The 70,548-nt window shown below is 31.8% G+C and overlaps 9 protein-coding genes across 13 annotated transcripts; 7 read left to right on the forward strand and 2 right to left on the reverse strand.

Annotated features, from left to right (window-relative positions):
• Positions 1-3,585: 3,585 nt before the first annotated feature.
• Positions 3,586-10,830, forward strand: LOC130815735 (uncharacterized). Its single transcript, XM_057682217.1, has 6 exons — positions 3,586-3,664; positions 3,994-4,038; positions 4,159-4,247; positions 10,055-10,189; positions 10,295-10,427; positions 10,484-10,830. Exons 1-6 carry the CDS (start codon positions 3,586-3,588, stop codon positions 10,828-10,830), a joined length of 828 nt encoding a protein of 275 aa, XP_057538200.1.
• A 1,264-nt stretch (positions 10,831-12,094) lies between these two features.
• Positions 12,095-20,845, forward strand: LOC130814431 (calcium permeable stress-gated cation channel 1). 3 transcript variants are annotated; one of them, XM_057680482.1, is made up of 13 exons: positions 12,095-12,354; positions 13,206-13,305; positions 13,594-13,984; positions 14,609-14,755; positions 15,293-15,428; positions 15,674-15,775; positions 16,647-16,766; positions 16,915-16,995; positions 17,904-18,244; positions 18,370-18,615; positions 18,735-19,059; positions 19,392-19,625; positions 20,327-20,845. In XM_057680482.1, the coding sequence occupies exons 3-13, from the start codon at positions 13,671-13,673 to the stop codon at positions 20,576-20,578; spliced, it is 2,298 nt and encodes a 765-aa protein (XP_057536465.1). In that variant the 5' UTR covers positions 12,095-12,354; positions 13,206-13,305; positions 13,594-13,670; the 3' UTR covers positions 20,579-20,845. The 3 variants fall into 3 exon arrangements, with proteins under 3 accessions (XP_057536465.1, XP_057536466.1, XP_057536464.1); XM_057680483.1 differs by lacking the exon at positions 13,206-13,305 and having other exon boundaries at positions 12,095-12,465; XM_057680481.1 differs by lacking the exon at positions 13,206-13,305.
• Positions 20,846-21,736: 891 nt separating this feature from the next.
• Positions 21,737-23,988, forward strand: LOC130814432 (60S ribosomal protein L15-2-like). Its single transcript, XM_057680484.1, has 4 exons — positions 21,737-21,891; positions 22,034-22,200; positions 22,834-23,031; positions 23,486-23,988. Exons 1-4 carry the CDS (start codon positions 21,888-21,890, stop codon positions 23,729-23,731), a joined length of 615 nt encoding a protein of 204 aa, XP_057536467.1. The 5' UTR covers positions 21,737-21,887; the 3' UTR covers positions 23,732-23,988.
• Positions 23,989-28,842: 4,854 nt separating this feature from the next.
• Positions 28,843-37,269, forward strand: LOC130814895 (leucine--tRNA ligase, chloroplastic/mitochondrial). Of its 3 annotated transcripts, XM_057681153.1 has the most exons (20): positions 28,843-29,476; positions 30,505-30,649; positions 30,748-30,804; positions 31,037-31,156; positions 31,241-31,345; positions 31,474-31,697; positions 31,784-31,850; positions 31,931-32,085; positions 32,215-32,479; positions 32,597-32,791; positions 33,189-33,268; positions 33,934-33,996; positions 34,111-34,192; positions 34,336-34,413; positions 34,639-34,740; positions 34,876-35,048; positions 35,446-35,623; positions 35,925-36,002; positions 36,175-36,306; positions 36,764-37,269. In XM_057681153.1, the coding sequence occupies exons 1-20, from the start codon at positions 29,061-29,063 to the stop codon at positions 37,004-37,006; spliced, it is 2,958 nt and encodes a 985-aa protein (XP_057537136.1). In that variant the 5' UTR covers positions 28,843-29,060; the 3' UTR covers positions 37,007-37,269. The 3 variants fall into 3 exon arrangements, with proteins under 3 accessions (XP_057537136.1, XP_057537139.1, XP_057537138.1); XM_057681156.1 differs by lacking the exon at positions 28,843-29,476 and having other exon boundaries at positions 30,510-30,649; positions 30,732-30,804; XM_057681155.1 differs by lacking the exon at positions 28,843-29,476 and having other exon boundaries at positions 30,512-30,649; positions 30,752-30,804.
• On the reverse strand, positions 37,251-39,920 carry LOC130814896 (peroxidase 29). Its single transcript, XM_057681157.1, has 3 exons — positions 39,586-39,920; positions 38,243-38,591; positions 37,251-37,651 (listed from the first exon to the last, which is right to left on the reverse strand). Exons 1-3 carry the CDS (start codon positions 39,829-39,831, stop codon positions 37,251-37,253), a joined length of 996 nt encoding a protein of 331 aa, XP_057537140.1. The 5' UTR covers positions 39,832-39,920.
• Positions 39,921-42,442: 2,522 nt separating this feature from the next.
• Positions 42,443-44,927, reverse strand: LOC130815175 (uncharacterized). The gene is made up of 3 exons (XM_057681556.1): positions 44,673-44,927; positions 43,494-43,514; positions 42,443-42,896 (listed from the first exon to the last, which is right to left on the reverse strand). Exons 1-3 carry the CDS (start codon positions 44,878-44,880, stop codon positions 42,580-42,582), a joined length of 546 nt encoding a protein of 181 aa, XP_057537539.1. The 5' UTR covers positions 44,881-44,927; the 3' UTR covers positions 42,443-42,579.
• Positions 44,928-51,242: 6,315 nt separating this feature from the next.
• Positions 51,243-52,093, forward strand: LOC130815248 (stigma-specific STIG1-like protein 1). Its single transcript, XM_057681647.1, has one exon. It carries the CDS (start codon positions 51,322-51,324, stop codon positions 51,802-51,804), a length of 483 nt encoding a protein of 160 aa, XP_057537630.1. The 5' UTR covers positions 51,243-51,321; the 3' UTR covers positions 51,805-52,093.
• A 4,438-nt stretch (positions 52,094-56,531) lies between these two features.
• On the forward strand, positions 56,532-57,510 carry LOC130815239 (uncharacterized). Its single transcript, XM_057681635.1, has one exon. It carries the CDS (start codon positions 56,692-56,694, stop codon positions 57,280-57,282), a length of 591 nt encoding a protein of 196 aa, XP_057537618.1. The 5' UTR covers positions 56,532-56,691; the 3' UTR covers positions 57,283-57,510.
• A 5,173-nt stretch (positions 57,511-62,683) lies between these two features.
• Positions 62,684-66,768, forward strand: LOC130815736 (WRKY transcription factor 6-like). Its single transcript, XM_057682218.1, has 9 exons — positions 62,684-62,746; positions 63,686-63,775; positions 64,143-64,283; positions 64,907-64,980; positions 65,550-65,604; positions 65,677-65,763; positions 65,898-66,161; positions 66,248-66,361; positions 66,742-66,768. Exons 1-9 carry the CDS (start codon positions 62,684-62,686, stop codon positions 66,766-66,768), a joined length of 915 nt encoding a protein of 304 aa, XP_057538201.1.
• Positions 66,769-70,548: the final 3,780 nt, after the last annotated feature.

Raw genomic sequence — 70,548 nt, forward strand, 5'->3', positions numbered from 1 at the left:
TATTTGATGTAGTCTTATCTAATTTACAAGAACCTAAAATAACAAATGATGCAAACGTAATATATATATATATATATATATATATATATATATATATATATATATATAATCTGTTGTGTGCTGATAGTGACATTTTTTCACGTGTCACAATTAATTGCACGTATTTTAAATTAATGTAATGTAAGAGTGAATGAACTTAATTGAACTATATATTGTTTAAAAAATAAATAAATTATTTCACAATAATGTTTATTTTATCACACTTCGTAGTTGAATCATGTGGTTTGGGCTTGCATATGTATTTGGGCCAAAATAGGAGAGGACGATGGATATTTGAAAACATTAAGATAAAAAAATCAAAAAAATGAACGAAATAATACAACTTTCAAACTTGTTCCAAAAGTAAGCGTGAAAATCTCAAACTTGATGTTTGGAGCTGTTCGCAGTTACTAATTGCAAATAGATCAAAAAAGACAAAATAGTTGTTCGCAATTACTAATTGCGAACAGCCTTTTGACTTCATTTGACCTGTTCGCAGTTACTAATTGCGAACAGCTATGTTACATAATTTTTTTTCCTAATTTTTGAGTTGTTAATTGTTGTATTTGCATTAGAGACATTAGAATAAGTAATTACAAGTCAATGTATGTTTCAGGCGGGATGATTCATCGCCAAAACTCCGAACATTCATAAGTCAAAGCTTGGAGGCTATGATAAAGTAAATAAACATACATATACAACTAAATATATACAAATGTTTGAAATATACAACTAAATAAACATATATATATATATATATATGTATATACATAGTCGATCTAAATGCACAAAAGCGAAATGCTTAACGCTTACGGCTCTCATCTACCTTATCCAACTGAGTTGGTCTTTACGCCTCCTACGATAGTAAGAGGCGTTCGGGTGTCGCTCTGGCAGTGGAGGGGACTGGTGCTCTGATGGTTGTGATGGCCCAGCCTGCGAGGTCCCCGCAACGTCAACGGGGTATGAAAGGTCCATCTCCTCCAAATGATAGTCATAAGCAGGAGATGAGACGTGCGTATGGGTGGTAGCCAGTGAGGACTCTGCAGCGACTTCTGGTATGAAGTGCTGGAACTGCGTGCTGATGAGCATGCCTTGCGCAATCTCCCTCACCGGCTTCTCGTGGCTGTACCGCATCACTGTTGCCGCACCTTGTGTCTGCAATTAATATTTAGTTAATTTAATATTATATTATGTATACTTAATCATTTAAATGCAAATGAAGACTTACAAATTGGGTCATCGTAGGCGCAGCAGGTGCGTAATGTGCTGCTGCGATGATGCCACGTGGTGCCATCCATCGGCGAGTGATGGAGAGGAACCACGGCATGTAGTCCGATGTAGTAGGTGCACCATGAACATCGATCGGCGCACCTTGGGCCAACAGCTCAAGTCTACGATCCCAACAAGTGACGTGGCGCCAGTTGATCTCCATCCAGTTCGCCGTACCCTGATTCTTGCGCGAAATCAGGTGCAGCTCGGGTTCAGTGTCGCAAGGCAGTGGAATGCCTTGTACCAACCCATATTGGCACAGTACGCGTTCAGGTAGATGTACTTCGATAATGTCGAAGCATATGAGTGGCACAAAAGCCCTCCACGCACCTGATTGAATCCCCGAGTGCTCGGGAATAGTTGCGTACGCTTCCGCAGGGTACGGGTCCCAAAAAACTAAAATACATGTTATGAAAATATAAGTGATGTGTTAATTAAATTGCTGTAATGTTAATGAGTAATGAAATATTTACCTGGTTGGGGCGTAGCAGGTCTAACTGATCTCGGTAGAATCCGAGACCGGTCCCAGTGTGCTTGCGTGTCCGGTGTGTAAAAGTCCACCTTGAACCATACGCATCATCTGGGGGGGTTGTTGTTGTGGAAGAGCGACATCACCACCACCAACAATTCTGTAAGGTTCGCCGATAAGAATATGCCCCCATGCCCACAGCTGAACATTCCAAATGTAATTAGTATGTAATTCAACAAATGCGGAATAGAATTAATCAAAGCCCGTGTATTGCGGCCATGACCTCTTATCGATCGTTGGCATAAAGTAATGTTCGTATGTACTTGCATAACTTTAAGATGTATATCACGGATCCACAAACCTCTCATATGAAAGGTGTCGTTTGATGCAAACAACAAGTACATGTGAACAAGGTAGGTGGTATATCTCAAGTTTGTTACATTGCACTTCATTTGATTCAAGTCCACACGTTGAATCTTACCCCCCTTGGACGATCCCCTATTTCCCTTCCCAGTCTTAATTTCGAGTACACCTCTTCCATAATCAAAGGCGATTATGTAATGGTAATTTGCCTTCTCGATGTTTCTATTGATAATCCTGGTGGCATGCGCTGTGTACATGCGTTCTCCAAGTAACCATGCACTAGCACGTTCACATCTTTGAACAAAATAATCGTTAACCCGATAGAAAGTGAATTCAACAAGTGTTGTCAAAGATAAGAAACGTACACCCTTCATCACATAGTTGAAAACTTCAGCTAAGTTCGTGTTAGTAACGTCATACCTATGACCTCCATCATAATACAATGACCACTTAGACATATCACCCAAGTCATCAATTTGATTATAATCTTTTTTGGTCTACAAATTAATAAAGTCCATAATGTAACTAAGTTCATACATATATAATGCACATAAAATCCAAATAATAAATCCATTAATAAGTTCATAAATGAAATTCCTAATACAAACATCAACATTCCTAATAATACATAATGTACATTAAATTTAACTAATTCAATATGCTCATCAACAACAATACTTCAAAAAACAACATAAAGCTATGAAAACAATTACACATTACCTTGAATATTTATGGATGATTAAGAAGAGTGTGATTTAAAGAACTAGTAACCTACATTTGCCAAAACAACCAAACTTCATCAAAAACCTATATATATATATATATATATATATATATATATATATATATATATATATATATATATATATATATATATATATATATATATATATATATATATATATATATATATATATATATATATATACACACACACACACACTAAAAAAAACCCTTAAAAATTTACCTTTGTTCGATCTAGAGTATCTCAAACTAATTTTGAAGTGCCAATTGAAAGAGGAACGCAACAATTGATGGATTCAAGCTAGTGTAATTGTGGAGAGTGTCGAGTAGTATTATGCTAGGGTTTTGAGAAATAGGAAAATAAGAAGGAAAGGAAGCTACTGCATATTTGTGCAGCTATCTGTTCGTAGTTAGTAACTGCGAACAGATCAAACAAAGTCAAAGGGTTGTTCGCAGTTAGTAACTGCGAACAGCTATTTTGTCTTTTTTGATCTGTTCGCGGTTACTAACTGCGAACAGCTCCATAACTCATGTTTGGGATTTTCACGCTTACTTTTGGAATAAGTTTGAAAGTTGTATTATTTCGTTCATTTTTTTGATTTTTTATCTTAATGTTTTGAAATTTTCGTTATTAGGCGGGCTGTAATTACTTTATAGACTTCGGCCTAGCTCCTTTTTCTTCAAATACCTGGACAGGAGACATGGCCCAGATGAAACATCACTCAAACCTGGGCCAGGAAGAGAAGACATGGACTATGGAGCACGGGCTCAAGAGACTCTGTTGACTTCATGATTCAACAATCGATGAAAATTTGAAATGTATAAGACAATTTATGAAAAAAATTAACAAAATAGTATAAGTTTCAACTTTATTCCAAAAGTATGCGTAAATTCCCAAATCTGAGGTTTGGGGCTGTTTAGTAACTGCGAACAGGTCAAAAAAGACAAAATAGCTGTTCGCAATTACTAACTGCGAACAGTTATTTGACCTGTTTTGACCTGTTCGCAGTTAGTAACTGCGAACAGCATGCTCCACAAAAACAGGTCAAATAGTTGTTTGTAGTTAGTAACTGCGAACAACTATTTTGTCTTTTTTGACCTGTTTGCAGTTAGTAATTGCGAACAGGCCCTAACATCAGCTTTGGGAATTTCACGTTTACTTTTGGAATAAAGTTGAAACATATACTATTTTGTTCATTTTTTTGATAAATTGTCTTATACATTTCAAATTTTCATGGATTTGTCTAAAGAGATATTGGACAATTTGTGAAAAGGATGGACTTTATATGGATGGAGTTCAGAATCTAGGAAATTATACAGGGTGAGGCATTGTTGTCAAAATCGTGATGTGGATCGTAAAATCGTATAATTTTACAACTCAGATTGGACCCAACAATTTCATGAAATTGGACCCAACAATTTCATGAAATTGGACCCAACAATTTCATGAAATTGGAATGAAGTGAGATCGTTAGAATTAGTTAGGATCAGGTAGAATTTTTGGTGAGATAGTTAGAATCGGTTAGGATTGTTTGTGAGATTACTAGCTAGGACCAAAGTAGTAATTATACTAGTATTTGTACCCTCACTGTTCACTACCCTCTATAATTCATTTACGTTGAATATTTCAGATTCATCATCATCATCCTACCAGTGTATTCCGCTCACAGAAAAACTATGGACAGGACCTGGGAAGAGAAAGGCGGCGACAACTCATACCCATAAAGGAGAGCGCAACTAAAGGAGTCCCCCAACTCAAAAAAGATAATGAATATTCCAGATTGTATCTAGAAATACTATAGTACATGAGTCCCCTACTCCCCTACAAAAGAGTGGCATATCTTCTGTTCTGTTCACAAAACTTGTCATATATATTTTGTTTTAATATTTTCACTAAATTTAGCTCAATTTTATTTTTCAACATGATTTATGTTTTTTTTATTATTATTATCCAATTAAACTTACTTTTTCATCTCATCTAAATATTTTTCTCATTTATCATAAAATATATTCTGTTTGTATTTTTAAATTTGCTAATAAAAGACTAAAAGTGACATGCTGTGAAGAGATAAACTTAAAAAATAGAAGAGTATCGTTATTAATTTTTTTTCAATACTAACTGCCTTGATTTACTTAGTAAATGCAGTTATGTTCCTCAGACATGTCCTCCTCAATTCCTTGTACATTCCATTTAAGAATAAGGGTCGATGACATTTAAAGAAATAATCATTACGTCACGATAACTTCTGATAAATCATGTCAAGGACTCAATCAATTAAAAGGTTAAATTTAAACTAGTTGAAGTCTGAACATAAGTAATATGTTATATACTATAGTTGATTATTTAAGTGAGGTAACCGTCTTATCTATGCATCGATTCTACAACGAGCGCTGTTGAGTGTTGACAACCCCGTGTTGAAACGACAACAGTAAGACAATACAAAATGGAAGAATATTGTGAACAATGAGTCCCAACTGATGAATAAATTATAAGAATTGCTTGTGTGTTTGGTGACCAAGAATGGAGTTGTTACTTACTACTTATAGTGTTGGTAACGTCAAACACAGCCTGCTTTTTTAGCAATTTGCATTAATTGACTATTATTGTATGCATTATCACATATTTAGATTTCACCTTTTAATGGGCAGCCACACATTCCATGGATTGCGATATGTTGTGCATTTATAATTGCACGATCCAACAACCTTCCAAATCGTTTACTATTTGACTTTTCTTTTAACAAATAATAATACTCCCACTCCCTTTTTTAGTTGTTACCTATATCTTAAATAATGTTTTTTATCGCTACATATATTACTTAAATGTTTTTATTTAATCAGTAAGGTGTTGTTTAATTCAATTTAAATCCATACTCTTTAAGTAATTGTAAAAATTACTTTTCATTAGTTATTAGTTATAATTATTAAAAATTATTTTCAGTTATTCTCTTCAGATACTGTCTCTTATAGAGACGGCTCTCCAGGCCCAACCTACTAACAATTTGCATTTTTTTTTTAAGAAAAGAAAAACAACCCTATTCAAGTTGGTATTTTAACCTATTAAAGTTGGTGTTTTAACATGTTAAGGTGTTGTTTTAACATGTTAAATTGTTAACTTATTGAAATCGGTATTTTAATCTATTCGAGTTGGTATTTTAACCTATTAAAGTTCGTATTTGGAGTGTGTTTTAACATTTTAAGTTGTTAACCTATTAAAGTTGGTATTTTAACATATTAAAGTTGGTATTTTAACTTGTTGCAGTTGTTTAAAACACTAACTTTAAAATATCAACTTCAACAGGTTAACATACCAACTTCAACAGGTTAAAACACCAAATTTAATAAGTTAAAACAACAACTCAAATAAGTCAAAATACCAACTTAAATAAGTTAAATACCAACTTTAATAAGTTAAAATCAATTTTAATATGTTAAAATAATACTTAAAATATGTTAAAATATCAACTTACGCAACATAAAACACTAACTTAAACATGTTAAAACACCAACTTCAACAAGTTAAAATACCAACTTTAATAGAATAATAGCTTAATATGATAAAACACCAACTCCAAATAAATTAAAATACCAACTTTAATAATAAGTTAAAGTACCAACTCGATTAGGTTAAAATATTAACTTCAATATATTAAAACAACTACTTTAAATATACGTTACAACAGATTAAAAATTGTGCATTTATTTTCAAATTTAAATTTTTTCTAAAAAAAATATTGAATCGGTCCAAGTAAACATATCTAAAAAATCTAGTGTTTTTCTTTACACATTGGGATAAGAAATTCATATTAGGAGACAAGAAGCGGATACTACAAGTAGAGTAGGATCGACTCCCTGGCCCAATGATGGTGTGGGCCAGCGTCGTTTGGGGGAACAGAAGCTTTAGAAGCCTAGAACGCAGTAGTAACTGCTAAAAGAGGGGATGACCCACCATAATGTGATCTGTCCAAAAGAAGCCAATGCGATGGGCCCCACCATTAAAAAAATCAAGCACGTAGTTAACGCGAACCGCACGCGCCACCTTTGTTCTCTTTCTCTTTAAATTTTGACTAGCCGTTGCTTGCCGACATTTAACTTTTTATTATACTTCATTTTCTTACTTAATTAATTAATAAGGGTTATTCCGTATTTCTAATATTATAATGCCGTAATTTTAGATCTAACAACATGATAGTCATGACTCCAATCCAATTCATCTATCAACATGATAGCCATGACTCCTATGGAATTCACCGACTCATTTCAATTAAATTATCTTTACTCGAGGTTAATGACACGTACTTATAATTTTATTTTAGTATTATTAATATGAAATTTAGGCCTAAACGTATATAAATGAAAACCATAAACTTAACCTCTCTAAAACATCTTGCTTGTTTATATTTATTCGTTTTATCTTATATTCGACTCTATATCATTCATTTCATACTCGTAATATTTTAGTAGTTTAATATGTTAATAAGTTAAAAAAAAAACTATAACAATATCAACAATGTATAGTTGATAATAGTACTCGTGTGTTAATATTTTTTATATATGACTAATTTAGTAACATTTTATAATTAGATCAAATCTTGCAAATTTACAATGTTTATTTAAATGATACTTTCATTATTTTTTATTCAATATTTATTTATAATTAGTCTACCAATATCAAAAACCTTCTTATTCACCAAAGAATATTCATTAAAGTTAGGAAGGGATAAAAGCATTTAATTTTAATGTTTTGCTATACATTTCTTTTAGAAGTTTATATAAGTATAATAGTTGCTCTCAAATTTTTATTTTATATATTAACGATTGAAATTTTATAGTAAAGATAAGTGTTATTTTTTTACATTATGAGAAATTTTGTATTTATGGCTTTTAATACAATACTTAAATTTTGTTTATACTAGTAAATTTAACCTTAATATTTTCTCGATGTTTTTGATTTTTTATAATAAGATAGAAAGCAGACAAAATAAATATAGAAATGGAGAAGGAAAAATACGAAACGAGTCATTCATTTTAATTTATCTATCACACTTTGGCAAAATTTTAATCAAATTGTGATTAACAAAATAAATGGAGGGACTAATAAAATTAAAATTAACTTAATGAAGGGAGTAATAAAATTAAATCAACGACCCAAGTTAAAAGAATCAAAAATAAATAAAATGAATTGGAATTAAAGGCAATTTTTTTAGAGCTATTGAATTAGCTAGTGAAAAGGCATGATTTGACTAGCAGAAATCTAGTTTCTATTTCAAAATTTCCATGTATTTAGTGTAAAAACAAAAACTCAATCCTTAAAGTTCGCCACCCCCTTTTCATTTTTTCGCCACCCCCCCTCCCCCTAAAATTACATATTTGCCCCTGTAGTTTAAAAAATTACAAAAATGCAACTCCTTACAAATTTCTTATTTATAATAATAATAATAATAATAACAACAATAATAAAATTAAATAATAATAATAAATAAAATTAATAATAATGATAACAGTAATAATAATAATAATAATAATAATAATAATAATAATAATAATAATAATAATAATAACAATAATAAAATTAAATAATAATAATTATTATTCAAAAAAAAAAAAAAAAAAGTTGAGTCGCCCAATTTTGGGCGACTCAATTTTTTTTTTTTTTTGGAAAATAATAATAATAATAATATTAATACTAATAATAATAATTTATAGATTAATGTGGTCTATTAGCTCAGTTGGTTAGAGCGTTGTACTAATAACGTGAAGGTAACAGGTTTGAGACCTGAACAAGCCATTATTTAATAATTATTAATTTTTTATTATAAATATGATAAAAAATTAATAATTATTAAATAATAGCTTGTGTAGGTCTCGAACCTGTGACCTTCACGTTAATAGTACAACGCTCTAACCAACTGAGCTAATAGACCACATTAATCTATAAATTATTATTATTAGTATTAATATTATTATTATTATTATTATTATTATTATTATTTTCCAAAAAAAAAAAAAAAAAAAAAAAATTGAGTCGCCCAAAATTGGGCGACTGAACCATGGTCGAGTCGCCCAGATCTGGGCGACTCGACCATGGTTCAGTCGCCCAATTTTGGGCGACTCAAATTTTTTTTTTTTTTGAATAATAATTATTATTATTTAATTTTATTATTGTTGTTATTATTATTATTATAAATAAAAAATTTGAAATGAGTGACAAAATTGTAATTTTTAAAAAATCAGGGGCAAATTCGTAATTTCACTTGGAGGGGGGTGGCGAAAAAATGAAAAGGGTGGCGAAGTTTAGCAACACCCAACAAAAAAATGATTTAAATAAATACGGTAGGGTAGTAAAAATATATGTACATATTAGAAAAAATTTGAATCATAATTAGAATAAAAATTGAGTAATTGACTAAATCTAATCTAATAAGATGAATAAAATGGAAAGTGGGACAAATTTGGTGGAGTGACGAAATAGAAAGAGGAGTATTAAAATTTGATACGTTATTAAAAATTGAGTTTTGTCTCAATTAGAATAAATTAGGGTGAAAACCTGTGCAATGTATGATTTTTTTTATCATCGACGTATATAATACTCTCTTCAATTTAGTAGTAATGTCTCATTTGCTTTTTGGACACTATTTATCAATTACTCTTAGTTTGTATTTTATTATTAATTTATAAGTTAAAACATAGTCAAGTTGGATTTTGTTTGATTCGTCTCAATGCAAGGATTATTCATATCAACTTTCCACAATTTTTAATTATGCACAATTGGAAATATTAAGAATTAAATAAGTGCATCGGATAGAGTGCATAAAGCAAATGGGACATTACTAGTGAATTGGAGGGAGTATAAATATATAATATTAAAAAGTAAAGCCAAAGATATTATACAGTAGAAATACTCAATTTTAATAGTTATATATATAAATTATCTTTGTAATTTTGGAAAATATCAAGAATATATTATGCAATATATTATATTACCTAATTTACCCAATTTAACTGTTAATAAATATTAGTTAATAATACTTTAATGGTAAAGTTATTGGTCAAAATCAAATGCCATGTCATCTTTTCTTTAGCCAGTAAATGAGTTCCATTTAGCAAACTCTCTTTAATTATGACACATGAAAATTTCCAAACTTTTTAGTGTAATATATGATATGAAAGGGGCAAGAGACTAGGTGGAAGGGGCAAAAAGCAAAGGCTATAAAGGGATATAAGCTGTGGTATGCAGGACTGGACGACAGACATAACGGGGTTGGCATCCTAATATCTAACGATATTCTAAAGCAATTGGTTGAAGTAAGGAGGTGTAATGATAGGATAATGCTAGTTAGGATAATAGTGGGGGAAGAGATCATATCCATTGTTAGTGTGTAAGGGCCCTAAGTTGGGCTCGATGAGCAGGTAAAGTGCGAGTTCTGGAATAACTTAGGAGAGCTCATGAGAACTATTTCGGAAGTTGAGAAAGTTTTCTTCGAAGGGGACTTTAATGGACAAATAGACAGAGATGCAGGCAACTACAACTCGGTAAATGAAGGTTTGGTTTGGGGGCTAGGAATGAGAGTGGGGAGAATTTGTTGGAGTTTGCGCTAGCAAAAGAATTGGTTATAGCAAACTCCATATTTAGGAAGAAAGAGGAGCATTTGATCACATATAAGAGCGGCACGCAAGCAACCCAAGTTGATTATTTCTTAGTGCGTAAGGGAAATCGACCCTCACGCTTGGATTGTAAGGTGGTGTTGGCTACAGAGATGTCCACCCAACACAGGCTTTTAGTACTGGTATTCAGGATGAGGAAGAAAATCATAGAGAAGAAGGTCGAGTCCGGGGGAAAGATCATGCAGGGGAGACTCAAAGGAGATATGGTCACAGCCCTGTCAAGCAAGATAAGTTTATTTGGGAGACGATACTGTAGTGCATGCTATTCGCTGATGACATAATGCTGGTAGCAGAAACTAAAGAGAAGGTTAGTAACAAATTGGATGCGTGGAGGAAAGCTTTAGAAGGTAAAGGATTGCACATTAGTCGTACGAAGACCGAGTATTTGCGCTGTGACTTTAGTGGGACAGCATCGGTAGGTGAACCAGAGGTGTCTATTGATGAAGTAGTTGTTAAAAGTACGACCAAGTACAAGTATTTGGGATCGATCATTCAAAGGGATAGGGAGATTGATGGAGATGTAAACCATCGTATACAAGCGGGTTGGCTCAAGTGGCGAGCAGCCACCATGGTGCTATGTAATAGGAAATTCCCAAACAAGTTAAAAGGAAAAATCTACCGGGCGGTAATTAGACCTGCTCTGCTATATGGGACCGAATGCTGGCTTTTAAAGAAGATTTTTGAACATAAGATGGAAGTTACAGAAATGTGTATGCTGAGGTAGATGTGTGAGCACACATTGATGAATCGAATTAGGAACCAAGAGTTTAGGAAAAAACTAGGAGTGACCCCTATTTCTAGAAAAATACGCGAAAATAGATTGAGGTGGTTTGGACATGTGCGAAAAAAGACTTTCGCCGCCCCGGTGAGGAGGGTAGAAAGAATTATAGTAGAGGGTAAGAAGAGTCGCGGAAGACCCAGGAGAACTTGGGATGAACAAATAAGAGTTGGCTTATATGAGTTAAACCTCTTTGAAGGTCTGACTAGAGATAAGAGTAGTTGGAGGCGCCATATACATGTTTTAGACTATTGATGTCCCCTAGGTTACATTTGGGTGTTCTTGCCATCTTGCTTCTCTCGTTTCTTTTATTATTAGTTTTGTATTTTTTTTGTTTTCTTCTGTAGTTGTGTCTACTTATTTATTTTATTTATATGCACTTCATTTATCTTTTTTCGTGTAACTACGTCTTATTATCTTTCTCGAGCCGGGGGACTTCTTTGGTCGCGCACTCCTTTATGGGTATGAGTTGCCGCCGTCCTTCCCTCCTCAGACCCTGTCCATAGTTTTTCTATGAGCGGAATACACTGGGTAAAATGATGATGATAATATGATATAAAATAATTTCTGGACAAGGCTATGTAATCGAATCTCGGTTAATCTTTTCCCTTGGTCACCTTATAATCCAAAAATTGATGGGTTGTTTTTTTATATAAAAAAATATCTCATCTGTAATTATGTGAGCAGTAATGTACTAATGTTACTAATTATGACATTTTACACCATAATTTTCGTTAATAAAAGCAATAAATAAAATCCATTTATATTTCTTTCTGGTTCAATTTTCCGTTTGATCTCCCACAATCAATTTTCTCTCTCCTCTCTCAAAATCACCCACACTGTTCTTCCCTGTTTGTGAGAGAGAAAGGGGAGTTGTTTTTCTCCCCTTTCATCTTGAATTTAATACTAAGATTTAACTCTCCAAATAATGTTTTAATATAAGTGGGTTTTTTTGCTTGCTTTTACATGAGGGAGAATATTGCTTTTTTCATTCATTGATCATTTAAGGCAATCCAAACATATCCTTGTGAGTAAAACTTCTATCTTTGTCTTCCTTATTGTCTTTTCTTTAGTTCTTCCTTTTTTTCTTCAATTATAAGGTTTTATTGAGGAATATTAAGGGGAAATTCTAACATAAGTAAGTTTCTTTACCCTTTTTTTTATATAAAAAAATTGTATTTTTTCATGGGGAATCTTTCACCAATATATATAATGTAAGTATAAAGTTTCAGTTTTGTTTATACTGTTGAAATTTGGAATTATTGTATGAAATGATGAACAATTTGTGAACATTTCTGTTGTAGTATTTTTCGGGATTTTACTTGATTTTACAAAAAATGTGAATTATGTTTTCTGATCAGATTTTAGCTTGAATCATGCTTTAGTGAAGTGGCTGTTTTATAAATTAAAAATTTTTGTTGTTTACATGAGTATTTAGTTTTCTTTTGTTATATTTTTATGTTATTTTTACTGCAACAACAGAAATGATTTTGTTCTTATTAAAAATTAAATTAATATTAGGTTAGGAGAATCAGTTCTGAATTGTATAAAATTTTTTCTGACTTGATTGATAATATGGTGAATTTGGTGCAAAAATTTGGTGTTTTCATGGAGGTCAACATCACCTCTATATTTTTAATACGTTCAGTTTTGTCCTATTTTCTCATAATTTATTTCAGTGTTTTCTTGAGCTTACTGTTAGTTTATTGATTGATATGTAATTTAAATTGTTATATGTCATAGGATTATGAATCTCCTGCAATTTGTAAATGGCTTACCCATTTCCTTAAAATCTCTAGATTTTTGCTGTATATGCCCTTGTTAATACTCTGACTAGGGTTTTGGGGTTTATACTAAATTCTAGCCAAAAAATTGTAGATTTTCTGCAAATTACATACTTATGGCACTTGAACAAGTATTTGTGGCTGATCTTACTCAATGTTCGAGTGACTTTGCTTCAGAATTCTAATCTTGAAGAGTGAGTTGTTATGAAGTGCATATTTTTGCTCAAGTAGTTATGAAATTCATATATTTGTGGTTTCGTAATATAAGTTGTCATCATTCTTTTTGCTTCAATGACAATGATTTTTTGATTTTACCCATCTATAGTCGAACTTTACGGTAATTCAATTTGATGCTACTATTAAGTGATACATTTGTGCTAACTTTTTGTCACACTTCTTAGTGTTTTTGTTGATATACCGAGTGCTTTGGATGTTCACTCATAGTTCACGTTTTGACATTCTTTGTACTTTTGTGTATGTAGATCCACCTATTGGACGTGACGTTTCTTGTTCACGCGAAGGAAGTTTGTAGGAGTTGGAAGACTTTTGAGGGAAAAGAATGGCTTCCGTAAATGATATATTGGTTTCTGCTGGTTTCAATCTTTTGAGTGCGTTTATCTTCTTAATAGCATTTGCTCTTCTGAGGATTCAGCCTTTCAATGATAGAGTTTACTTTCCAAAATGGTACCTCAAGGGCTTAAGAAGCAGCCCGCTCAACACAGGAGCTCTCGTGAGCAAATTTGTCAATTTGGACTTCAAGTCATATTTGAGATTCTTAAATTGGATGCCTGATGCTTTAAAAATGCCTGAATCGGAGCTCATTGAGCATGCTGGGTTGGATTCAGCAGTTTACTTGCGGATTTATTTGATAGGGTACGTTGCAATTTGAGATTTGTGTCATCTTTTGTTGCACTTCTCTGTATTCTGTTATTTGATGTAGCAATAGAGTTGAGCTGCCGGTTGTTTAAGAGAGAGCTTGTAGAGTTATGATGAGTTTGGATAGGAATGGTCGAGGAAAAAGATTGATAGAGAAGGGAAGGGAAGGAAGGTAGAAGTGTTCTTCTGTTTTCCGTTTAACTCTTTCATATTTTGGAAGGGCTTGGTTTGATAAAAAGAACTAGTAGTTATTTATCGTTCTCCCTCCTTTTCCTTTCTTTTTGACTCCTTTTTTCCAAAACATAATACTCAGTTTTATAAAGTTTCTTGGTTTTTTTGTAATAAATTATTTTTGATTTGGGGTAGGCTAGAGAATCCATGCAGCGGAAAGAGACTTAAACCTTCATGTAGTGAGAATCAAACCCATGTCACAAAGCTCTCAACCAATAGGCTAACCCAAGATTCTCATAAAGTTACTAAGGTTTCATTGATAGTTTGCAACAAATTTGTGAAAGGGGGCTCGAGCTCATGCTGCGTGTGTTTCAGTCATCCCATTCTAGTGTTATGCTAATCTTTATGTATGTTGCTGGCTATAAGTGATCAACTTTTTTCATTTTGCAGGCTAAAGATTTTTGTGCCTGTGACAGTGCTTTCTCTAGTGGTTCTGGTTCCAGTTAACTACACAAATGATGCGTTAAATTTGTCGAAAGCTACCTTCACCAACATTGATAAGCTATCGATTTCAAATATACCACTTGAATCACAAAGGTTTGGCCCTCACTTACAATGTTAGATCTTTTATTTATTGAGATTAATATATATGTTACATCGGGATATGCTACCTATTTAGGCTTTTGTTAAGTTCCCTTGTCGTCTTTGTGGTCTCCTTGATCAAATCTAACCATTATTTTCTCTAACTATGTAAACGAAATAATTTTTTTTAGAAAATATGCTTGTGACAATAATTTTGAATCATCATAATTTGCTGTAAGTTGGTAAATGTTTAGCAACAAAAGCAAAATTGCGAAGCACCGACAATAATTAGTTAAGCAGTGTTTTGTTATGTAGACCATGCACTGTTTTCACATGATTTTTTGTTGATATCTAATTTCAAATTTGTGCTGTTATACCTGTTTCACACAAGATGTTTGTTGATGTCTAAAATTAACTTTGTTATGTAAACTGCAATTATTTTTACTGGTTTTGCATTAGATTTTTGCCTGTTTAGTCTTCCTGTTATGAGCTGTTTGCCTGTTTCAACAGACGTCTTTGTTCACTGTTCTATTGATTGTTTTAATATTGTAGGTTTTGGGCTCATTTAGTAATGGAATATGCATTCACTTTTTGGGTATGCTATATTCTTTATAAAGAGTACGCGAAGGTTGCAGCAATGCGGTTGCAATTTATGGCAGCAGAAAAACGTCGCCCTGATCAATTTTCTGTAAGCTTATTAGTTGTCTAGATATAATTTCCATCTGCAATTTATTTTATGTTGGGGAAACATAGAGCGGATGAAGTAAAATTAAAACTGAAACAAATGATTCTACAATTATTGTTGAGATGAGTTGTGAATACTTGTTTCAGCATATCCATACACATTATTCTTAACATGAACTCACCCATGCTCATTTAAATTCTGTTTACCTTCCCTTTTTGCTCCTAAAATCTTAAATTTTTGTATACCAGGTTCTGGTACGAAATGTTCCCCCAGATGCAGATGAATCCATTAGTGAGCTTGTGGAGCACTTTTTCTTGGTCAATCATCCCGATCATTATCTCACTCATCAGGTCTGTAATCCATTGTATCATGATTCGTTATAGTTTTTGTCATTCGAATGCAGATGCCTATATATTCACACTAAAGTCCAGCTTTTATAATTATGTGTTAAGTTGATTTAGCATAGCAAAGCTGGGGTTTAATCTTGTAGATACCAGGGAGTAACCTAGATTACGTGACAACTGACCAGCTTATCAGCGTAGTATTATTTACTGAAAAAAAGGGGAATGGAATGACCAGCTTATCAGCGTAGTATTATTTACTGAAAAAAAGGGGAACGGAATTTGGAATCGAAATTTTAGTTTATGAAGTCATGAGTTTAGAGGAATTTGGGATCGGAATTTTATCTCTCGGTAAGAAGTTGTAGGTGTCAGCCGTTCTTTGCATGCATATTCCCTAGTATGTGTCATTATATACTAATTTAGCCTCAAAAGGTTGTGTTTATTGGTTGTGTGGTGTATGGTTCTCAATTTAATAATCTTAATTTGAGAATAATATGCATAATCTGGTCTTGGGTGTTAATATTTTTGTGGAATCTGGTCCAACGGACATTCCAAAGTTTTTTGTTTCTGCTTGTCTTTGGATCCAGCTTAATTGAATAATGTAAACATTTCATGTTTTGGATCTATGTTTGAAACCTTTTTAGGAATGAGGCGTGGACGCTTGGTAATTTATATATGCACCAACATGGTGTGTTGAGTTGATGTTTTGAACGAGCAAGAGTGTTTGAACATTTTGGCAGCACAGCTCGTAACTCATAATTCTTGATTAGGGCAGCTTTCGTTTATTCTTTTTGTCCTACTTTGCAATGGGATTATGCTGTTTTATCAATCTCGCGTCCAATGGCTGAATGCTCATGACAAGATATTTGTGTGACTTTAGGTGGTTTACAATGCAAATAAGCTAGCAGATCTCGTTGAAGAAAAGAAAAAAAAGCAAAATTGGCTTGATTACTATGAACTAAAATTTTCTAGACAACCAGATCAAAGGCCCACGACAAAGGTAATTTTCTTACAAGGTGAATCATACAAATGTTCAATCCAAGAACTAGATATATATCACACAACAATTTTTTTGAATTATTTTTGGGTGGGGGGACTGTAGGTTTGTACAACACTCATCTTGTCTTTACTTTTTCTTGAAATTGCAGACTGGATTTCTTGGCTTACGTGGGCAGAAAGTTGATGCCATCGATTATTACGCTGCTGAAATTGAGAGGCTAACAAAAGAAGTGGGTACCACATCCTAGCCTTTTTGTCTTTTTGTTTGTATAATATGTATATGATTTATTAAAACAATAGAAGAGATTGAAAGATTGAAATTATAGAGGAACTTATGATACTGTAGCAATTAGAAATGTTGAAACTATAGAAGAGAATAGGTCTTGATTCGATTTATCGGGTCGATTTTGGGTAAGGAGTTTCGGTTTGGTTCAAAATCAGGCATTGTGCCCACACTGGCTTTTACATAATTGTAAATCCATTTTGAAGTTAGGTCAAAGTCGGGTTCGGTTAAAAGGTTGGGTAAATGTCAAATCATCGAGTCTGTTTTGAACACCTTTAGAAGAGATTATAATTATAATATGGTTGTAGCAAGAGAAAATGTTGCGGCTTTGCATTCTCCTTTTCCTACAAAAATAAGTAATATTATCTTAGGGATAGTAATATAGGAGTTGTTGTCACGTTACTTAGATGAGTATTTAGTGAGATAACGGGAAATAGGTTTTAAGATATTGTTTGTAACAATTACTTTAGTTGGACTATTATATATAGTTGAATTTTCTTTCCATGCGTCATTTGATAAGAGAATACTGTCTATGAAAGAAGTTTGAAAACAAAACAAGGGAATTTTTGCTGGAATATTCTATAGATTCCCGCAGATTTCCGAGTGGAAATTGGCTATTAGTAGGCCAACACCGTGTTTCTTTTACATGGTTACATTGTAATCAATGCCAAATTATGTTGAAGGCTGAAGATTTGAGGTCCAACAAGTTTATATCTGGAAGCTCTAACATAGTTGTCAGTAGTGCTGGTTTAAGTCGGTTTCAAATAATATGTTTTCAGCCTACTTTTTTTCTCCGTATTATTTGAGATAGCAACTGATGGAACCTAGTGATTTTGTTTGAATCTCTTCCTGCAGATAGCTGAGGAGAGGGAGAGGGTTGAACAAGATCCAAAGTCTATCATGCCTGCTTCTTTTGTCTCCTTTAAGACCCGTTGGGGTGCTGCTGTTTGTGCACAGACTCAGCAAACCAGAAATCCAACTATTTGGTTGACTGAATGGGCTCCGGAGCCACGTGATATATATTGGCCAAACTTGGCCATTCCTTATGTTCATCTCAGCATCCGGAGGTTGATAATGTCTGTTGCATTCTTCTTCCTTACCTTTTTCTTCATTATCCCAATTGCCTTTGTACAATCACTGGCAAGCATTGAGGGTATTCAGAGATATGCTCCATTTTTAAGACCTCTTGTGGACATGTAAGTCGATTTGTCGCCAAATAAATTACCTGTGTAAAATCTGTAAGCTTTGATATAATGTTCATTTATGAACATTGAAGTTCGCATGTTTACATATTATGATTAGGTAAGTATTCATTATGCAGGCGTTTTATCAAACCATTCCTCCAAGGTTTCCTACCCGGACTTGCTTTGAAGCTTTTCCTGATTTTCCTGCCTGCAATATTGATGATGATGTCCAAATTCGAAGGTTTTGAATCATTATCATCTTTAGAAAGGCGATCAGCTTCAAGATATTACATGTTCAATTTTGTCAATGTTTTCTTGGGAAGTGTCATAACTGGAACTGCAATTGAACAACTCAAAACATTTATCAATCAGCCACCGTCAAAGTATGTCACTTGTATATTCAGTACTTTTACCTTTTTGTAAATGCACGAGATACTAGGGTATAAATATCTATTATTGGTGGTGTTTTTCTCTCGTCTTATGTGATATTAATTTTTGGTAGGATCTTTGAGATCATTGGAATTTCGATTCCATTAAAAGCAACTTTCTTTATAACTTACATTATGGTTGATGGATGGGCCGGTGTTGCTGGTGAGATCCTGAGAGTGAAACCTCTGATTATATACCATTTGAAGAATTGGTTCTTGGTTAAGACCGAGAAGGATAGGGAGGCAGCAATGGACGCTGGAAGCATTGGTTTCAACACCGGGGAGCCTCAGATACAATTGTATATATTGCTAGGCCTTGTTTATGCTGTGGTGACTCCGATTTTATTGCCGTTCATTTTGGTCTTCTTCGGCTTCTCTTATCTTGTGTATCGACATCAGGTAAAAAATTGTAAAATGAAAATTAGTTTTGAAGCACAAATTAATTAATAATTACATTGCTCGTCTTACTCTTATGAATCGTCTATCTATGCAATTCCTAGTGAAGAGCTTGATGTGGCCAACTATTAATCTTCTATGTTTCTATTGTTGTGAAGTATTTATTGGTTACAAAGGGGTCATTCACTGTTCGGGTTGAATCACGTTTGCGAATAGTGAAAAAATGCGGTGACGTTCACAATAGCCGTAACGTTTAATATTGGCTGAAAGTATGAGATATTTCTTGAAAGGGTTCAGAATTTATCCATCTCTAATTGCTTGTTTGTGTAATGCAGATCATAAATGTTTACAATCAGGAGTATGAAAGTGCTGCAGCTTTCTGGCCTGCTGTCCATGGGCGAATTGTTGCTGCAATGGTATTTTCACAGTTGCTTCTGATGGGATTGTTGAGCACAAAAAAGGCTGCTTCATCTACACCATTTCTCATAGCCCTTCCAATTCTTACCATATGGTTCCATAGATTCTGCAAGGGTCGATTTGAGCCAGCATTCAAGACCTATCCTCTACAGGTCAGTCAGAAAATAATAGATGCTAGATTTAATCAGCGTTTATTTCGCATAAATGTAAATGAAGAGGGTATTTGGGAAACAGCTAGCTGGTAGCTGGTAGCGGGTAGCTGATCACAGTGGCTGATTTGACCAGTTGATTTTATTAACTAGTTTGACTAGCTGATTTTGAACCTGCTGCTATGAGTAGCTTGTTCAAAAAAAGCTTATTCATATCAATAAGCTATTTCAACCTGCTAGTTTACCAAACATTAACATTGGCCGGTTTGTCCACTCGACCCTCTATTTTTATCAAAATAAGCTAAATTGCTCAATAAGCCATTTTGCCAAACACCCCCGAAATTTTCTATAACCAAACTTGTATTGAAAATAGAAAAATGTCTTCTAGTCGAGTGCTTGCCTAGGCCATGTCTCGGGTCATTAATTAGTATTGAATTATATAACCCATATAGTAGAAAAATGGCAGCTGAGTTGGTTCTGTACACACGAAGAGATAGTGTTTTACCCATTTTATACTAGTGTTTTGGATTCACCCATATGTTCCGATCTTTTCTCATGATCTTTACTCTTTATGATAATGATGACAATTATTTTCTGCAAGTATTGTCTACTAAAATCGATGGAAAGTACGACCGGAAATGGCCCATTTATGATATGGATGACAATTTTTCTCTAATGATCTTTACTCTTCATGGGATTTTCAGGAGGCAATGATGAAAGATACACTTGAACGTGCAAGAGATCCAAACTTCAATCTGAAAGGATACCTACAAAATGCCTATATTCATCCCGTGTTTAAAGATGAAGATGAAGATGATGATGTATTCCTGAATAAGTTGGAGATGGAAACCGAGCTTGTTCCTACTAGACGCCAGTCAAGAAGAAACACTCCCGTTCCAAGCAAAATGAGCAACGCGTCATCTTCACCTTCTCCAACTAAACATTTCAACCTATGAAAACGTGTACATTCAAGATGTCGTGCAGGGGTAATGAGTTCAACCCAAAAGTAGCAGTATTATAGGGAAATGAATGTGTTCTATGGAGTGAAGTAGCAGGTTATTGCTGTACTTTGTAGGAAGAACTTTTGGTATGGTATAGATCTTATAGTTCTCTATTACTGTTTATCCTTCTCTGGTTTCTTCTGTAAAGCATCAACTTTGCATGTAAATTATTTCGGATCTTCTGATCTATAAATGTCCTTCGAGCTGGAAATTTTCTGCTGATGTCTTTGGATTCTTTTGTCGGGTAATATTTGCGAGGTTGAGTTAACTCATTACTTAGCAGCTCTGCTTCGAATTGTGCACTTTTGGGACTCGATTTACTTTCTAACAACACAATACTACTCGTAATCCTACAAGGTCATGTATGAGCATCCTATCAGAGTTGCAATCCCGTCTTTGACTTGGTCGAGTTCGTTGGGTTCACTTACGAGAGTGCTAAAGTCAACGTCGATGCATGGGTGAAAAACAGCGGTTTTGGTCTTTTAAGTTGTGCACCTGTGATTCGCAATAGCTTATGCCAAATCCAATTGCTAGCCATAAAGTTAAAGATGATGCTCAATGGGATTAAAGTTAGCCGATGCAAAATTTTTGCTCTATTTTATTCGAGTCTTTTTCCATCAGGATTTTGAATAGTATAATAATTAGTATTTATATGTAATTTCAAGGCGACATGTATAAATGATATTTGAAAAATAATTCTTATTTAACTTTTTAGTTGACTTGTGACTTTAGGCTTTGTGATTGGTCAAACAACTAAAAAAAATGTGTTGATAAATAACTTGTTAAAATGATAATTGTTAAGTCAAACCATGCTAACAACTTTTAAATTCATTATTCTCTAATAAAAGACTAATTTTACAAAAAAAATGGTCATAATAACTAGCCTAAACAATCACGTCAACCAAACCAAGCATTGGTCAACATCCAATGGCAAGGACGTGTATTATATAATAAATAAAAAATTTTTAAAATTTATTGGAAAGCATGATGATTTTTAAGAGTAACTATTAACAAGTGAAAACTATTTTTTTGTGATTTCATAATTTTGGATTTTTTTTTAGAAACAGAAAAACTAGTAGAAAAAAAATATAATAACAATTAACAAACAGGGCCTTACTCCTCTATTTTCCTGTTGATTAGACGAGTCCGGCCCATATTGACATACAAGTATCCTTAACCCGAATGATAAATAAGAAACCCTAATCCCTCATTTCCAGTCTCCTTCTCCTCCAAAGAAACCCTACTCTAGTTCCTCTTCGAAGCAATGGGTAAACTCTCCTCCCTATCTACATTTTCTGTTAATCTAATCTATCTATCTAATGGTCTCCTTTAATCATCAATGATTTGAAAATGGTTTATTTAATTTATATTGTGAAATTGTGTGATTTGATTTTGTGCAATGGAAATTAGGGGCCTACGCTTATATGCAAGAGTTATGGAGGAGGAAACAATCGGATGTGCTGAGATTCACTCAAAGAGTTAGGTGCTGGGAGTATCGTCAACTTCCTTCCATTGTTCGGGTCACTCATCCTACCCGACCGGACAAAGCTCGTCGTCTTGGTTACAAGGCCAAGCAGGTTTTTTTCTTTCTTTTGTTTTTGTAAAATCGTGTTGTTGCTTTTTAATTGATTATAATGATATGGTTTTGTTCTAGTTTCTCATTTGTTTGATCCACTGTTTTCTTATAAGTGTTACTCCCCTTAAGATTTTGCTAAGTCTACTATTTAATAATTTATCCAATGTATTTATCCAATCATAAATATCATGCATAATAAAAATTTAAAAAGTGTTATTCCCCCTAAGATTTTGCTACATTTGTCTAAGCTAGTTTGTTTATTTTGAGCAATTACTTTGATCATTAATCCTAGTTGTTGAAATGGGATTTTCTATGTCAAATCTGGGTTTAAAGTACTTTTTTTACGTAGGTTTCCCCTTTTAATCGAAATTGATTGAAGGGGTTTTTTATTATTATGTCCTCAATTCTTCATGTTTCATTTTTTATTAAATTAAAATGTAAAACTTGTAAATTAGTTTTGGAAGTTAAAACGATAGTACATTTTTTGTGGACTGTGATGATAATGGCTACATTGGATATTACTTGAGAGCTTTAACCTGTTCATTTTATGTCATTGATGAATTGAGTGTCTTGAATTCATTTGTACCAATTTGTGTGTTTTTACTTTGTCATAACAGTGTTTTTCATATTGTAGGGCTTTGTCATTTACCGTGTTCGTGTTAGGAGAGGTGGTCGCAAGAGGCCTGTTCCAAAGGGTATTGTCTATGGTAAGCCCACAAACCAGGGTGTTACTCAGTTGAAGTTTCAGCGTAGCAAGAGGTCTGTTGCAGAAGAGCGTGCTGGTCGCAAGTTGGGTGGTCTCAGGGTTCTCAATTCATACTGGATCAATGAGGTTTGTTTAAAACCTTAACGCCTTGGGGCTTTTGGATTATGGTTCACTTTCTTTCTATCGTAATGTACTGCAAAATTCTCCAGTTATCTTATGAGATTTCAATGATGCTTAATACTAATCTTCATGTACATCGAAGAATTACCTTTGCCATGAAAATTAATTCGGGTCTAATGGACATGATGTGACAGATGGTTCTGTTTGTTCAGGTTGGTCTATTTAATTGATTATCGTGAGATATTTTGAGGCTGCAAAGCATCTGAATTCAGCTCTTAGATTGGTGGGGTTATTAGTTTAGGTGCATGTTAATGCAATATTTAGCTGATGGATTCAGGCTTGGGTTCTCCATGTCGACTTTTGTTTTTTAGTTGAGGGTGTGTTTTTTAAGTTCCAATTATACACGAGCTTTTGAGTTCTCTGAACTGAAAAAATGCACTTGATATCTTCTCTGTTGTAGGATTCCACATACAAGTACTTTGAGGTTATCCTTGTTGATGCAGCACACAACGCCATCAGGAACGACCCCAGGGTCAACTGGATCTGCAATCCAGTGCACAAGCACAGAGAACTTCGTGGCCTTACCTCTGCTGGAAAGAAATTCAGAGGTCTTCGCGGAAAGGGTCACCGCAATCACAAAGCTAGGCCTTCTCGTCGTGCAACCTGGAAGAGGAACCAGACAGTCTCTTTGCGCCGTTACCGATGATTTTAATCATCTTCATAAGCCATTTCTTACCGGATGGATTTTATTCAAATTATTACTGCCTAATTATGTTGAAATGACCATTACTGTTGAGGTTGAGGTTGAGGCTTTGGATCAATTTTGGAATTTTTTAGGGAATTGCACTTGATATTTAATATTCTCTGCGAATTTTGGTTTTGAGTAAAATTCTGAATGTAGTTCCATGTGATATTATTTCTTGTTGCCGAGGCAAACTACTGCTTAGTTCTTACTTGATTGAATAGATGTCTCTGGGATGATTGCATCTAATTTAAAAAGATTTTTATGATTAATATAATATATTGAAGGGAAAATATTCAAGCCTTGTTTGTTGCTAGGGGTTGGGATCCAGAGTTCTACTTGTGAAATTATCCCGTTCGAAAATAGGATTTTGCCCATAATAAAACTAGATAAAAAATCAATGCCTAATATAGAGATAAAGGAAAGAGAGATGGTGGTTGAGGTAGTTTTTATTTTATCTGAAGTTTTATTATTGGCCATTGTTTAAATTAAAAGAATGACTTTGATTTTAGTAACTCTATACAAGTAGTGTAGAGTTACTTGGGAACTCTTAGAGGATGCCCACACCCACAATACTAAATTATTTTTTTCCCTAAATTATTTTTTTAAAGCCAAGTTGAGTAGGTAAATTTTAATTAAGAAAATTTATAAATTGTCAAATATTTTTAACACTTGATAATAACTAATGCAAAATAATACTTTATGAATAATTGTTTTGATAATTACTTTGATATGTTGTGTTACAATCAAGGATCGGGATTCTACCTAAGATTGTTGAGGGGTAGAATCGAAATCGGTAGAATCAAATCGTAAGATCATGTGATCCTATAAATATGCATAATTATGCATTAATGTGCTTTGCATTACTAATTATCAATTATATTTGTTTTATTTTTAAGTTTTAAGGTGTAACTAAAACCATATTTGACTTTATCTATTAAGTTTTGAAGAAAAAAAATACTTTTAATAATAATTTTAAACTACAAATCAAGAAAATTTTGAATTTTACAAAGGTATCAAACTTAGTTTTCTTGGAATCCTTTCTCATAGCAACAGAATGATCAAGTTTTGGTTGATGAACAGCAAAAGCACTAACATCATTGGAATGATTTGAATAAAAGTTATTCTGATGTTGTCTCTCAACAGATTGTAAAATGTGATACACCTTATTGATGTTAGGTAAAGGATCAGTACTAAGAATGTTTGTCTTAACTTGATCATAAACAGGATTTATACCAGAAAGAAATTGAATTAGCTTCATTCTATTGTCAGCATCTAAGAGTTTTTTAATAATTCCACAAGAACAATTAGCAAGAATACCACAAGAACAATCAGGAAATCCTTCTAGGTCTTGAATTTCATCCCATATTCTCTTTTTTTTAGCATAATATTCAGAAATAGAAGAATCTTTTTGTTCAATAAGGAAAAGAGACCTATGTAGATCAAACAATTGAGGCACATTACTTTGACCATATTTATCTTTAATTTCTCTCCACAATTGATAAGCTGAATCAACAAACATGAAGGTTTCTGCAATACCTCTCTCCATGGAATTGATTATCCAAGATCTTACAATGTAATCATTCCGGATCCATTTCTTGAAATCAGAAGAAGAATCAGATGGTTTGAGAAGAGTTCCATCAATAAAACTCACTTTATTTCGTGCATGTAAAGCCATCTTCACAGATCTACTCCAATTAACATAGTTAGAACCCGAAAAAAGAAGAGCAACAATAGAATGTTGTGAAAGATCAGAAGAAGAAAGAAAATAGGGATCGTCAAAATTGAAATTCATATTGCTTTGAACTGTAATTTCATCATTGATAGTCAAAGGTGTTTCTGAATCTGCCATTTAAGCAAGAAAAGGAAACAAAAAAAGAGAAAGAAAGTAAGAAACGGAAGCAGTAGGAGCGAAATTTCGCTCTGATACCATGAGAAACTGTAAATCTACAGTTAGAATTAAGGTAATCCTTGATTGTAGATGAACAACCGAGAGGAAGAAGAAGAAAGGAAGCGTTCTCTGTTATTCAAATTGAAAACCCTTGTTTTACAGAAAACCGAAAAACCAAATATATCAACCAACTGCAAAACTAAAACAAAATGAATACATAAATACTTGGTGAGCTGGCAATCACCCTAATAGTATTGATATAATTATTTTTATATATTTATATGTAAGTTAAATCTGTATTATATAAAATATTTTACGATTGAAATTACCCATGTAGGATCAGATCGTAGGATCGTAGAATGGTATCATAATCCTACCACCTAAATTCTTGAGCTAAGTAGGTGGTAGGATCGCAGATTCTACCATATTTAGATCTTACTTACGATTCGGATCAGTCGCCTGTTTTTGGATCGTAAAATCGTAGAACCGTAAATTAGAATCGGAATTCTGAAAACTATGATTACAATGATGTTAATCATGCATACTATCAATTATGTATGAGTCAACATTAAAGTGACCAAAGTTATAAGCGTTAATCTTATTTGGTGATTTCTTTATAAGAAGCAATTATAATTTTGTAGGATTTTGTTAGTTTTTTCAAGTAATATTTCTAATTTTTACATTTTGTAATCTAACTACTAAATAGCTAAGTACTCTATTAATGGGCAAATATGGGCATTGGAAAGCTCAAAAACTTTTTACACCACCTCCTGTTTTTCCTTTTTTAAAGTACAATTTTTTGAATTATATTTTAATAAAATTCCATGCACATTTGTTATGATTCTAGATTTCCTTTGTGGGCATTTCAATTAGTTCTGACTTATGTTTCTTATCATTTGAAGACGTTTTTAAGAAAATATGAACCCATTTGTTAGTGTTTTTAATGGTTATAGACAAATACTGAAAACTTTAAACTATCATCAGTGTAAGAAAAGAGATAGATATGTAGTCGTACTTTGTTCTAAGTGTGAATTGTTATTCGCTATAAGAAAAAACTTTCCTTATAGAATCTCTTATAGGCAAGGAAGAGGAAAACTAATCCTTCCTTTACGAGTGAGAATCAAATCTTGTTGTGGATTAATTTGCTAAGTAAGTTAAGAAGACTTTCATTCAAAAAAGTATGGGATTCTTCTCATAGTTGTGGACTAAACACGAGGATGGGGTCTCTTGTAAAAAATTAGTACTAAAATGCAAGGAGTTGGAGGTTTGATGAAGAATGTAATGGGTTAAAAGATGCACAAAAATAGAGCACAATAAAAAAGAACAAATACATAGATTATAAGGTATCTTAGATACCTCTTCCTCAACAATGATTTACGTTTATTAATACATCAAACATATATATCAATGATAAACCTCACACAAGCCTTAAGAACAATCTCTCAAGGTAAAAGACCTCACTTTTAATGGTGGTCTCCCACAAATACACTAATACAAGAAGAAGGAACTCTATTAGTTTGAACCCTAGTTTTCTCTAGTGTATTAGCCTCTAAACTGATTTCCTAAGCCTATTTGAACCTTTATATAGCCACAATATGCTAGGTAAACCCTAGGACAAATAGCCTTGATGCCCAAGTGCACTTTTGAGCCTGTTGCCAAACTTGCTCGAACGAGCATGAAGGGTGCTTGAACGAGCAGCCACTTCAAAGGCTTTCTGCCCGCTACTGTCTTCACGCCTTTTTCGAGCACCTCTTCCCTTGTGCCTTGCCTCGTTCAAGGTGCAGGCCAAACTCCATATTGTGCTCTCCCTTGCCTTGTTCAACCTCGAATCATCTCCAATGATCACTTTATCAAGTGATCCAAACGTTATTCTTCCATACCCTATTGCACATACATCATCATTCTCAAATGTACAAGACATGGAGTATGCAACTAGGTGATCAAAGTTACCTCTAAAGTCATGAGAGTTGGCACTTGCTTCAACAAGTATATTTATTGGTAGGTTGAGGGAGGGTGGAAATATGAAAATGAGATTGTTGAGCCATTTTTGCTTATTTCTGCCTTTTTAAATTTGTGCACCTTTGCAGGAGGCTATAAATTATCTCATCTTAGACAACTGTTTTTGTCCAATCCTCGAACGAGACACTATATTTATCAGAAACTGTCAAATAAATCTTCTATCATTTACCCAAAACCGCTTAAATAGTTGAATCCTTTGTAGCATGTTGGCTCAACTCGCCTATACATATATAATATTATCATTCGAAAATATAAAAAAAAACATAAATATATTGGCACTAGGCTGAGAATTGGAATTGATAAAGATCAATTTGTTCTTTGCTGATAAGACGATTGACATAGATTTCTTCCATGAACCAAAATTCGAACCATTAAATGATTTGGAGACCAACAGTAAACCAGGATGGTCAGCAGGATGGAGAAATAGAGGATCGGAATGGTCAAGAAAACTCAAACTAGGATCTTGATTTGTCATTGCAAACGAACAATTGAATCAATTATGGCAGCGTGAAAGCAGAAGATAAAGAAAGAACAAACCAGAATCTTGATAAGGGTTTTGCGAATGAACAAATCAATTGATTTTCGTTGGCGAAGATAGAGTGAAGAAGAACAGAAAACCTAGATTGATGAAGCGATTTGAAACAATCGAAACTGAAATGAATTGATTGAGAGATAATCTAGGTATGCAATGAGAACCTTTACATCTGATACCATGTTGATTTGAACATCTTGATTTCAAGAACAAGGTTGAATTTCTGAAAATAGAAGAAAATTGAGAAGAGAAAAAATAGGAGAGGATTGTATTCCCCTTTTTATTTTTTATTAAGTATATATGATTACAAAGATAAGACTATATATATATATATATATATATATATATATATATATATATATATATATATATATATATATATATATATATATATATATATATATATATATATATATATATATATATATATATATATATATATATATATATATATATATATATATATATATCAATATATGTCTAATGAATGTGGGTAATGAGTAGAAATTAGACTAAGTATGTCTAACATATATTTTTATGGAAACTAAGTCTAATAATAGACCCGACCTTTTATCGATTCAACCCATAAATAATCCTTTTTACAGTAATTTTAATCCTTCATTTATAGGGTCGACCTGCCCCGTTGAACACCATTTAGTTTAGAATAAAAAGTTTCATTCCAAGCCCCATTCAATTGGAGGAAACAAACTTTCAGCTTTAACCCGCCAATAAAACAAGATTATCAAGGTCCAAGGATTTTGATAAAAAGAGGGCATTATCTTCTTACTTTGAAACTCCACCCTTCTTCTCCTTCCTTTAAACATCGTTCACCATTTTTTTGCTCGCAGTAAATGGAGACAAATCTTCAATTACCCTTGCAAATTCAGCACCTTAAACCCTCTTTTTTGAAATACCCACCATTTTTTTCTCCTCAAAATCAAATCTTTCATCAACCCACAATTAATTCTTTTTATCATTGTTTTTGTAGTAGAATTTTTACTAGAACGGGAAAGCCTCCAACATTGAGAACTTATACCAATCATAAGCATAGAATTAGCATTAGAAGAAGAGTTTGTGAAATTAAAGGGGAATCGGGTAAACTAGAAGAAGAGAAGAAATTGCAAGAAGTGAAAAGGGCTTATCCTTTTCATGAAATTGAACCTAAATGGCAAAGTTTTTGGGATGATGATAAAACTTTTAGGACCCCAGATGATGTTGATACCTCTAAGCCTAAATTCTATGTTCTTGATATGTTCCCTTATCCAAGGTTTGTCTTTTTACATATTTCTTTTGACTGATAATTGTGAATTTTTTTGTAGTTTGCTATTCTATTCATATGATTTGGAAACTGCAATGATCAACTAAAATAATGTTCTATTAGGTTGTTTATGCTGTTAATCGAGTTATTGAGGCACTGATTGAAACATTTTTTACTCTAAGGTGGTTTCAAGGATTGTAACTCAAAATTATTAATTCAATTATCAGCTTCACTTCATTTATTGAATTATTGGGAGGTTAGGACTAGAAATTAGTGGCAAGAATAAATTTCGAAAGATTTCCGTAGCATTATACAACATTCTTTTATCCGAATGCCGTTAAGTGGTTTTGGGGGGCCATATTGGCCTTGTTAGTTATAACAAAGAGGTTGCTTTTGATTGACAGTGACAAACATAACTACAACTTGTTTAAGTGCGCATAATCTAATGGGACATTTTTATATTGTCTATTATAATCTGTCACCAAAGAACTAAAAATCTTTGGCCCCCTCGAAATACAGGACGATTTACCATGGAGTTATAAAGGAAAATTAATGTGGGTGTGAAATGTGAATTGTCAATAGGCTAATCCAGTTTTTGCCTTGCAATGAACAATTTGAGGGTTATGGTGTCTCACATATTTGGTTGAAGTGGAAAGGGGATTCGGACTACTTAATTTCTAAGTGAAGGGGCTGTACTATGTCATAAGATGTGGGATTTTCTTGAAGAACATTTCACCTGATCTAGTGATCTTTGTCGCTTCCTAAATAGTAGGTAGTGAGCTACTAAGTAGTAATATTAAGCAATGACCTATTTCATTAGTAAATAGTAACGGGAAGTAGTATATAATATTTCTTAAATTTGCACGGACCAAAATATTAGGCTATGATTTGCTTTGATCGGCTGCCTGGTGTTGGAAATTAGAACTACCTCTTGCAAAGTTCTGTTAGACAAAGATAACTTATGGCCAATGTGATTGCACTGCATATTCTTGTTCTCTGCCCAAGTTTTTATGAAGGACAGTATTACGTTTTTACAGTGGAGCAGGATTGCATGTTGGTCATCCGCTGGGATATACGGCTACTGATATTCTGGCCAGATACAAAAGGATGCAGGGTTTCAATGTTTTGCATCCGATGGGATGGGATGCATTTGGGTTGCCAGCTGAACAGTATGCTATTGATGTATGTTTATTGATCCTAAGACACATTTCATATAGTTAAAGTGTTAATTTACATTGCCTCTATTGTAAAATGTGGTCATCAGCTTGGATGCGTGACAGACAGGTACCCACCCTAAAGTAACAACTATGCGGAACATTGGGCGTTTTCGATCGCAGGTGAGTTACATAACTTGTAATACCTTTCATAGCACATCGTTTCAGCCTGTTTTGTCCTTTAAATATACCAACTGCCTCTGAAAACATACTAAATTTGGTACTTCATATGATATCTTGAATTTATTGATGCCTAAAATGACAATTTAGAACACTCTAGGAATGTTCTCTCTATATATATTGATTATCTTCAGCTCTTTGTAACTCTTCCTCCATTAATGGATGTTTTTTTTAGCTTAAATCATTGGGTTTCTCATATGACTGGGATCGTGAAATCTCTACAACAGAACCAGAATATTATAAATGGACACAATGGATATTTCTTCAGCTATTGAAAAGAGGATTGGCATATCAGGTCAGTCTTATGCAACATTGTGTTTGGATATATTTGTGTGCCCCTGTCCTATGTTCATTTGAACGGAATAACTCTGATTTACAGGCAGAAGTTCCTGTCAATTGGTGCCCTGCTCTTGGTACAGTATTAGCAAATGAGGAGGTGGTGGACGGTGTCAGTGAACGTGGGGGTCATCCTGTTATAAGAAAGGTATTGAAGTTACCAGAATGTCCATTCTAGTTTGTTAATTTCCCTTGTGTAATTCTTCTTATGTTTGTCTTAATTCTATTTCCTTTGAATGTTTTTATAATTTCAGTATCATTGTTTATTACGAGCAGCCAATGCGGCAGTGGATGCTCAGGATTACTGAGTATGCAGATCGCCTTCTTGAGGATCTTGAAGAGCTTGATTGGCCTGAAAGTTTGAAAGAAATGCAAAGGAATTGGATAGGAAGGTCAGAAGGAGCTGAGGTGGAATTTCCTGTGCTTGATGCCCATGGACAAGAAAGGGGCATGGAAATTACTGTTTATACCACCAGACCGGATACCATATTCGGTACAACGTATGTATCTTGTTGCTATCTTTTTAGTAGTGATCTAAAGATATATTAAAAAGAATTTATCTTCATTGTTTAATCTTTTTTTGCAGCTATCTTGTGCTGGCACCAGAGCATCCATTGTTGGAATCACTAGTATCCATGGACCAAGCAACATATGTAAGTCTTTTTGGTTCAGTATTTGAATAGTCTTTATCTATTTCATGTTCAACTTTTAAGCTATATTGTTCCAAAAATAGGTTGAGGAATATATAGATCTTGCCTCAAGGAAAAGTGATCTCGAGAGGACTGAGCTCCAAAAAGAGAAAACTGGAGTATTTACTGGTTGCTTTGCAAAAAACCCTGCTAATGGAGCGCCAATTCCCATATGGGTCGCAGATTATGTTCTCGGAAGGTATGATCTATTTTTCTTTCTTTTTATATTGTCGACAACTTGCTTGTATCTTGGGTTTAAATGACAAAAACTTATATGTTGCATTTGTATGTTTTCTGACATACGTTTTTTTTAAAATCTGGATGGCAGCTATGGTACTGGAGCAATAATGGCTGTACCCGCACATGATACACGTGACTATGAATTTGCGTCAAAGTATGATATACCAATTCAATGGGTTGTGAAATCTGATATTGAAGATGACAGCAGTTTAGGGAAGGCTTATCCTGGTGATGGTATAGTCGTGAATTCATCTAGTTCAGTGACAGGGCTAGACATCAATGGCTTGTCCAGCAAAGATGCCGCTTCAAAAGTAATCCGCTGGGCTGTGGAAACCGGAAACGGGAAGAAAAAGGTGTGCATTGTGCTATGAAGTTGTTCTTTAATATAGTCATTTAGGGAAAGTAGGCAAAAATTTAGAGAAAAGATGGCATCCTTAATGATTCTTTTTTGAATGGATCTGATTCTTCAGGTGAATTTCAAGTTAAGGGATTGGCTCTTTGCTAGGCAACGCTACTGGGGGGAGCCTATACCCGTCATATTTTTGGATGACACCGGTGAGACTCTTCCTCTTCCTGAAACTGAATTGCCTCTGACACTTCCTGAGTTGGATGATTTTACACCTACCGGGACTGGCGATCCACCATTGTCTAAGGCAGTGTCTTGGGTATGTGTTCATTTGCAGATATTTGTGATCATACCAGTGTTGATATTACCGCTGTTTGATTTGCATTCTATAATCTATATCTCTTTGGTCATTTCCATCAATCTGTTTCCAGTTTCATAAAATTTGTATCGCAAAATTTTTGTTTTCTCATATGCTCTTGTTCTTGGCATTTACTTCAATGGATACTTTTAGGCATTTGGTTTCGGAAGTATATGGAGTCTTTTTGGCGTTTTGTTCGCATAATGTGAAAAATGATTTGAACAAGTTTATGTGCTTAGTATTATGTGGAAACCTCAACAGTTATACTCTTGTTTAACAATCAGAGCTATTCTTTGATTCCACTCTTTTATAGGATCTTTCACAATTCTGATTTTCTTCTTCTTTATGATAATCGCAGGTCCAAACAGTGGACCCATTATCAGGAATGCCTGCCAGAAGGGAAACAAACACTATGCCCCAGTGGGCTGGCTCTTGCTGGTAAGGACTTTGCTTTTATCTTTCGTTGGATTTACAGAGAACAATCAACGATTTTCAATTGTAATGCGTCTTTGTCATTGGTTTTAGACATGTAAAATCCACATGAGTCTTAGACAAACGTTACCAAAAGTTTCTTTCTATATGATAGATAAAAACCTGCTTTGGGTGATCTCTATCATTTGGTTGCCAGTATCTAAACTTACTATTGCTGGTCGTTTGGTACCGACGTCTGTTACATCTTTTCTTTTTTGTTTTCTTTTAGGTGAGTGGTTGTGAAAACATGGAATGGTGTTGGGGTTGATTGTTTGTCAAATTTTCGTGGTTGGAAAATAAAAATAGCATGCATTTTGCCTTACCAGTTGTAGAAAGCAAAAAATACAGGTTCTAGTGGGCTAAGAATTAGAAACATAATAGCTGCAATGCAATGAGAATCATGCGGTGATTCCAGTCCATTGCTCACAAAATCTACTTTAATCATTTAGATTTTTCATCATATTACCCGCTTTTGTTCCCTGAGTTTAATTATATTTTTGGGGAAGCTTTTGCGATGCCTGTGCCTCATAGTTCATAATCTAATTTTTTACGGACAATGCAACATTCAAGATTATTTGACTATTTACAAATCTTAGAATTGACTCTTGATTTGTAATTAATCTTATGCACAGGTATTATTTAAGATTTATGGATCCAAAAAATTCAAAGGAACTGGTCAACAAAGATATAGAAAGGTCAGGTGGTCATAAATATACTAAATTTACCGATAATGTCTAACAAAAAGAACGTGTTTTAAATTTGTGTGACAATGTGCTGCGACTCAACTTCTAGCAGACATCACAATGCAGGTATTGGAGCCCAGTCGATGTATATGTTGGTGGCGCTGAGCATGCAGTTCTTCACTTACTTTATGCGAGATTTTGGCACAAGGTTCTTCATCTACTTATGCTTTTCTAATTCAAGATATTGTAATTCGTAAGATATGTATTGTCTAAATCCTATCCTTTAATAGCAGCTATTGTAACTGCAGTTTTATGGTTTTGTGATTGCAAAATTTTTCATTTCTTTCCCAGGTGCTCTATGATATTGGTGTTGTATCCACAAAGGAGCCGTTCAAGTGTGTCATAAACCAGGGGATTATATTGGGGGAAGTAAGTTTTCAATGATTAATTATGTCACTATTCCAACATATTATCGTAAGGATTGCCTGTAATATGATGGTAAAAAAGACTTCCTCAGTATTTCAGTATTGCTTAACATTCTGAAAATAGTTGCACAGAACTCGAAATTTTTCTCAACTTAATTTTAAAGTAAACGAAAAATGTAATTCTTCAAAACGAGATAAAATGATTGCAGTTTTATGTCTACTTTTCCAGGTTCAGTATACTGCACTTTGTGACATGGATGGAAATTTTGTATCGGCAGATACAGCAACTATGCTGGGTGAGCTTCATCAAAAACAAGTTCCCGAGGAAGAAGTACGTCTTATGTATTTGTTGCCACTAAGCTGTCATCACAAGTGTAGCAGTTTGTTACAATTTTATTGTGAAAATTACTAGCATCTGATTTCTTCGAATTTAATTTTTTTATAACTCATTCTTTCTTGGTTGAAGGTTATGAAATCTGGAGATTTCTTTGTATTAAAAGAGAATCCAGCGATTCGTCTGATTGCTCGGGCTTATAAAATGAGTAAAAGCAAGGGTAATGTAATCAATCCCGAGGATGTTGTTGCTGTATATGGAGCTGACTCGCTGCGTTTGTATGAGATGTTCATGGGACCATTGAGGTTGGCTCCAGTCTCTGAAGTTGATTAGACCTTTTTAACTTTGATAAGCAGTCTGATAAATACTACCACTAGTTGAAACTAATTGCAACATGGACCCGCGTAGAGGTGTTCATTCGGGTCATCGGGTTGATTTCGGGTCGGTTCAAATTCGGGTTTTGTGTCCACAATGGTTTTTACATAAATGTAAATTCATTTTTAAGTCACATCTAATCGGGTTCGGTTATAAAGTCAGGTGAGTATCGGGTCGTCGGGTCTGTTTTGAACACCTTTAGACCCACCATATTGCAAGTTTTTGGAACTGGAGGTAGTATTTCAAAAACTATGAATTTACACTACAGAATTAAAATGGGAGTTAAATAACATTGCACGATTATAATGATTTCTTTTGGCCTTTTAGAGACTCGAAACCATGGAACACCAGTGGAATCGAGGGCGTGCATCGATTTCTGGGTAGAGTTTGGAGACTAATTGTGGGTTCACCTTTACCTGATGGTTCATTCAGAGAAGGAACAGTTGCTGTTGATGAAGAACCAACAGTTGAACAGCTTCGTCCGCTCCATAAGTGTATTGAGAAGGTAAGATTTTTAAAGAACATTACTATGTTCAGTTGTAATAAGGCGTTTTGACTATGGAGGAGTGGATAAAGAAATTTGTTTAGGATAATGTCATCAATTAAATATGCCCTTCTAGATATTTAAAGAACATTACTATGTTCAGTTATTTTTCCGTGTTTTTATGATCACTATGATTTCAGACATGTTTCTATCCATAGACTTGGTTACTTGTTCACCGTCTTTGACGAGTACTCGTTTGAGAATGAGAAAAGGATTTGCATCTTTATGAGGAAGACCCTGAATTTAATTGGCTTTGTCGTAGGTTGCTGAGGAGATTGAAGCAACTCGGTTCAATACTGGTATCTCGGCAATGATGGAGTTTATTAATGTGGCATATAAGGTTTGACCCGCTCACTCCCCATTGCTCATTCCTTCTCTGAACAATTTTTGGTGATGTCTTGTGTCTTTGTTAATCTTTTTTGGAGTTGGATGCTGCTGATTATTAGTTTTGCATATGGCTTGATTTTAACCGAGTTGAAAATCTCATTACTATGTTTTCTTCTTTTACTTAGTGGGACAGACATCCAAGGTCAATCTTCGAGGCTTTTGTTCTATTGCTATCACCGTATGCTCCCCATATGGCCGAGGAGCTATGGTTTCGCCTAGGAAACTCAAATTCTCTTGCATACGAGCCTTTCCCAAAGGTAAGTTTTAAGTGTCTCCCGAATCTCCAGTTTTTAAGACTATGCTTGCTGTTTCTAGAATTTATTGGCACATTGTTTGCGAGATTTTCTAAAATTCGTCTTAAAATTGTTCTCTCTTTCGAAATCTCTTTTCCTTACTCCAATTAACATTCCAAAATAAAAGCGACCAACAGTTTTAGACGGTTTTTCTATTCAAATAAAGAACAGTCATCAGTGCTATCTTTGTTGCGAGTAGCGACTCATTTTTGACTTGCATTTTGACCTTAGTCGTCATGATATCGTAAAAATTTCATTGCATACTATTCCAAGTAAAGTATTCATTATATTGTGTTATAGAGGTGTTTAAACTCGTGTCTTTAATCCCGCGGCTGCATTACAAAGATCACAAGGCTTATACTTGCTAATGAGCATATGTTGGTCTATCTTACGTCTTACTATTGAAAGTTTCCGGTTTCAGGCGAATCCTGCATATTTGAAAGACTCCAAAATAGTCCTTCCGGTTCAAGTTAATGGAAAAACTCGTGGAACTATTCAAGTAGAAGAAACATGTTCAGAAGAAGAAGCTTTCAAATTAGCCTCCACAGATGAAAAACTGTCAAAATATATAGATGGAAAAATGATCAAAAAGAAGATTTTTGTCCCAGGTAAGATATTGAATGTGATTCTAGTTCCTGAAAACGTCAAGGTCGGTCAGCGATGAATACCTTACCTCGGTAAAGTGGACGATCATCATCACCTTTCAAATTGTATGAAAGCCAGATCGAACTTTTGATATTATGAGAACGGTAATAATCCTTTTTATTCAATATTTTCACAGTTGTATTATACATATTTTAAGTAGAAGTATTTCTGTATCCCCCATCTTTCAAAACTCTACGAGGCAAACTCTCGAGAACAAAGGGAGTAGAAAGCTAGCGAAAAACACCGCATTCTTAAAAAAACAGTCATTGATTGACTTGGTCACATTGTATCCTAACTTCACCCATTTTCCCTGTAAGAACATTAGCCGAAGAGAGCTTCACAAACGCAGATGAAAAAGTCTCGAAGAAATATTGTTGATCCATAGCAAACTGACTGACAATGTTCATTGTTCGTGGATCCCTTGCGATGCTGGAATCGATCCCGAACAAGCCTTTACCCATGATAATGTCTCTATAATACTGGTTATCAAATATTGTTGGAGTCATATCATTTGGTATAAATGTAAGGTTTGTAATGGGGACTTTACTAGGACAAGCAAGTCTCAAACTCAGCTGAAAACTGAGATCCATTTGGTCCCTTGATTTTGGATTGTAAAGCCTGTCCACAATGTTTATACAATGCCCTCCTCCCAGTGTGTGTCCACCTGCAATACATATACAAGTTTATTTCTTTTTCATTAGCCCATACTATAGCGATGTCGGGTTTTGAAGTAAAGAAGGGTCGAAAAGACGAACCATAGTAGGAGCCCAAAAGTCAGATCATAAAATCCATATTTTCAAAAAGAAAAATTTGAAAGTTGGGTGGGAGGGCATCCCCATGCACATTGCACCCATATAATTGAATTGTTGTGAATGAATACCACTATGTATCCACGTTACTAATAGAGTACAAAACCAATCACCAGACTTGTATTAAAATTAAATCACTAATTCTTATATGAGACGGTCTTACCATGAGATGTACCTCATACATAGGTTAATAGCTCAACTAATACAAATTATTAGTATATGGGCTTCTTAAAGGCTAAATGGACGATTAAAATGAGTATATAACTAACTTTACGGTTTTAATAAAAGGATATCATGATTGATTTTATGCTCTATCAGTTATCAATTATTAGTTATCAGCTATGTACTATACGACAATAACAACAATTTTATAGCCTTCAAAAATTGAGGTTGGCTACATGTACCAATATACTAGTTATGTATTGTGAGGGCCAATGAATTGTTACCTAGAATTGCAACAGATTCATGGAGGTACATCCCTTTGGGTTTGAAAATATGGAGTAATTGGTGGACATTGATAGTTGTGGAAGGAAGATGAGCATCAGCTTGTTTGGGAGTAGAATAGTTGAAGGAGTCTTTTCTTCCAAGAGGGATTTGAATGAAAGGTCCACCAGAGAGTAGAATTGAATCCCTGGCTGCCAGAGCAATTATGTCTGCACAAGAGACTTGTCTTGGACATACAGCTTCTAAGATAGACTTCAATCTACCAATCTCTTCAAGTTTTCTAATTCCAAAGTTCTTGGAACATTGCATTTCTGAGTCCTTGGAATCAAGTAGAATTGAAGCATCACACCCCTACATTCAATATTTAAATTAATAAATGGTTTTGAATTCACATTCGACTGAAATTATTATAATAATAGTATATATATTGCACATATTTATGAATATCTTGAATGATTTTTATTTTAAAGTCGGAAAATTATAGAGCGTCGAATCTGTTTGACGTATCGATGTAAATGTAATGATTTCAAGATTAGTATATACTGACATTGGGTGATGTAAGTGTGATAATTTCTCTCAAAAAGAAAAGCAAAAGATGATGTTCATGAATTACATATGAAATGCCATAATTAGTTGCTTTAGTACTTATAGAATAAGCATTTCACACAAGGTACATGACAAGAAGTCCAATCATGTCCATCACTTGAGGGCGCAATGGACATCATTGGCCATTAGGAAGGTTTAAGCATTATTCGCACTTAATTTGCTATATTTTTATTTTAGCTCATTTTCATAATCTTTTTATAATAATTTTACCATTTTTACTTTCTATACTCTTTTATATTTCTAAATATTACTCTATCTTAATTTATTATACCCAACTTCTTAATTATTGATTATAATAAAGGAACACAAAATACCAAGAAATTGAGTTACCAAGTTACCAATATCCAATATAGAGCTTTTTGTTAACAAGAAAATCAATGATAGAAGTATACCATTTTTATCTTGCTTGAATTGTGTATATTATGCACTTTTATCTAGAAAATAATATATATAATTTAGGCTCGAATCTGTTTAGATAATAATATTTAATTATATGATCAATATAAAATTATATGATTTCAATCCATACCCTTAGTGCCTTTAAAAAAGCATATAACAATTAACTCATAAAGCTTTCACCTATTATTGGAGTCAAATGGTTGCTTTTTCAAAGAGATAAAAAGAATATATTATAGAAAAAATGAGTATGAAAGAAGTTTGTACACATATCGAGACGAGTGTTCAACATAGATTATAAGTAGCAAAAGGAGTTAAGGGAAAAGAAGAAAAATAAGATAACCTGAACTTGACAGTCATGGAAGAAAAGACGTAGAAAGGCAGAAGGAGCAGAAGCATCAGCAGCAAAGAAGATTAACATTTGTTTTCTCACAATATCTTCCAGAAACGGACATGTTAACTCGTAATAATTGTAAGCAAGCTGCTTACTTGTAGTATTAATACTAGTATTGTTTTCTTCACTTGTTTCAATTATACATAAACAATAACAAAGAATCGCTGTCCACATTATTACACTCCACTTTGTCATTTCTTAGCTTCCCTATTTTTCTATATTCTCTGTACAACATATACAATAGTGTGTATTCTTATATAGTAAGGAATAAGCCCAGTCCTAAATAGTCTGCATAAACTAGAAATAGGGTATTTATTTGCCCTCCTAGTCCTGCCTGCTGCTGCTGCTTTAGTAGTTGTCCGATTTCAATTATTGAATTATCTGAACCTTTTCATTTAGGCAAAATTGTAAAATACGTATAATATTAAGTAGTAACCAAATGCATTTAATTTTTTGTTATTGCAAGGGTAATGTTTTTCATGTGTTTAATGTTCAGATAACTTTTGAATTGGCTCGGTTTGATGGAGAAGTCTAATTGTCTAAGGTGAGTTAGATTTAGGCGGAGTTCGTCCAGTTGTTCAGATGAGAAAAAAGACGTAAAATATGTGCAAGGCAAGGTGGTAGCATTTTGTAAGGAGCTTGCTCTTACAAGCACATGATGCAACATAATGAAATATTATCTTATTCGGATAAAATTATACAAATCTTTATTGTTAAAGCTGCAAAATTAATCGATAGTTTCCATCATTGAAACTATAAGCGTAAGTACGTTAAATATTGCTATATAATCTCTCTTTATTGTAATTTATTTTATTTGTGCACACTCTAGGCTTTAATAAGTTAATCAAAGAAATACCTCCAAGAAGAAGGTAATGCAATTAGTTGTATCAGTTAATCTAACTACACAACAGTAAAATCCTTAATATATATCTCCAGCCATTGCCTCGTAGAGTTGTACTCCTCAATATAAATGTATGGTCTCAAATTATGTACCCGTGAAAATTAATGAGGCAAAGATTTACAGTCAAAAGTAGGGCCCACCGTTGCCGTAGTTTATAAATTGAGTGGACTGTGTTAAGTAGAAAGATCTACTGCTACTGCATGCATATATATATATATATAGAGAGAGTGACTAATCGTAACATTAATAATTAAGTTTTCTACTTCATATTGTCCACTCAATTTTTTAATGAAGATAATCAGGACACAGCAAAACACATTCACAACTGCGTCAAATTAAATTTACTGTATATATTACTGATTGTACCATTATTTTTTAACAAAATATATCATAATTAGATACGAGTATTTTAGAACGAAGGATGTATATAACTGTATATTATAATTAGATTAAATTTTCTATTGACTTTTTAATTGATAAAATAGTTGATAGTAGACAATCAACAATTAATTTTTTTGCCAAATATCCACATAACTATTGGCTTATACATCTAGCTCAACAGCTAAAAGACTAGTCATAAGTTAGTCTATCAGCAGGTAAAATAAACTAACTAAAATAGTCAATAAATTCCGACAACCAATTATCAAACATTCTCATAATATAATTAAGACAATATGTTTAAACATATTATTTACAGTTTCCTTTTAATACCTTAAGAATATAGGTGTTGTTACATATAGTACATTAGAGTATTATCAGGTCCATCTTATTGATAGCAACCTTCTAGCTATCGCAAGGATATAATTTATTGTTTTCTTTCCCCTATAACCCTGATCATAGTTTATGAACGGAATATATATATATTGAGTATGATGATAGTTGAATATTGGAGTTTTAGTTTTGAAATTTTTTTAGTACTTTTTTTAATACCCATTATGCCATTGTTTTCTATGTTAATTTCTTACAATGTAACAGAGGAATCATGACTGGGTTTTACACCCATTTCTGCAACCAATGAAGCAATTTCTTAGTTGGCTATTTATTCTAAATTCTGCTCTAACAACTCATCCACCAACACACAACTTACAAGTCTTGACTTTGTACATAGTACTGTCATTTATATTGAATTTCATACCTCCTAATTTGTCGAGAATAATTATTTCTTTATATTATTTACAGATTTACAGATTTTTAATTTTGACCAATCCTAGCTTGATGATCCAATAGTAAATATTTAAACACGTTTCTTTAGGTTGAGCAATAACTGATTGCATTTTCTCTTAGATGTTCATCTCAAACAAGTTCTAATTTCATATTTGTTGGTTGACTTATGTACTCCTAAGTTCTAAGTTGACTAATGATTTTTAGAGGGTAAATTTTTGCAAGAAGAAATAAGAAAGCTTCTTATTTTGTGATATGTGGTTTCATACTAAATTAATTACAACTAACTAAAGATATGGAAAGTTGTTAGGAAAACAATTATTTCTAATATATTACTTGTTATATACTCTAACAACGTATTGTAAATTTTTAGAAGATAATATTATTGCGTATATATATTAGCTAAAAAAACTTATTGTGTATATATGTTAATTATATGAGTTATATATTGAGTTGGAGGTTTTATTTGATGGGCTAGCATCATATACCTAGACATTGTATAACACTAGACTTTTCTATGTTTTTACCGACATGTAACTTATTTTCCTAAGGGAAAATAGTGACTTCTAGCTATAGTTCACGATGATGTAGTACTTATGGATCATCAATATAAATTTATATATTGGTGCTCTCAGTATTTTACTATTCGCCTTTAACAATTAAACTAGTTGTATAAGTCAATAGTTAATTCAACTTAAACAACTTGTAAATATCAATTAATATTAATTAGAAAAAGTTTGACTAGTTTGAGTCCAACAAAAGAAGAAATTGCTCAACAATTATTACAATAGATTGCAATATTAAGTATCAAATCTCTAAATTGTGACCTACATCCTCTCTTTTTTTCTTTTCTTTTTTTTTTTGGGTAAAAATCGGAAGAATTAAAATTTTCTTGCAACAGTTTGGTTCCATCCTTTAAGGCGCGCCCTTTGTTCCCACATGAAGGTAATTTTTCTCTGTGCATCTAAAGCTTCCTCAGCTCTTTCTCTTGCTTCCTCACAAGTTTCCATACCTGAATTACATTTATCTGCTTCTTTTTGATATTGGGAAGCTATCTTCTTTGCTTCAACCAATGCCATTTCTGATCTTTGTTGGGTTTCTAAGGCCTCACTCTCTTTTTGCTTTAGTTCATCTGCTACAAGTTCTGCCAAGTGCTTCTCCGTATCTTTACTCACTTCTGGATCATGCTTCATGCAATCTAATTGTGTTAAAAAAAACATCATTAAGATCAAAATGGTTCATATTAGTTCAAAGCTAATTGACTTTTTCATAAATTGGTTCTTAACATCTATCGAAAACCAACGTGACATATGGTCACAAATCGAATCTCATCACACCTGAAACATTTAAGGGTACTGTTTATTATCACTCATATATATTGTTAAATTATTTGTAGGAGCCTATCTATTTGATGATAAATTGAGTGTTTGCATTGCTCCTTACCCTCCTCCCTCAGGACTCTGACTTGTGCGGGATATTAGATTGATGACTTTGACTTTGACTCCGACTCCGACTCTATTTATTCAGATACCACATATAACAAATCTTGATATAAACATAAACTTAAACTGACAGCTTATAGAATATATAATTTATATTACGACTTCAAGATATGTTATATATCTGATCTATTGCTCGAATTTCGGTATTTGTATATTCTATTACATTATGATTAAAAGTTGTTTGTGTGAAATGTAAAGTCCAAGTTAAATATATAGTTACATATTGTTCTAATACATATGAGATGTTGTAACAAAGAATAAAATTTAAAGTTTAATATCCTTAAGAGTCTTACCTGTGAATGACTGATTTAATCCTGCAAGTAGATACAATACAAATGAATCAGGTCAAATAATAGTACAAGTAGTTATTTGAAATTATTTTCCATTATAATTTATGATGAATTGTAATAGATTTCATTTTAAAATATTCCAAGAGGAAATCCTAACTACAAAATTAAATAAATTGAAAAGGAAACAGCTTTCATATTCAATAAGATCAGGAGATTCATGTTTTATGTCATAATATTTATTGAAACAAAAAGCAAGATGCATGTGATTGTGATCGACTATATGCTTTCAAAAAATAAACAGGGTGGATTCCAAACAAAACTAAATAATGTCGAATTAAAGGTTTAAACTTGAATAACTAATAATGCCACAATGGAAAACTTCTACCAACTTAACCAGTCATTACATTAATATTTATAATTAACAAGTTTGATATAAAACAATGCTGTCAATTGACAGCATTGTAAGGCCTTTTATATCCGCCTTTTAAATCACTGATGAAATTTTGTCCATTATAGAGTAAATATATAATTGTATGTCTGACTGTCTCACTCATTTAGCATTATTTCAGATTACATGTAAGAGTTTTCAAATTACAATGGACACACACATTTGAACTCAAAAAATACTCATTTAAATATCGTTCAATGCCCTTAAAAGTCCATTAAAAAGGTAATAGTTGGGTAAGTAGTGAAGGGTTATTTAATTAATTAGTTTCGGTAAGTAGGGTATATGGGGTATATTCGTAATTACGTGTGTGAACTAAGAGCATTTAAGTAAAAAAAGATTTACAAACAAGAAAATGCGACAATTAATATGAATTCGCCAAATAAGAAAATGTCACAATTAAATTGATTCGAACCGACTATGTCAAGAAGACCATAATACTTGGTTTGTGAAACGTAACTTCATACCATTATTAACAACAATGACAATACATAAAATTGTTATCTTAGAATTATATGGATTGGATTAACTCAAAACAAATCTATCAATGTATGTTTTATTTGTAAGAGTTTAATTTTTTCATTAAGCCAAATTTCATATAAAATTAAATTATTTTAAAAACTGTTATACTAATTTACCTTTTTCCATCATCAATATTAGCAACATTCATACAACAATGAAAATGAAAAATTTAATAGAGTTTTTTAAGCTATTTTGGAATTAAATCATAAAATTACCTTGAGAAAGGGAGAGAAAAGGGTAAGAAGAAGAGCAATGACAAAGGCATGGAGGGCAAGAAGATGATGAGTGAGTGGAAAAGCCAAAGCCTTCTAGAAAATGCCAATAAAGAGGGGGACCCACAATGACACACATCCCAAGAACCCCCATTGCCATTTTCACCACTCTTGGGCTGAATATACCATTCCCTCTATTTTGATATCCCATTTTGTAATCTATGATTTCAAATCTATTCCACAGGCATCAATCACATAATTCAGCTTTTATTTTTGTTCTCTAATTATCATGAAATTATAACATTAAAGTAAATAAATTTTCTTCTTTTGTTTGTTTAATTTTTTGGCTGAAATGATTGTTTGATTTAACTTAATTAACTTTTTAGTGTGATTTTGTTTCTATGATGGGAAATAACCAAGTTATATGTACATGCTAACAAGTGGCCTAATATTGTGCCACAACTTTCAAAATTTTAAAAGATGAAAATGTTTATGAATTGAAAGTTTGAATTATGAAAATTTTGGTACAATTACTGGAAAGCAAACATATGAAAATAGTGCCTTAAGTCGTGTTTCGATTATGAAACGAGGAAGTGCAAAAGACACTTAAAATACCTGGAGATAGGTGTAATCGGGTACAACCATCAATATGCTGAAAATGTTTATGATCCTTCCGCTGATGAGACCTCAAATCCTGCAATACAACGTTAGTCTTGTCCGGGGGTGATCTCCCGGAAAACCCCTCCGATGCTCAAGTCAGATCGGGAGACAGAAAGTAATGAATATATGATAATGAATGAATACAAGATTAACGGATTGTAGGATGAGTTCACATCAATTGAAGGAATATTTGGTTCAATATATATTGTATGAGGGCGAATATTTTTGTGGAGTAATGGTAGGAATATATCAAAGCTTAGTTCGGTGCAAATGATGTACGCGACATGTATTTATAATGGTAGAAAGGAGGTTGGATGGTGAATTAATGTGGGAATCATGGGTATGATGGGTGAGTGGTAGGTTATGATGAGTGGTGGGTAGTTATTTTAAGAAGTTATTGAACCGAGTTGCGTGGTTAGGGTTTGACTAAATAAATTACGGGTTTATTTATTTGACCCCATAACAAGTCGTGTTGTGAAAAAAATTGTGTCGTATCGTGCAGTGTTAGAATATTTAAAAATGAGGTCTATACTCGATTTAAACTCATATGTTATTGCGTTGGCCAAATAAATTATTTTTTTTGCCACTTTGAAATTCATTAAGTACATATTTATTTACCTAAACATTTGCATATATGTTTTATTCATTTATTTAGACAATTACGTATTTATATTTTTGTGTAATAATGATTATATATATATATATATATATATTATATTTACAGTAATTTTATATATAATTTAAGAAATTTAATAATTAATAATTACAAATAATAAAGAAAACTAATGATTTGAAAAATAACTTGCTTTATTTATTATCAATTTATCAATAAATAAAATACTAATATTTAAAAAATTTGCATAAATAAAAGTACTAAAGAGTAATAACAATAAATTCAATATAAAAATATCATCTCTTTTATTTATAAATAATTAAAGATAGAAAAAAAATAGTGAAAATATTAGCAAAATATTAATATTCTTAACACAAATCGCAAATCACAAACTCATAAACATGTCAAATTATGAAAAATTTGAAACAGATAAGCAATTTTAATAAAAATAAATAAATAAATAATCTTCGGTTTAACTTAATTTCAAAAACAAACGTCTTCATATCCGAGCCTGAGGTCATGTATGTTCACGGTTACTAACAGCGAACAAAAAAATTGATCAAAAAAAGTTAAAATTATGTTCGCAGTTAATAACTACGAATAAAAAGGAAACAATGTAATAACGTTAAAAAAGACAAAAAACAAAAATATTATTTGTTCGCAATTTAAGTTTTTATCCGAAACTCATTTTTTTTTATTAAAATTGTTTATTTGTATCAATCTTTCTCAAATTATGTCATGGGGCATTGACCGTATTGTAATGGGTCAGTCCTCATGCCTAGCCCAAGGGTCATTCTCATGCCATAGACCAAGTTGTGCCTACATACCTAAATCGTTGACGGTAGCCCACGTGATCAAGTTGTGTCCTGTGGAGCTATAATGCGACCCGAGTTGGGCCTCAGGCAGACCCACACGCCAGCCAAACCCACTTATATGTTTAATTAACCTAAAATATTAAATTGATTTTTTAAGTTGGAATATTGCAAATAATAAAAGATGATGGAAATATTGAAAAACGTACAAATTCTCCATAAAATTCTTCTCACTCTTCACCATCTCTTCAATATATTAATTTAATCTTTTTCTCAATAAATTTGGGCATGTTTATTGGGAAACTACCCAAAATACCAAATACTTAATTTCTAATAATTGCTAGCCACAATGAAGTAGAAGTATATTTCTCTCATCCCTTTTTCTTCACTTAAGAAGAAGATTTGCATTTCTAATTGTGGGATTTGACTTCATAACTAATTAAAGGCAACATGACCAGGTGATACCAATTTAGTAAATTATGATCACAGTTCAGTCTGCTACAAACATTTTTAATTTCTTCAACATGTATAGTACAAGTATTTATTGGAAATACAGAAAAAAATAAGTATTCTTCAATTCCAAGTAAACTTACAATATAGTCAATCACTAAGATTAAGAAGAAATTTATGCCCCGTCTACCTAGATTATGGTTCGAGTCATTGACTATGAACATTATTAATATTAAATCATGTAATCAATATAATGTACAAGTATGACACATGATTGGTTCATCACACCCATATACAGAGATTAATATTTGGCCTGTTGGATTTTAGTATTCTAGTTCCGCCACTGCTTTGAATTGAGACTGATTCTCCTAGGATTTATCATGAAACCACCTTAACAAAAAGCTTAAGCTTTTGGTTAAGACACCAGGATATGTTATATGGTCTAACATGCCCCCTCGCACAAGAGCCCTTCAAGTTAAAAGTTTAGATGTGATTGTCACACTGATTCTGATACCGTGTCAAGAAAAAAACCTCAACCAAAAACTTCAGTTAATGGTAGAGGCTCAATGACTCATGATATATTATATGCTCTAACAAGATATAATAAACGCTCCAAATTATCTTAAATGTTTAATAAAAACTTAAAAAAATTATATTTCTAAGTATTTCATGTTCTAAAATAATCTCGCATGCATGCATTTAGATTTCATAGAATACTCTCGAATAATAAGATAGATGTACCTTCTAAAATTTACATCCTTTCAAAAATAATGTACCAATATTTGTTAAGTTTAAAGTAAGTTTGACCATCCGATATTAAATTGTACGTATGCTATGTTTTTTTTCTTTTATGTTTAAAAACTATGTTTGACCATTATAATAATAATAATTTGTAATTAAGTCAAAGCCTCAAAGAATAGATGATCATGTATGAAATAAATACGTAATGTAAGAGCAAGAGTCGTATGGAAAAACTCTAAGCAAAATACATACATACATCATCAATTAAAATTGACATGAATGTATGCTTCTCTAACTAACTATAATTGTTTTGGAATTATACAAACGATGTCACGTTATTTAGGTCTAATTTAATTATTTTAATTGGAATTGAAGCTTTTCTCAAATTTATCTTTTACAATTTTTTCGAGTCGGGGGACTCCTTTGGCCGCGCTCTCCTCTATGGGTATGAGTTGCAGCCGTTCTTCTCTCCCCAAATCCCGTCCATAATTTTTTTATGAGCGGGATATACTGGATTGGATGATGATGATGATCTTCCACAATTACTGGAATATGATGCGAGTATTTTGACTAGAAATCTAGGCTCGAGCTAAGCCTTTTGATGCAATTATCCAAGTAGTTTGACTAAAAATTCCTTTAATAATAATTCAACACGCATATTGAAGTGGATATTCAGACCGTTATATACTAATATCTAAATTCCCTCCTGAATGCAGACGGTCGATAACACTTTAATTTAAGATCTAAACATTTAATTTTACAATATATATATATATATATATATATATATATATATATATATATATATATATATATATATATATATAGATATATATATAGATATATATATATATATATATATATATATATATATATATATATATATATATATATATATATATATATATATATAGATATATATATATATATATATATATATATATATATATATATATATATATATATATATATATATATATATATATCATTATTATTAGTATTATTTGTCAAGTACTTCACTTGTTAGTGGTTAAAAACATTTGTGACAGATAAATATGATCCAATTTCGTAAGCAAGTAATTCTCTTGCTCTACATGATTTTTAACCCACATATAATAGATTACTTAACACTAGGACGACACACATCCATCACAAAACCAAAATGTGCTTAATCAAACACGACTTGCATAAGACTTTTATTTGATTCGAATTTGAATTTGATCTGATAGGTATCTAACATAATCCATTTAGAATGACCAAATATTCAGATTGACCTAATTCAATATCAACTAAAGGTATAATAGATATGATTTTGATGCGTCTAATTAACCTAGTATTTACACGACTAGCAATTTCCTGAACTTGATATCAAGCAAAAACTCTATCAAATTGGTCTAATATCAATCACACAAATATTTAACCTGATCTGAAATTAACCAATTTTACTATTATTCACACTTTTTTTGATATAGTGACAAATTATGGTACTATTTTTTTCTAATATAGTAATAATTGCTATTGTTATTTTTAAAAGAAAATTTAAGGCATTTATTTTGAAAAGAGGTTTGATTTTGGAGAAGGAATTTAAGGGCATTATATTTGCATAATAGATAACTCAAATTTAAAATATCCCAACTCAAAGTAATTAATCCAAGCCAAAAAAATGACCCCACCTAATGTGTAATGGAACTCAATTCAAAGAAAATGAGTATAATGGAGTTTGACTTGAAATGTTACAACTGGTTTAATTTAAATCCGACCTTAAATCAATATAATTTAAAATTCCGTTGATATCAACTTAACATAAATTTACTCTGTTACATCCGATATGACTTGTAGTCAAAAATTTTTATTTGTATAACTATCTCACATATCCCAATCCCATAAATTCAGATTTTGATTTAAGAAAATAATTTACTTCTACTTCACATTCCTAGCTAGTTAGAAAGATATTTATCAAAAAAAAAAGTGAGAAAATAGAAAGATTTAGTCATCCAAATATGTCAAATCCTGTCCTATTACACGAAGTGTCGAAGAAACTTGATACAAAAAGTGTTGACAAATGACTAGATCTTGGATAATAAAGTGCTTTGCCAACGGCTAAGAAAATGACTAACTAAAAATAAAAAGTACACAAGTTTGAATATTTTGATTAGGCCAATAGCCATTTTGGGAAAACGAGTAGCTCAATATAAGCTGAAAATTAAATTATTGGCCTACTACCAAATATTAATTTATTCTTCAATAAATAAATTTTGGACATCTTTCTCATTGAAAAAAATCCATTATCTTTTGTTTGTTCAAATAATTACAAATAAGATTTAAACAATTTTATCTAATTTGTAACATAAATCTGTATACTAAGTGCAAAGTTTAGAAGAATCGTAATAATAATAATAATTAATTCTAATTAATCCTATACATAAATACACAATATATACTATAATCAGAGAACATACTACATATTCTGAAATAAGAAAACTAAATATTTACATATTCTTTTATTTTCTTTTCTAATTATATGTATGTGAATTAAGAATACTAATATATGATAAGCCAAAGTAATAATAATAAATAACATTAATATTGTTCGATCTTAGAGTTGAAACCATAACTTTTAATTATGACCCGAGCCAAGATTTAGATAAGTCCACCTACCCTAAATTTGCCCCAATTGATTACATTAAATAACCTTGCTTGTCGGAGAAAAAGAATTGTATACCACACATCACTAGCTACTAAATTATTACGTTTAATTGTTGTCCAAGAATTTGATTTGGTCTCTTGAACCACAAATTTATGTAATTTTATTTAGCACTTCTCCTTTACTCCTTGCATTGTATCTGTACTACAAAGCTAACTATGTTATATATTAATCTTATTATAAACCTAAAATAGCCACCACCATCTACCAATATACATAGCATGTGAGTTTTATTTTATTAACAAAGAAAATGTATTACGGTTAATTCACTTTTGTATCGCCTAATTAAATATGTTATATTTATATTTTTATTATGATTTTTTTTTTAAATTTTTTTTTATTGAAAATATAGCAAATAAAATGGAAAGTGTATTGATGGGCATCGACATACAAGGTCAATTATTAAGACTCCTAAACCAAACTTCTGGTTTGCTATGACTACTAGTCTATGACCACTCCACTAATAAGCTCAAGCCGCCTAATTCGCTTGATTATTTTTCCCCTTTGCGTACAACTATTGCATGCATGTGCATAATATCTCTTGCCTATATATACCCCAGCAATATGCACCTTTTAATCATCCTTACCTAAGTTACATACATTCATAACATCTCATACAAATATTTTCCAACAACATTATCCTTCTTATTTGCTTTTATTTAACAAGGCAATATGAAATCCATAAAGGTTATAATTGTGTTAGCCCTTCTTATGGCCATCTTTGTCACTGTTTCATATGCAAAACACAAAAATGACGAGAAGAATCAAGGTAAAAAAGGACATAAAACAGACAAAGTTAGTTCCTATCAAGGATCGAGTCCTTATTTCAAAACAAAGAAACACTACTATAATATTGATCCATATAAATCATGGGGTCATGGCCATAATGCACGACCCCGTTTGACATGTGATAAGTTCCCTAGGGTTTGCCATGTTAAAGGAAGTCCTGGTCCTGATTGTTGCTGGAAAAAGTGTGTTAATGTTAAAATCGATAATCTCAATTGTGGAATGTGTGGGCGAAGGTGTAGATTTCCTGAAACTTGTTGTAATGGAAGGTGTATTAACACTTTGTATGATAGAAAAAATTGTGGTGGTTGCAAGAACAAGTGCCAAAGGGGAAGCTTTTGCTACAATGGCATGTGTAGCTATGCTTAGACATAAGAGCATATATGAGGAATATTGGGATCAATTATATACAAAGTGAGTGAAGATGCATATAATATACTAAATTAGTGCATATAATTTTCTTATAGGTCACAAATTAATTGATTAATTAATTTGTAAAGTGCTTGAGAGTGTTTAAAGAAGAGCTATGTTATCCTAGCTTTGTTGGTGAATGCTCTAGCAAAGCTTATTCGTTCCATTTGTATTCAATTTACATGCATGGTGACAATAAGGATTTAATTTGTATATTTACTTTAATATAATATTATATATATGTATACAACCTTCATTTATTTATTTGATCAAATATTAACAAAAAAAACATTGTTTGTACTTATATTTTTATAAAAATGATGTATGTAACTTTAAATGTTTCAGGAAACTCCCATCCAAAGGGAAGATTTTTATGTATCCTAGTCACATTTTTTTTAGTGTTCTATTGTAGTTACATTATTTATAAAAAATGGCCTACATTTATATAGTTACAAAGGTATAATTGACAAAAAATACTTGGAATTTTGATCTGGGGTGTATAATTCATATCTGATTTAAACTATATTTTATATTAGCCTTGATATGTCATATGTTCGATTTTCATTGATTAATATACGATCGAGCAACATTTAAATCGAAAAAGACTCATGCTCAATATATCAACCAAAAGTTTTAAATAATGAATTAAATGATTTTTATCCGAATTTTGACTAAACTGAACTTGATTATAGTCGACAAATATCCTACATAACCTAACTCACAGTGCTCAACAAAAAAGCTAAAAGCTTTTCTATTAGAAAATATAATTAATTGGTTCCTACAATAACTTATTTTTATCATAAAACGTCTTAACTAATTTAATGAACTAAACAATTCAAATAGTAATCTTGTATTAGTAAGAATTGATCGTCTATTAATCAATATAAGCTTATAGAAACAGTGACGAAAAATTAGCGTAATTTTGATAGAAAAATTTAATTAAAATGGATGATAATAGAAAATTGTTAAAAAAACTTTCTACGTCAAAAAGATTTGATAAATATGAGAATCATACGGTGCACATTTCACAACAATTTAAACTAAAAATCATTTTTATCACTATACAAACAACCAAACGAGTAGTAAGAAGCAATAATACTTTAGAGATAATGATTAGATTGAATGGAGAGCATAATTGTCTTTTAAGTACTTAAAATTATCGCAGTATAAAAAGTCAATTTTTGAGAACATATATTATTGTTAAAGTCAATGTACACCAAACATGTATTAGTATTATGAATGTTCAATGGGATCATAAGATTAGAAAAGAGTGTTTTGTGCATCATCAGCAGTTCAACACTTTTTCACATCAAAATTATGCAACTTAAATATTGTTTTGATTCCTAACTTCATAGTTCATATTGATGTTTTGACCAAAACTAGTTAAGTATACGTCATCCTTCTAAAAGATTTATTTCAAGTTCCTATTAATTTTTTAATGTTACATTCAATGACTAATTCTCCTTGGCTCAAAGGTCAAAGCAATGGGTTTCTACACAACTTTCAATTAATTAATCTAAAAAATTATTTTAAATTATTATGATGTTTGAGATGAAATTGTGGAGGATAATGGGCTCCTATCAAATTTGGATGAAATGTTTGCAAAGTAAAGGGAAAAACATTTTTTCGTCAAAAAAGTGTCATTTTAAATCCCAAGTCAAACCAAAAAAAAAAATAGAAAATAGGATAGTTGTATACATGTTATTTAATTTTTTCATTTTCTCATATCAAACCTCCCTTACCTTCCAAATATTATTTTTAGAGTTATAAGTAAAACTGTTAATTTTACTCTAATTATAAATTGACCCAAGATAAATTAAAAATCGATATATTATATCCAAAAATTACTGGTCAAAAAACCAAAAATATTGAGTCAAGCTTGATCATGACTCAACGTGTCATTTGCTTTAATTCGTTTTTACAATTTCTCAATTCTTTCAATTTCTTCTTATTATTTTTTGTCGAATATCATTATATTTCTTTTTATTCTCTTTTAATTTTATAATTCTTTACCGAAGTATTTAAGTTGTATTATTGGTCTCTTTTAAAATATTGGAATTTTATAATGTTTTGTGGAAACATTTTCAGTGATTAAAAAAACATATGTTAAAACTTCTTGACCATTGTAATGACTCAAATTGACCGAAATTAAAAACAACACGATTTGAAAATAATCCAATATGAAAAAATTAGATTGACTGATCAAACTTGAAATTCATATGCCCGCATTTTAACAACTATAGTTATAAGTGTAATAAATTTATAGTAGTAAAAAACCTTGCTTATTATAACTATTCTTATCCTTGTCACTACTACACTTGGATAAGCCAAACAAAATAGTGACATTAATGCCAAAAAAAGATCTGATTTCGTATCATGTTGGGATGAGTTATCCCACATCGATAAATTAAAAATGGTGTGCACACTTTATAAGCTATTAGAGACCTTCTTCCCATTGCCATATGGTTTTGGGATGGTATATATCTCCTTGGCTTATGAAGTGTGTGCACTTGTGTCCCCCGTTAATATGCTGACATTCACAATAAGTCCAGCCTAATTTAACATATCAAGAGTCAAGTCACTTTCTTAATTTGAAAAAATACTCATCTTTTAATCCGTCAAGACCATGGAATTTCTTCAATTCAAAGACTGATCCATCTTATGATCCATTTAAATCACGAGGTTTCTTCTTTATGAAGAAACATTATTCCCATGATTCATTTTATTTTGGAATCATTTTCATCCCAAAGAACAACCATCTTATGGTCAAGTGAGACCATGGGGGGTGGCAACCTCCAAATCAATTGACATGTGATAGGTTTCTTAGAATAAGTCATGTCAAAGGTAGTTCTGGTCATGATTGTTGCAAAAAACGATGTGTTAATGTTAAGATTGATAATCTTAATTGTTGCATGTGCGAGTTAAAGTGCATAGATTTATCATTTATGTATATGTATTTAAATATATATGCACATTACGATTTTTTGAACGTTAAATATTATAAGATATATTATGTATTGAGGATTGCGCACTAACTAGTAATTACAGACAATACCTTTATTCAATAGGTATAAAATTTTTCACAATTTCTTGAAAGAATGAGAAATTGATAACTTGTAAGTTGATGAAGGCTCCAAAAATATTAATATTATTTTCTTTGTTTCATCCAATAATGTTATTTAAATATATATGGATCCATGAACATAATTTTTTTTCCATCTATTATGTTCCCATAATTAATAAATGCTTCCATTGCTATACCTCTATACGCACACGATAAATAAAGGATACTTACTATGCTCTAAGAGATTTTATTTTTTTAACTTTATTCATCATAACTCATGTTATTTCTTTAGTTATTATTCTCACATTTAACTTATCTTTTCATTTTATTTTTATATTTCTTCCACTTTCTTATAACATATATTTTTTTTCGTTACATTATACTTGCACCAGATAGTAAATTTTCCCGTATCACATATCACTATTAGTTCAAATATTTCATTTATTTTTACCCTTTTAACTGATTTTTATTATTTTCGCACCACTTTTTTTAGACTATTTCTTTAAGACATAGGAAGGATATGCACTAAATTTGACGAGGAATATTGCTTGAGAAATGGGAACTGGTACATGTTATGTGAGTATGTATTGATTTTTGAGCATGAAATGAGCGTTGTTAATCATGTTGAGTAAGCACACTTAAGCAGTGTTGTAAAATTCACCCAATCAGTGGATAAGTTTTTCAAGGAATATATACTCATCTTCTTTTAAATTTAAAAGCTCTCATATAGAAAATCACTATATAATAAATTTAAAGTAATGATCAAATATAAACACTAACAAAATGCATATATAAGAGATTGAAAATATGTTTTAGGGAACATCACTATTATATGTAAAATCTTTTTTTATGACAAATAATAAAGATAATATATCTACAGCGAGGACATGAATATAATCATTATCGTACCTAGTGTATCCCGCTCATATGAAAGCCCAAACCATATCATAAACAAATTAATCAAATAAGATGTTCAAAATTAATAATTATTAATTTTAAAACAATAAAACATTTGAAATAATATAATATTTATAACATATAAATGTCTTAACAAGGAAACATTATCAAAATCAATAAATAATAATGTTATGTAGCTATGAATATATAGTATGTTATTATAGCATTATTTGAGATAAAAATTTATAAGGTTTAGTTAGACAATAGCTCAAAAGAATTAATTGTTATATATATGGATTATGGAGTATCTAATTAGGATTTAAGGTTGAATTGGGGTCTAATAAAATTAAACCTCCTATTTTTTGCACATGGAATTATTATTCACTTTTAGGCAACTTGTTCCCTGATTTTGTTTATATTACTTTATGTTGACTTGTATACTCGGTTTGACTTTGGGAGCAAATGGTATGTCATACGTATATACAAAGGTCAACACGTATATACAAAGGTCAACCTAGGCAAGAATAGATTATAACCAAATTGATCTGGCCGATTCCGGTATTATGCTTTCTAATATGGAGTATTAGTTTATTTAATCTTATATCACACCAAATAATTATTATATAATTAATTTGGCTACTCAGCATTGTCATATAATTTCTTAAATAAGCCTAATTTTTGGTTTGCTATGACAATGTGTATATTCCTTGCTATTAGACCATCCCACTAACTAGTACCCGCCTAAAACCCTTGAATTCAAAATCATCTTACATGTATATATACATACACCTTCATCTAGCTTTCACAAATATCCAAATAATAGTCTCTCAAACATTTTTCATAACAATTATTACAATATTCTTGTTTCATTTAAATTGTTAGATATGAAGAATATGCCACAAAATTTGATTGTTATAGTCATTCTTATCGGAATTCGTATCGGTCTTTCCTATGGTCAAAGCAACAAACACCCGTCTTTTGATTCATCTAAACCATATGCTTTCTTCAATTCAAAGAAATATCCTTATGATCCATTCAAATCACGAGATTACTTGCCTAAACAAAAACACCTGCCTCATAATCCATTTGAATCACGAGGGTACTTGCCTAAAAAGAAACATCATTCACATGATCCATTCAATTTTTGGGATCATTTCCATCCAAAGGAACAACCCTCTTATGGTCAAGTGAGACCATGGGGTTGGCAACCACGTAACCAATTGACATGTCATAGGTTTCCTAGGATTTGTCACGTCAAAGGTAGTCATGGCCAAGATTGTTGTAAGAAAAGGTGTGTGAATGTTAAAATTGACAATCATAATTGTGGGATGTGCGGTTTGAAGTGCAAATTTCCCGAGACATGTTGCAATGGGAAATGTGTGAACTCTTCGTATAATAGAAAGCATTGTGGGAGTTGCAACAACAAGTGCAATAGAGGAAGCATGTGTTATAATGGCATGTGTAGCTATGCATAAACATGCATAAGTAACTATAAAAGTATATGCATATAATATGTTTGAGGATCAAACTATCCTATCATATATTCATATAGATGCATATATATAAGTGTTGGTACGTAGAAGTAAACAAATTCATTAAATTACTTAATAATTCTTTTTGATAGTAAGAATACTAATTCTACTTTTTGACACTATTCATCGATCACTTAATTTGTATTTTATTCTCAATCTAAATGTTAAAATATAGCCAATTTGAGATTTTTTTTTTATTCATTTCAATTTAAAATTTATTAATATCAATTTTAATAATTTTTCAATCTGCATATTTAGAGATATTTAGAATTGAATTAGTGAAATAAAGTGCAAAAACTAAATGGGACAATTAGTGTGAATTAGAAAGTAATTTGCCTAGTTGGGGTTGAAAAGTAAAAAAATGTCAACTTTGGTGTTCTCTAAAACTTATTTCCAAAATGGTGTTCATATAATTAAATAGTTTTACTAAGCTACATTTTTTGGTTTGGTAATTCCAAACCTGCAAGAGGATAATAATGTTTTTTCAAGCAAATATGTGTGTTAAAAAATTCAAAAAAATCCCATAAGTCTTACAGAAAGAGCCAAATATTCAAAAAATACTTCTACATACAACAAAATATCTCAATCAAGTCCAAAAGTCAAAATCAATAAAGATGTGTGTCGAAACTACTATCCTTTATTTGCAAATTGGTTGAGGGTGCCAAAAAATTTATGTGATTTAACCATGACTAAAGCCAAAAAAGCCTGTCAAATCGCTCAAAAACCCACATTTACCATTATCAAATTCAACAGACATTCTCTAAAAGAAATACTCTCTCCTATTCATTAATTTAGGGACGTTTCCCTTTTGCACCAAAAATTAGGAAGGGTGGGGGACCACTTAAAAGTGGGTGGGAAAATCACTTTTTCTATAAAAAGGTATTGGTATTTATGTGTTGTCGTGTTGTTGCAGTAAGGGTATTAAAAGGGTAAAAAAGAATGACAAAAATAAAAATGGGACATAATCAATGAATTGACCCAATAAGAAAATGTCCCTAAATCAATGAATAGGAGGGAGTATAACAGTTTAACAAATATGCAATGTGCAAGGCTACCTCTAAATGAGGATAGCATTATCCTTTGATTTGCTGTTAATAACATTAGATGTAAACTTTGATAAAAAAAATAATAAAAAAAAATTTTAAAAAAAGAAGTAACAATTTAATATGAATAATAAGCTTTGATAAAGTGCAAAAGCAATTTGATGTAAATGCTACCAACTTACATTAGGGGTTGAGCTTATGTGAAATCATAAGTAAATCGCTAAATTTGTAAACAAGGATAAATGCAAGATAAGTGTTAGAACGAAAAACACACAGATAACACATACATAATTGCAAATGTTTGTGTCCTATTTTTTTTATAAAATAAAAATTTGTTTACTAAAATGTTTGTAGAAAAATTCTTTTCATTGCTTGGGTTTATGTGCGGAAATAGTGGTCAATAATTGTGGTTTGTGTTTATGATAAGTTAGATCTAGATTCATTAATTCTTAAGTAATTTCCTTTTAGTGAGCAAAAAAAACTATAAATAACTAAAAATGTTATTAAAAAAAAATCTTAAAATTCTATTTTTGTTTTATTTTATTTTATTTTTCAAAAAGGTCATTTTGAATTAAATTCTATTATTTTAAATTAAATTCAATTGGAGACTTGAGTCATAAAGTCGGATCAATTTTTACCAAGTCACGCCAGGGTGCTTTTCCTCCCAATTCCCAAACTTTAACCCTATATAAAGGCATTAGTAAAGTACGGTGCTTTCATCAAAGTTCATTCAGATTTCATATTTCATATTCCAAAATTGCAATCAACAAAAAACTCAAATTCATCCTCCAAACTCTAAAGAATAACATCCTTACCACCCTCATCAGGTTCGATCAATATATCTTTCTATCCAATTTTGTGAATGTTTTCTTAAATTTGCAAAGTTTCTTGAGATTTCTTTGATGTGATTGTTTGGGGTTTAGGGTTTAGCAATCTTAATAACTATATCAAAAAGATTTAATATTTTGTGTTTAGGGTTTAGCTATATTAATAACTATATTAATAACATTCAATTTTTGTGTTTAGGGTTTAGGGTTTAGCTATATTAATAACATTCAATTTTGGTGTTTAGGGTTTAGGGTTTAGCTATATTAATAACTATATTAATAACATTCAATTTTGGTGTTTAGGGTTTAGGGTTTAGCTATATTAATAACTATATTAATAACATTCAATTTTTGTGTTTAGGGTTTAGGGTTTAGCTATATTAATAACATTCAATTTTGGTGTTTAGGGTTTAGGGTTTAGCTATATTAATAACTATATTAATAACATTCAATTTTGGTGTTTAGGGTTTAGGGTTTAGCTATATTAATAACTATATTAATAACATTCAATTTTTGTGTTTAGGGTTTAGGGTTTAGCTATATTAATAACATTCAATTTTGGTGTTTAGGGTTTAGGGTTTAGCTATATTAATAACTATATTAATAACATTCAATTTTGGTGTTTAGGGTTTAGGGTTTAGCTATATTAATAACTATATTAATAACATTCAATTTTTGTGTTTAGGGTTTAGGGTTTAGCTATATTAATAACATTCAATTTTGGTGTTTAGGGTTTAGGGTTTAGCTATATTAATAACTATATTAATAACATTCAATTTTGGTGTTTAGGGTTTAGGGTTTAGCTATATTAATAACTATATTAATAACATTCAATTTTTGTGTTTAGGGTTTAGGGTTTAGCTATATTAATAACTATATTAATAACATTCAATTTTTGTGTTTAGGGTTTAGGCTTTAGCTATATTAATAACTATATTAATAACATTCAATTTTTGTGTTTAGGGTTTAGGATTTAGGGTTTAGCTATATTAATAACTATATTCATAACATTCAATTTTTGTGTTTAGGGTTTAGCTATATTAATAACTATATTAATAACATTCAATTTTTGTGTTTAGGGTTTAGGGTTTAGCTATATTAATAACTATATTCATAACATTCAATTTTTGTGTTTAGGGTTTAGGGTTTAGCTATATTAATAACTATATTCATAACATTCAATTTTTGTGTTTAGGGTTTAGGATTTAGCTATATTAATAACTATTTTAATAACATCCAATTATTTGGGGTCTAGGGTTTAGGGTTTTAGATCATAACTTTATTAATTAACTCACATCAAGAAGAGGAATATTCAAAACTTTCACAGGAGGAAATTGTTTGGGGTTTAGGGTTTAACATCCAATTTGTTAAATATCAAGTTTCTTTTTTGGAAAAACGAAGTATTTTATTGATGGAAATCTGACAGCAACAAAAGGAAATTACATTAGGTTCTTCCGATTTCAATTCTGTTTATTGATTCATTTTTTTGAGATTGAATTTGTTTTTTATTTCTGTTTTTTCTGATTTAATTTTGTTTGTTCTGTTTGGGCAATGTAACAATAAGTCAATAACCCATCATCTTCACATCAACATAAGTACATAACTATTAATGTCGATTTTGAAATTCTTTTTTCTTCAACAATTCGTTCTTCTAATTTTACTAAGAATAAAACTTTAATATTGTAGAATCTCGTGTAATGTACGGAGTTATTGGTATTAATTAAGATATAAAAATATTAATCCTTCCGTTTTCTAATGTTCTTCAGATTAAGATTTTTAAGACATATATATATACAAATGATAAAATATATTGAGATCTCGTTAGATTTATCTTAATGTATACTTTTTTATCATATATTTTTAATAATTTTTTATAATGCTTATCTAAAGATATTCGGATCCAAAAATTGCTTTGAAAATTGTGAAAAAAAGTAAATGAAAAGAACAAAAAAGAACGAAAAGAATACGATTTTAAAAAAATATTATCATTATCAAAATGAAATTTTCACGTTAAAAATGTTATAAATAATATAATAATAACTTTAATAATAATAATAATAATAATAATAATAATAATAATAAACGTTATAAAAATGTTATAAATAATATTATAATAATAATTTTAAAAATGTTATCAAATTGAAGTATTATGATTTTAAATAATTTTCAAAGCTTAGCTTTTTGTATTTAAAAGGATGTGGCTGTTCAGCTTGTCGCTCGACTCCCTACCAACTTTTTGTAAAAGTTTCTTTTTATGATATTAAATACAATTTAATAAAATAATAATAAAAATACTAATACTAATTATTATTATTATTATTATTATTATTATTATTATTATAAATATTATTTAAAATATAATTATATTATATTAATTTAATGATTGACATACTTTTTCCTTTCCCTATACTAGCTAGATTCCCGTGCAATGCATGATTTTTATAAAAACTAAAACTTATGAAAATTTATGCTCAAATTTAATCCATGATTATTTACCAGTTGTAAATTCAATTTATGAAGTAAAAGTATCCTTTAAAATATTGGATAAATTAGGTTGTAATCTGAAACTTCAAACATTTAAAAGATAATAAATATTTGAAATGATCTTATTAAGTAATATTTTTTTTTTGATATAATAGAATAGTTTTCAAATAATTGGGTATAATGTAAATAATTCTGTAAGTAAATAAATTAAAAAAATGAGAAAAACCACATATACCTAATATTATTGGTAAACAATTAAATCTTTAATTTACAAAATATTTTTGATTTACAGAAAATATATTACAAAACATATGAGAAAAACCACATACATCTAATATATATATTGCCAGTAACAATTAAATATTTGTTTACAAAATCTTTTAATTTAAAAAATTTATTAATTACTAATATTGACAAAAAGCCATTGTGGGTTGTTTGAAAAAAACTCACTGTGGTTTTATTTTGATTGATTTGATGACTCTATTAGAAAATCACTAAATGTTGGGTCAAATAGAGAAATTTATTTTAAAGCTACGGGTCGAATACTTGACCCACTATTATAATAACTCTTATTAGTTAATCTTAAATCTAAGAAATTTGTAATTTTTTTTGTAAGGACTTGTCTTATATATATATATATATATATATATATATATATATATATATATATATATATATATATATATATATATATATATATATATATATATATATATATATATATATATATATATATATATATATATATATATATATATAAAAGTGCACCGAATCATCAATGTATAGCTAATTCTTTTCATTTAGGCACATAATTAATTGACTTTGTAAATTTAAATTAGACATACTTAATAAATATTATTGAAGAATTTGTAATTTTAGTTCATATATTAACATTTGAAATAAAAAAATATATCAAATTAGACATGCATAATGATATATTATATAGTTGAAACTTTCTTTATTTAACATGCCATCAAATTAATCTTTAATATGAAAAAATTATTGTCTACAACTAAGAGGCTTGTCATGTGTCATTTTTCATCAAAATTATTGGTATGTGTAATACCCCTCCCTTTGAATTATTCACAAAGAGAAATAGAGTGTTTGTTGAGTATTTGATTTTCTAGCCATTTAATAGAATAAAATCAAGTTTACATTATATTTAGTTTATTATTTCATCTGGCAAATCTTTGTAAAGAATTTTTTTTAGTTGTATGATATATATTTCAATAAATTAGCAATTAAAAAATTTGATTAATCTAGTTGGTAAATCTTTGTAAGGTGTCACATAAAAATTTTCAATCTTTTTAGTTAATTGTATGACTGAAAAGTGATATTTGCTATGGATCATCGAGTAGATTTAGGATTATGTGTTTTTAATTGGTTTGAAATTGGATTTTGTGCCATATTGTGTTTTATATTATTGTAAATCATTTTTGAAGTCAGGTCAAATCAGTTTTGGTTATAAAATTGAATAAATTTTAGGTCATCGAATTTGTTTTGTACACCCTTATTTGCTGTAATTGATACCAAATTTATTCTCTAGAGTTCTTTATTGAAATGAAAGTAATGTACTATGTGTAAATAGGTTTTAACATGCAGTTTGATAATATGTCATTACAGCAAATGACTTTCACATTTAAAAATAAAATAGACAAATAAAGAAAAATAGAGGAAGTGAACAAAACATGCAAGGGAAATTATTGGTATTAAGATTTGAGTATTTATATGGGTTAAGCAAATTAATGTTTATTTGTATTTTTATAATTGTTAACATAAACATTTTGTATGATATCTCATTCAATATAAAATTGATTTGGACACTTTTGTTTGATAAAAAGTAACTGAATTATGAATCAATTGTGTTTGTCATCTAAATACTAAACAATAAATATAAATTTTACCTTTTATTTAGGAGATATATTAAAATATTACTTATTTTTTCTAAAAGTTATTTCATATAGAAATACTCATTTAGTTTTCAAATTACAGCTTGACTTATGTCTTGGAATCATTGAAAGCGATAAGGCTACGGCTTCTTCAATTATAGATGAACAGAGGACCCAGAGACGGAACGAAAAGGTAATTAAAAAATTGAATAATTAATTCATTTTTATTTTTGATATACTAGTATCTAATTTAACCTTTATAATTAGTATTCCCTTCGATTCAGAATTAATGTTTAATTTTTTTTAATATTGTTGATATTTCACTATTATTTAATTTGCTTTTTTTAAAAAAGAGATGAGATCTTGTTTGATTCATTTTAATATAAAATTTATTAATATCAACTTTTTATAATTTTAAATTATTCATAGTTAGAAATATTATGGAATGAATTAGCGCATTGATAAACTTGTGAAAAACGAATGGGATATTAACTCTGTATTGGAGGGATTACAATTTATTATTATCATTAATAATTATAATTTGGATGAATGTATAACAGTTATTAGAACTCCAAAGAGAGCTAGATAGCCTGTATTACGACGAAAATCCAAAGCTGATGTCTAAACTTTGTCAACTGGATAAGGATTGTCTTGCCCACCAAGATAATCTAAGAAGACTTGGCCAAAAACGACAATATGAGGTATAATTTTCATCTTATATTTATTCTTACGATTTAGTTTATTAGATTGGTGTATTTTTTTAAAAAAACATCTCATAAGATTGTCTTTCTCTGAGACGATTTTAAAAGAAAGAGTACATATATATGTGCTAATAATTATTTTAGTTAAGTTATTCAATCTATTTATTAAGAGATTCACGGTGAGATCGTCTCATAAAGACTTGTAACTAAAAAGAATTCTTTAATTGAAAAGGTGAAATGGTTACTATTATAAATATACAATCTTTTAGAAGTATACATAACAAATTTGGAAATAAAGGAGGGGAAGAGTGGAATGCCACAAATTCTTGAGAGACTATCTCTAATTAGGCCAACCTATTATATATTTTTTAAAATATTATAAGTAGGCATTAAGAATGATGTAAGTAGACATTTAAGATAATGAAAGTAGGCACTAATGATAAAGTAAGTAAGCATTAAGGATAATTTAAGTAGTCATTAAAAATACGATAAGTAGGCATTAATCATTAATGGGCTAGGCTTGAGATACGTCTTTCAAAAAGACGGTCTCTCAAGAGACTAGCTAGTAGAATGGAGAGAGAGGTAAGAAAAGTAACTTTTATTTGTTCAGGGTGGAATGGAAGGAAAGAGAAGATGAGAGGTACACCATTGTTCTATTTCCTTCCGTCCAAACAAATGCTCTTTCGTTGGTGTTTTGGTAGTTGGCTTTTACATTAGCTTTTTGGTTGTTGGCTTTTGGCCTGTTGGTTGGTCAAACATTCAAAAAAAGTGTTTGGTAAACGTCCTTTAAGCCAACTGAAAAGCTAGCTTTTAAGCCAAAATTAAAAAGCTACTCCATTTAGCTATTTTTGTGTGCTTTTGACTTGTTGACCTACTTTGATTTAATAAAAAACCAACAACCAATGGCTAAGTTTACCAAACATTTCCATAAACAGTTGGCCTTTTCAACTAGCTTAAAAGACAACAAAAACAACAAACATTTTCAGTTGGTCAAACAAGCCAACTAAAAAAACCAACAGCCAACAACCAATTATTAAACACCACCTAAATCTCTGCTCTATTTTTCCCTTTATTTTTTTTTTATCCAAACACAACCTTTTAACTTGTGACATAATTACTTGTAATTGAACAAGAATGCCTCTCTTTCTTAACTCTATCAATCTTGTATAATTGAATAAGTATCTCATTCTTTTTGAACTCACTAATTAATCATACATTAAGGTTTATAGGGCTTTATTCGGTGATATTTTTTTGTAACATTTTTAGGTTGTTCCTCTTTTTTCGATCCTCTAAAATTTTCATAATGAAGGTTGAAATTGAGGTTTTTTCAATTTTGTATAATTGAAAAATTCACGTATTAAGTTGTATTTTGTATTTTTTTTCTTAAATGAAGGAGGACTATCAAAATTCATCCGATTATTGGAAAAAAGTTAGGAATGTTAATACAATAATAGACACAGAAAACAAGTTTATTGAAAAGGTGTTTCTTTTATTCCTTGTGTTTCTTATATTTCTAATTTTTTTTATCCATTGACCTCTATTTATAAGAATCTTGACAATTTTTTTTTATTAAAAAGTAAGATATATATATATCCTAATTAAGTCAATAATTAGGTAGTACCTGACGAGGAGGGCACCAAGGAAGTGGCCTTAAGGATAAACAACGACAAATCGGTCTTAGCTAATAATGATAATGGTATTAGAATTGAGAAAGACAATCTTCAAGAATTTGACGCAAATGGAGGGCTCGAGAAGGTACCTAATTTAACGAACAATGTTCCTAACCCTAATAATCTTTCGACGGATCAAACCGCGCCAGTTGAAGCTATTATGAAGAAAGCTCGTGTTGCAGTTCGAACTCGGAGTCAAGCACCCGTGGTAAGTCTTTGTTCATATCAACCACGGTTTTTTCGCGTTAAAATGTAAAATGTCTAATTTATTTATAATTTTTTTTAAAAATGCAGATAAATGATGGATGTTCATGGCGAAAATATGGAGAAAAACTTCCAAAGGGTAGCCCCCATCCAAGAGCCTATCTACGGTGCACAATGGTTAAGAAATGTCATGTACGCAAACAAGTATGTAATTTTAATATAACAATAAAATCAGTCGTAATATCTTAATTAAGCTCTTTTTTTATTGGTACACAAATGAAATCATCATTAAATTGTTGAATATGACCATATGAATGAAAAGAAACACAATAGATATGAAAAAATTGCATTTTTTTTCATTTAAGTACCAATAATAGAATAAAGAGAATCGGAGGGAAGAAAATGCTATTGGAAATTATTTTCCTTGCTTTCATTAATGAATTTGGGAGAATAAATACAAGATGGAATAATCAAGTTTTGAAAACTAAATAATCTATACAATATTTACTTATAATAAAAAGATTTTGCAAGATATGCAAAATATACAAGATATACAAAATATTACTTCTGATATACCCCCGCAGTCGAATCGGAAGGTTGATGGACGCTGAGACTGGAGCGAAAATCATCGCAGAGAATCTTAGGAAGTCCCTTAGTAAAAATGTCATCAATCTAATATCGAGATGGAACATGAAGAACACGAACATTCCCACGCTGCACTTTTTCTCGAACGAAATGTATGTCCATCTCAATATGTTTAGTGCGTTGATGGTGAATAGGGTTACTTGATAAAACTAATATTATCACAAAATAAACATGAGTAGTTGTATTAATGGGAAAATGAATCTCAAGTAGTAAATTTCGAATCCAGCAAGTCTTAGAAACAACATTAGCTACGCCACGATACTCAGCCTCAACAATGGACTTGGAAACGGTAGGTTGGCGCTTAGCAGACCAAGAAATCAAATTATCACCAAGAAAAACACAATAGCCGGATGTAGAACGACGGGTGTCAGGGGAACCACCCCAATCAGCATCGATGTAGGACAAAAGAGAAGAGATCAAGAACTTATAGAGTTGTAGTCCATGATCAAGAGTGCCCTTGATATACCGAAGAATGCGATGAAGAGTGGACATGTGAAAAACCCGAGGATCATGCATAAAAAGACAGACTTGTTGAACAGCATAAGAAATATCCGGGCGAGTGAAAGTGAGATACTGCAAAGCCCCGGCCAAACTACGATGTAAAGTAGGATTATCATAAGGAGAACCAGTATCAGCAGAAAGTTTTCGGGGCGTAGTAACAGGAGTCGGAGCAGGCTTGCATTGAGACATACCAGCTTTCTCAAGAATCTCAGTAGCATATTTTTGTTGGCAAAAGAAAAAGACCTTCAGAATTTCAAGAAACAACAATGCCAAAAAAAAAAAAACTGAGAGGACCTAAGTCCTTCATAGCAAACTCAGAACTCAATTGATACATAATGGACTGACAAAGAGTATCGGAGGAGGCGGTGAGAATGATGTCATCCACAAATAATAACAAATATGCTATGTCAGACCCATGGTAGTAAATGAATAGGGAAGAATTAGAAATGTTGTTAACGAAACTAATATGAGTCACAAAATCAGCAAACCGCTGATACCATGCCCTAGGAGCCTGCTTAAGACCATAAAGCGATTTGCGAAGAAGACAAACATAATCGGGATGAGAGGGATCACGAAAACCCAAAAGCTGATGTATATATATAGGTGTAGTCAAGTTACCATGAAGAAAAGCATTTTCCACATCCAATTGATGAATAAACCAGGACTTAGCCAAAGCAAGACTCAAAATAATGCGAATGGTAGCGGGTTTGACCACCGGGCTAAAAGTCTCATCACAATCAATGCCTACCTGTTGAGACTTACCATCAGCAACAAGACGCACCTTATAGCGCTCAAAAGAACCATCAGACTTAGTTTTGAACCGAAATATCCATAAAGAATGGACCACATTAGCATTAGGGGGCCAACGAACAAGATCCCAAATATTATTCTCAATTAAAACATCAAATTCCTCTTGCATGGCCTGTTTTCTGTTCGGGTCACGGAGGGCATGGATGAGATTTTTGGAAAGAGAAGAGAAAGAAATAGATAAGGCATGACAAGTGTATTTGGGGTTGGGTTTGAAAATACCATTTTTACTCCTTGTAATGATGCCATAGGAATAGGGTGGTGAAGTAAGTTGGGTAAAATGGGAAGGAATTGGGCCAAGCCCAAAAGGGGTGGATAGGGATGGGGGGTAGAGAAGAGAAGGGAGGGAAACTGGACTGTTGGACACAGGCCCAGTAGGGGAGGGAGGGGGGCTGTCGGGCGGGGAGTGGTCTGGGCTGGGCAGCACAGCAGGCCCAATAGGGGAGGGAGGGGGGCTGTTGGGTGGGAAGTGAACTGGGCTAGGTTGCACAGCAGGGGAGGCAGGAAGGTAGTGTGGGGATGTTGTGGAGCTGGGCTGTGGAGGGGGGGCTGTTTTGTGGGCTGGGCTGCACGGTAGGCCCAAAAAGTTCAAGAATAGGGTTAGTTTGATTTTGAAGGAGAAGGTAAGGATGAGCAGAGTCTAGGAAGTCATATGCTTGGATGGTGTATGTGGAAGAGTTGGAGAAGGGAAAAGTGGATTCGTCAAAGATGACATGACAAGAAACAATAATTTTGTGAGTAGTAAGATCATATCACTTGTAACCCCGATGAGAGAAAGGATAGCCTAAAAATACACATAGAGATGAACGAAATTGCAATTTATTAATTTTGGTGGAGGAAATAAGAGGAAAACATAAACATCCAAAAACCCAAAGATGCGTATAGGTTGGTGATTTATTGAAAAATAAATGGGTTGGGGTAAGATTACCAAGCAACTTAGAAGGAAGAATATTAAGAAGATATATAGCAGTATTTAAGGCGTGAGGCCAAAAATATGGGGGGAGAGAAGCATGATACAATAAAGTACGGATAATATTATTGATGGAACGTATTTTTCTTTCGGATTTGCCATTTTGGGAAGATGTATGAGGATAAGAAAAACGAAGATGAATACCCCAATTATTGCAAAAAGCATGAAATAATTTATTGTCAAATTCACCCCATGATCACATTGAAAAAATTTGATTTTGAGTTCAAATTGGGTATGAACAAAAGCATAGAAATTCACAAATATATCATACACTTGAAATTTGCGAAATAAAGGAAAAGTCCACAAAAAATTAGTGTAATGATAAAAAAAAGAACAAAATATTTGTAGCCCGAAGGACTTGAAATAGGAGAAGTCCATACATCACTATGAATAATATCAAATGGACGATTACTGATAAATTGAGAACGAACAAAAGGTAATTGAACATGTTTCCCAAAGGACAAGAATGACACACAAAAGAGGGATTTTTATTACATTTGATAGAATTGGACGAATACAAAGAACTCAAAATTGCATTTCTAGGATGACCTAAGCGAGAATGCCAAATACTAGAAGGCAAAAAGGCGGAAGATGTAGAAGTGGGATGGAAACTCCATGTGTTGATTGGAAAGGATATAGGTCACCAGTGTTATTAGATCTCAGAACGAGGTTCCCCGTGGCCAAGCCCTTCACAGAAAAACCAAAAGGATCAAATTCAACAGAAACCATATTATCACGAGTAAATTTGCGAACGGAGATGAGATTTTTAATAAGTTGAGGGGCATGTAAGACATTTTTAAGAGTGAGAGTGTTATGGGAGGAGGAGCGGGAAATATTCCCGTGACCTTGAACCGGAATCATATGACCATTGCCAACAATAATGGCATTGTGTAAAGGATGCTTGAATGAAGAATAATTAAATAAATTACCTTGAGATCGAGTCATATAGAAAGTGGCGCCGGTGCCCATGTAATGTTGCTCATTCGGAGAAGATAAAGATAAAGTATGCATGGCTTGATCGATGTCCACAGCCCGGAGAGAAAGAAGTAGTTGTATGAAAGTTTTGAGCAGGCCTTGGTTCAAGAAGCCCAGCAGAGGGAAGCCCATTGTGAGAAGGAGTGTTCATTTTCTGAGGTGGCCAGGGAGAAGCCCAATATGGCAAGGGAGCTTGATTCCAATGGGTGAAGGATGATGGGCCGGATTTAGTGGGCCGGCCGGACTGGGATAGTCTAGAGGGGCGGTACCGTTGCCCATGATGGTGATTGGTGTGGTGGGAGGTGCTGTGGTTGGACCGGCCAGCACGGTGGTGGTGGTGGTGGCGGTGGCCACCATGGTGGTTGGAGGTATCCCGGGGTTCAAAATTTTTAGAATTTTCAATTAAGGAAGGTTTGGGAGTCGTGATGAGAGCGGAATCATGAGAGGAAAAAGTTTCTTTGTGGTGAGAATGTTCTTCTAATTCTAACATGGA

This window comes from Amaranthus tricolor, chromosome 6 (assembly GCF_026212465.1).
Source record: "Amaranthus tricolor cultivar Red isolate AtriRed21 chromosome 6, ASM2621246v1, whole genome shotgun sequence".
NCBI classification, from domain to species: Eukaryota; Viridiplantae; Streptophyta; class Magnoliopsida; order Caryophyllales; family Amaranthaceae; genus Amaranthus; species Amaranthus tricolor.

Excerpts from the sequence above, each read along its gene's own strand:
- LOC130815736 (XM_057682218.1), top strand. The coding sequence starts at position 62,684 with ATGAAAAAATTATTGTCTACAACTAAGAGGCTTGTCATGTGTCATTTT. Across the intron at positions 62,747-63,685 it reads ATTTTTCATCAAAATTATTG|CTTGACTTATGTCTTGGAAT; the intron begins GTATGTGTAATA and ends TTCAAATTACAG. Across the intron at positions 66,362-66,741 it reads AATGTCATGTACGCAAACAA|TCGAATCGGAAGGTTGATGG; the intron begins GTATGTAATTTT and ends ATACCCCCGCAG.
- LOC130815239 (XM_057681635.1), top strand. The coding sequence starts at position 56,692 with ATGAAGAATATGCCACAAAATTTGATTGTTATAGTCATTCTTATCGGA.
- LOC130814432 (XM_057680484.1), top strand. Across the intron at positions 22,201-22,833 it reads TTGGTTACAAGGCCAAGCAG|GGCTTTGTCATTTACCGTGT; the intron begins GTTTTTTTCTTT and ends TTCATATTGTAG. Across the intron at positions 23,032-23,485 it reads ATTCATACTGGATCAATGAG|GATTCCACATACAAGTACTT; the intron begins GTTTGTTTAAAA and ends TCTCTGTTGTAG.
- LOC130814895 (XM_057681153.1), top strand. The coding sequence starts at position 29,061 with ATGGAGACAAATCTTCAATTACCCTTGCAAATTCAGCACCTTAAACCC. Across the intron at positions 31,157-31,240 it reads AAAGAGGATTGGCATATCAG|GCAGAAGTTCCTGTCAATTG; the intron begins GTCAGTCTTATG and ends TCTGATTTACAG. Across the intron at positions 34,193-34,335 it reads ATGCGAGATTTTGGCACAAG|GTGCTCTATGATATTGGTGT; the intron begins GTTCTTCATCTA and ends TTTCTTTCCCAG.
- LOC130815735 (XM_057682217.1), top strand. The coding sequence starts at position 3,586 with ATGGCCCAGATGAAACATCACTCAAACCTGGGCCAGGAAGAGAAGACA. Across the intron at positions 3,665-3,993 it reads GCACGGGCTCAAGAGACTCT|TTAGTAATTGCGAACAGGCC; the intron begins GTTGACTTCATG and ends ACCTGTTTGCAG. Across the intron at positions 4,248-10,054 it reads GTGATGTGGATCGTAAAATC|GGGCAAGAGACTAGGTGGAA; the intron begins GTATAATTTTAC and ends ATGATATGAAAG.
- LOC130815248 (XM_057681647.1), top strand. The coding sequence starts at position 51,322 with ATGAAATCCATAAAGGTTATAATTGTGTTAGCCCTTCTTATGGCCATC.
- LOC130815175 (XM_057681556.1), bottom strand. The coding sequence starts at position 44,880 with ATGGGATATCAAAATAGAGGGAATGGTATATTCAGCCCAAGAGTGGTG. Across the intron at positions 43,515-44,672 it reads TTTTCTCTCCCTTTCTCAAG|GATTAAATCAGTCATTCACA; the intron begins GTAATTTTATGA and ends ATCTACTTGCAG. Across the intron at positions 42,897-43,493 it reads ATTAAATCAGTCATTCACAG|ATTGCATGAAGCATGATCCA; the intron begins GTAAGACTCTTA and ends TAACACAATTAG.
- LOC130814896 (XM_057681157.1), bottom strand. The coding sequence starts at position 39,831 with ATGACAAAGTGGAGTGTAATAATGTGGACAGCGATTCTTTGTTATTGT. Across the intron at positions 38,592-39,585 it reads TCCATGACTGTCAAGTTCAG|GGGTGTGATGCTTCAATTCT; the intron begins GTTATCTTATTT and ends TATTGAATGTAG. Across the intron at positions 37,652-38,242 it reads TGAATCTGTTGCAATTCTAG|GTGGACACACACTGGGAGGA; the intron begins GTAACAATTCAT and ends TATGTATTGCAG.
- LOC130814431 (XM_057680483.1), top strand. The coding sequence starts at position 13,671 with ATGGCTTCCGTAAATGATATATTGGTTTCTGCTGGTTTCAATCTTTTG. Across the intron at positions 16,767-16,914 it reads ATCAAAGGCCCACGACAAAG|ACTGGATTTCTTGGCTTACG; the intron begins GTAATTTTCTTA and ends TTGAAATTGCAG. Across the intron at positions 19,060-19,391 it reads ATCTTGTGTATCGACATCAG|ATCATAAATGTTTACAATCA; the intron begins GTAAAAAATTGT and ends TGTGTAATGCAG.